Source organism: Giraffa tippelskirchi, chromosome 5, assembly GCF_054371585.1.
Source record: "Giraffa tippelskirchi isolate mGirTip1 chromosome 5, T2T-mGirTip1v1.2.pri, whole genome shotgun sequence".
In the NCBI taxonomy this organism is placed as follows: Eukaryota; Metazoa; Chordata; class Mammalia; order Artiodactyla; family Giraffidae; genus Giraffa; species Giraffa tippelskirchi.
Window position 1 is genome coordinate 53,427,205 of NC_137279.1, and position 72,089 is coordinate 53,499,293.

A 72,089-nucleotide genomic window follows, 5' to 3' on the forward strand; every position below is an offset into this window, starting at 1 on the left:
GTGCCCCTGGTCAAGGTCAATGATCCCTTTTCCTTGGGCCTCCCAGTTAGTGGGGCAGCCTGGCCAAAGGACCAGGGACTTAGTCCCAGGTGTCCTGGAGTTGAAAGCTGGAAGAAGGACTCTAGTTCTGGTCCAGGGGAACTCAAGGCTGGCAGCTTCTGTGAAATTTTTATTTTTATTAAAAAAAAAAAAAAAGAAGAATCAGGCAACAAATATTTACTGTTGCAAACTTCTTTGTTTCACAGAAAGAGTTTACTCTGAAACCCTTTCAAATACATTCCAGAGAAAGCTCCCTCAGTATGTGCAAAATGGAATCTAAATAATCAAAAGTGTATTTATGACCAACTTTTCCAAAATTTGCCTCAGACAGGTCAGGATGTCCCAGTGAGCAGATACTAATAAGGTGGCCTAATTTCTGTGACTAATGCTAAAATACGAGGTGAAATTACTAGTTTTGTAAGGAGGGTGATAGTAAAGCTATTCCAAACATTTAAATGAACAAATGCCTATGGCAAGGACCAAAAATTAGAGTCTCTAACATTAATTGTGTAACTAACCTCTCTTGTGACCTTGAACAAATCATTTCACCTTTGTAAACCCCGGGCTTCTTTCCTAGTAAAAGAGAGAGTGCATTAAACAATTCCTAAGTTCCCTTCCCACCCTGACGTAGCATTTCTGCAAGGTTCCATGAAGAAAATCACTAGGGGATTTGCATGAATGGAGCGGGGCTAAGATGCCTACCAAGGGCAGAAGAAGAAAAGACATACATCAGCCAGAGGGTCCCAGCTCTGAGACCCTGGATCTAGGCATCCTCCTGTATCAGGAGGATTGCACAGATGATGATACAGACTGTGGGCATCACTCACTCGAAAGAGATTTTTGTTTTCCTCTTTGTGGCCTAAGGGACAAGTTGTGATCATGTAGATAAAGACTAAAAGGTCTTTAAGAGTAGTGGCATGTGTAGGCTGCTCTTTGGAGAAAGAGGTGCTTTGCATGAGTGAATTTCCAGATAAATTTCAAGTATATTTCTGCAGCTATCAACACTACTTTCACTAGGTTTAACCTATTTTCCTCGAGGCTAGTGTGAAGAACACGCACTGTTATTCTGTGTTACCTGATAGGCTGTGGATGGTTTAGGAATGAAGTTCTGACTCTGGATAACCGGGTACTCTTCATCTTTAAAGCTTTTGTTTGTTTCCTCACTTCGTTGTTTGTTTTCATTCTCTCTGCAGTTCACTCTCTCCTTGTCCTTGCTTTTTTGTTTTGATTTGCATGAGTCTGTTTCACACAGAACTACCTAGAGGAGGGCTTGAAGGATATGCCATGCTTCCCCTGTGTAATTCACCTGAGCTTCCTGACGACTCCTTTCTCAGAATGAGGCTTTTATAAATTTCTATCAGGATGACAGAGCTACAAGACTGATCTCCATCAGTTACTCAGGTACAAAAATCTGTATTTAGAAATCAAGAATCATTTCATGAAATAAACAATGATTTACTTTCATGAATCTCTTGTTTTAAAGAGGGAGGCAATGGGCATTGTGGGAAATTCAGATGGCATCCAATCAGAAGAGGATCTTGCTCTATGAAATGTGAAAACATCACTTCCTCTTGAACTTTATGCTCTCTTGTCTGCAACATGAGACTAGGAATGCCCACCACAGAACTGTTGTTAAGTTCAGATGTGATAGAGAGACAAAGTGAAAACACTCTGTAAAGCACAATGTGAAATTCAATTCTTAGGACATAGCGTTGCACTATTATTTGTGGGCCCATCTTATCCTCTAAACTGTCATCTATTTTAGGACAGAACGTTTCCCTTATATCCAAGAGTGAATGCAAAATATTTAACAACTGGCAGGGTGTCAGCCAATCAGCTTGAACCCTGGCCTAATCAAAGCAAATGCTGGTTATAAACAGCCAGAGTGCCTAAGCCTGCCCTTAGATCAGCCTGCTCTCACCCATGGGAATCTTCCAAATAAGTAGTACGGTACCTTGCACATAAGGGATGCTCTGTGAATGAACACAGCTGTTTTGCTTCTTTTTATCTACTTTGTATAACTCTACTCGCAAAAATTTTAGAGAATCGTTCCTCATTAAAAAAAAAAAAAAAAGAACTACAATCTCTCTCTCTCTTTTTATTTCCCCAAGATTTCTTTGGGGCATGTGATCTGTCTGTGCCCTACTTGACTTCCCCACAGAATATTTTTTTCCAAACTCAGTTCCAGGCACTAATCCCTGAACACCTGAAGCCTCTTTTCTTTTACCTGAGTTATAGATTCATTAACCCAGACTTTTTAGAAATGTTATTATTAGAACTTTAATCACCCATGTCCTCCTTTTAAGTTCTTTCTAAAATTACTTTCTGGCAATAATAATTATGTCAATCAGGGGCCAGCCAAATATAACTGTGGCCCTGGAGCCAAATCAAGGCGGGAGTTTCCAGCCATCATCTATTATTTAGCTCCAAACGGTTGTGCTAGTTTTCCTCCACCCCCACCCCACCCCCAAACTCCCTTCCCTGTCCTACCTGACATTTTTTGGCATAAAGTGACAATAATAACAAATGGAGTCCTAAAGACCAGAGTAGAATGTTAGAATTGGATCTGTCTTAGCATCTATTGCTTATGTTGGAATCTGGGGCCAGAGTCTGCCAGTCATATCTTAAAGGAATGTGAAAAATGACATTGTAAGTAAATAGGGTCAAAGTCAAGGGCAGAGGCCAAAATAGTAGTGGAATTGCTGGGGGTGGGGTAGGGCTTGGGAGTGTAGTGATATTTGGGTTGGAAGAGAGGAAAACCAGAGACATGTAGACATGAAGAGAAGACACAGTGTGTGCAGGTGGTAGGACTCTCAGTTTGCAAGGTGATCTCAGCCATGGATGCTTGTGATGTGATGCAGGAGAGCTGTGGCGAATGAATCAGAGGCAGACAAAGAAGTCACAGCCAGTGGAAGCATGTTAGCCACGGCCCATGTGACTTCCCGCTTTCCCACGCTCCCATCTCTGTGGCCAGAGTTCTGTGGAGTCCAGGCTCAGAGCCCACTTTGACCATAGCCATGCAGCATTTCATGACCACACTTTCATCACCTTTGATCAGTATGAGGCCACCTAAGTTGTCCCTTTCTGCCTTGACTTCATTTATTCATTCAACAAATGAGCACCGGGAGCCTACGCTTTCCCAGACACTGCGCTGGGTGTTGGTATGGCAAAGATTCTGTTCCTAGGGGTAAGGCATTGCGGTGACAGACACGGGAACAAAAAAATCACACTCAAAGAGAGCAGTGTGCTTGAAGACTCAGAGGTCAGATAAAGGGCAGATGCCAGTAGTTCAGAATGCCCGGCTTGTGAGGAGGGGGTCTAGGAGCCATTCCAGGGTGTTTCTGTAGATGACGAGGGACCATTGAAGGATTAGCCCAGAAAGTGAGGTGTTTAGATTTGGGTGTGGACAGCTCATTGGGGTAGCAGTGTTGGGGGGTGGCTTGCCCAAAGTCTGTGGTAATATCCAAGCCCGATCTTGGTAGTCTGGACTAGATTGGCAATCCTGAGGATGGAGAGAAGAGGTGGATCTGAGAGCTAAGTAGCAAGAGTATTGAGGAGTCTGGTGAATGACTGATCAAGGAAGGTGCTGGAGGTCTAGGATAAACTGCCCTCCTCCATCTTTCTGTCTTGGAGACCTGGTGTGTGGAGGCACCAGCTCCCTGCAGAAGACAGTCAAGGGGCAGAAGTTGGTTTAGGTGAGGTGATGGTGAGAGGTCTTTGGGATATTAAGACAGAACTGTCAGTAGGAGATGTTACCCAAAACTACCTGCTCTGTACACCGAGATGAGGAAGGGAACCCAGCCAGAGGGTCAATGAATACTCTGCTACTTTCAAAGATGGAAAAATTTCAGCTACACTGAATAGCATGCTTAGTAATTTTTTTTTTTTTTTTTTGCATCTGACATAAGCTGCTTCTCTGAATTGAGACCAACAAAAAGCAGCCTGTGGTCCTGCACTGGTCCATGGACCATACTTGGAAAAGCCTGTGTCAGAAGAGTCTGGGCTGGACGCCCAGGTAAAATGCCAGGATGTCATCCCCTCCTCACCCCCTCCTTTGTCCTGCTTCATTCTTCACTTCTTAAACAGTTCTTCTCTGCCCTCAATGCTTAATGGAAAGTTTACTCACATTTCCTTTTCATTTCTGGAGGAAAGGGTCCCCTGGCTAAGGATTGTCCCCATCCTGCTGACCCATTCCTCTGTCCTCCCACCTCCAGGGCTTCTTGCTGATGACTGATCTCTTCCTCTTATGTACCTTCTGCATCTCATTTCAAGCAGCAACTCAGCTCAGCTGCCAAAACACCCAACCCCTGCTTTCTGAAACAGAGTTCCCTGGTACTTCTGCTTCCTCCATCTAGCTGTTTATCTCATCCCGTTCCTTAATCACAGCACTTCTCGAAGGGGGGCGTCCTTGACACTGTCACCTCCACTGTCACCTGGCTTCTTCTTCCCTGCCTCTCTGCCACTTGCTCCTCCTCATCATGCCCTAGTGTCTTCTCTGACCTCAACTTACTAAAATTCCCTACAGTGTCAGACACATTGTCATCCTCTTTTTTTGAAATTCGTTTCTAAGCTCCTCTTTCTCCTGATCTTCCCTCTTTCCTCTGACTGCTTTTCCACAAATTCTTTCTTTTCTCACAAGTGCCTAGCAGATAGGATCAGTGTATTCTTTTTTAAAAAAAAAAATATTTATTTTTAATTGGAGGATAATTGCTTTGCAATATTGTATTGGTTTCTGCCAGACATCAAGGACCAGCGTATTCTTTTCTAGAACTTCTATCGAAAGTGCATTACTGGGTAAGTTGCTTCCACTCTGGCTACTATTTTTTTCTGCAAATGAGAAGCTTTGTGTGAGAACACTTGCACTGTCTATTTTAGGAACAGTTTGATTTCAATGGCTATTTACGACCAGTTCTTATGTGCAAAGAATGATTTTGGGAAATGTACTCCATAAGTTTGAATGACATCAGGAGCTGAAGCTACTCTACCATCTGTAATGTGACAATGATCTAACCAGCTACTGCAAACACTTAGTGGAATGAGACAGTGTTAGGGTTCTACAGAAAAACAGAACCAATAATATGTGTATAGAAACATATAAGAGGAGATTTGTTATTTGAGTTGGCTCATACAGTCATGGAGGCGCCAAAGCCATCCCCACCCCTGCGACCGCCCCAGTCTGCAAACTGAAAAACCAGGACAGCCAGTAATTCAGTCTGAGTCCAAAAGCCTACAAACCAGGGGAGCTGATGGTGCAAATCCTGGTTCAAGGGTAAAGTTCTAAGGCATAAGTCCCAGAGTCTGAAGGCCAGAGAACCAGGAACTCCTAGTCCAAGGATAGGACTACCTTTTTGTTCTGTTTGGGCTGTCCAGGGATTGGCTCATGCCCATGCACCTTTTTTTATCTCCATTTATTTGCTATGAAGTGATGGGGCTGGATGCCATGATCTTAGTTTTAAAAGCGTCATGGCAAACATATGGGGAAAAAATGACAGACTTTATTTTCTTGGGCTCCAGAATCATTGTGGACCATGACTGCAGCCATAAAATTAAAAGACGCTTGCTCCTTGGAAGAAGCTATGACAAACCTATTAAAAAGCAGAGACATCACTTTTCTGACAAAGGTCCATATAGTCAAAGCTATGGTTTTTCCAGTAGTCATGTACGGATGTGAGAATTGGACCATAAAGAAGGATGAGTGCTGAAGAATTGATCCTTTTGATCTGTGGTGTTGGAGGACTTTTGAGAGTACCTTAGGCAGCAAGGAGATCAAACCCAGTTAATTCTAAAGGAAATAAATCCTGAATATTCATTGGAAGGACTGATGCTGAAGCTGAAGCTCCAGTACTTTGGACACCTGATGTGAAGAGCTGTCTCACTGGAAAAGATCCTGATCCTGGGGAAGATTGAGGGCAGGAGGAGAAGGGGACGACAGAGGATGAGATGACTGGATAGCATCATTGACTCTATGGACATGAGTTTGAGCTGACTCCAGCAGATAGTGAAGGACAGGGAAGCCTGGCATGCTGCAGTCCATGGGGTCACAAAAAGTTGCAACTGAGCACATGCACATTGGTGAGGGTGTCTTCTTCACTGTGATGATTCAAATGCTCATCTCCCTAGGAACACCTTCATAGACCTTACATAGAAATAATGCTTTACCAGAGCTGTTTACTTAACATAGAAACAGACAGCATATAAATAAGCAAACAAATAAATATGATCAGCATTGCTCACCTTTATTTAGCCAGCCAGCAACTATTCATTGAACACTTATTCTGTGCCGGACATTATTCTAGCTATACAAATATAATCATTGTTTATAATCCTTACAAAACCTCAGAAAGCATTGTTATTATTCCTATTCCAAAAATTAAACTGAGGCTCAGAAAAGAAAATGAATAGTCACAGAAAAAAAAAAAGAGAAGTTGGGATGGTATTCTGTAATCTGCTTCTTTGTGTACTTTCTGACAATGTCTGTTTTCTCTTCTGAACTGTAAACTCTTTAGGACAGAGAATATGCTAACTTTGTTCATTCATGAATCCCTAGCATCTAAAAGAGAGGTACAGGGTAGACTATAAGTTAAGTAATAAATTGATCGAATTAAACTCCAGGGTCTCTTGATCCTAAAGCCCATGCCCTTTTTGCTAAGAGATTTGGTCTTTTATGAATGTTATATGTCACAGACATGTATGTATGTATATGTGTCACAGACTTTTGGGGAACACGAAGGAGAGTCCCATTAATGAATTTGGGAGAGAGTTTCTGTGTCATATTTGGCTAGGCCTTGCTAGAGAGTATACAGTCTAACAGACAGGACCCAAGATGGCCAAGTAGTATTGGGATTGACTTTAGAATGGGTGGGCAGGGGATGAGAGACAACACTACAGGAAAAAATTCTAAGAAGTTAAGGAGATGGATCCAGTGTCTGGCAAAAAGTGATCAAAGGAATAGGAAACTCACTCCCTTGCAAATACCTCTAGGGCCAGCTCTGTTGATCTGGAACAGCATTATCCAACGGAAATGTCATGCTAGCCACATGTGCAAACAATAGATGCAATTTTAAATTCTCTAGTAACTCCATTTAAAAAATGTAACAAGGAACAGGTGAAAGTAGCTTAATAGTATGTTTTGTTTAATCTCATATTTCTAAAATGTTATTTCAAGATGTTCTTAAGATGAAATTATTCATGAGATATTTTGTCTATTTTTCCTATTGAATCTTCAAAATCCAGGCATGCATTTTATATGGACAGTAGGCATTTATTCATTCTAGCCAGGATTCAAGTGCTCAAATAGCCACATGTGGCTAGTGGCTACCGTATTAGACAGTGTGGGTCTAGATATACAAAGTATGGTCTGTGGACCAGCTACATCAAAGTTTTTGGAAAGTGTGAGAGAATGCAGAGGCTCCAGTCTCACCCCTGACCCCATGAGTCAGAATCAGCAGTTTAACAAGATACCCTGGAGAATCTGTGTGTACTTGAAGCTGGAGAAGCTTTGGTCTGGAGAGCAGGCAGGAGCTTCCAGTCTGCTAGAAGCCAAGGACGATGAAGCAGAGAGCTGTATATTCACAGTCAAGCACTTCACACATTCCTGATAAAGAGCCAGGAAAACCAAAAACATTAGGCAGCTGCAAAAATACAGTACATTTTTATGTCCCATGCGGTTTTGTGAACTGTGACCTCTTCATTTTGCCAAATCCATTCCTTAGGCCCTTATGCTGAGATCTTGTAATAATTCAACTGTAGGTCGATTAACTTGGGAAAGCAAAACAAGGAATAAATAACTGCAACAAGATGTCACCATTAATTCTGGAATTTAAAATAGCTTTCTTAATACATGATAGAACACTGGGAAAGCAATCTGCATTGACTGTGGAAGCTCCTGATGGGCTCAAAATTCAGGATGTTTAGATAAAGATTAAATATGCATTTGTGGGGGAAAGCAAAAATATTCATATCTTTCTTCCTTCAGGCTAAATGGACACAAATCAGAGGCTTAGAAACTTATCTCAGGTTTATTTTTGTATTTCCAATCTCTAGATTGCTTTAGATTTCTAAAACTAGAAGCCTGACTGCTTTTTTCTGCTTTCTCCTAATAAATTATAGTGGGGGCAAGGGGATTTGTTTTCCTTCATTAATAATCATAGCTTAGATTTTCAAATAATTTTTTTTCTATCCTAGATTTATTTAGTGTGTAGTCATTACTGTTTCAGAGTAGTTTTACACTCATGGAAATGAAGGCATTCAAAGATGAGGTACACTCAATTTAGTGTGTCTTTTGTAATGCAGGAAAGGAATGGAGCTGTGTTAACACTCAGTAGGATGCTTATTTCCCAGGTTTTGCTCTGCTCTGTCCATAAAATTGAAGAAGAATTTATTAGTGTATTAGTCAGGGTTTTGCATAGGAACAGAACCACCAGGATGTGTGTTTGTGTGTATGGAGAGAGAGGGGGGCTTGTTTTTAGGAAAAGGCTTCTCTGGTCATAGAGGCTGGCAAGTCCAAAATCTGCAGAATGAGCTGTCACTCTGGAGGCCTAAGAAGAACCAATGTTGTATTTTAAGTCCAAAGGCCATCTGCTGGTAGAATTCTTTCTTTTGCTGGCAGAGGGGGAGATTAGTCTTGGTTCTATTGAGATCTTTAACTGGTTGGATGAGGCTCACCCATATTATGGAGGGCAATCTGCTCAAATCAAAATTCACTGATTTAAACATTGGTCCCACCCAAAGAAAGACCCTCACAGAAATATCCAGAATGCTGTTTGATCATCTCTCTGGGCATCATGGCCAAGTCAAGTTGACACTTGAAATTAGCCATCACAGATGGAGATCATGGCCACTCAAAAACACAAGGGAAAAGCTCTGCATCATCTTGAGAGAAGGCGGCACAATCTGCTCCTCATATTATAGGATCAGAGAAACTTGTCTGGGGTCCTCCAAGGGGTTTGAGCACAGTGTCTCTAGGCATGTATTAAAACTCAACATTCAAAAAACTAAGGTCATGGCATCTGGTCCCATTACTTCATGGAAAATAGATGGGGAAACAATGGAAAGAGTGAGAGACTTTCTTTTCTTGGGCTCCAAAATCACTGCAGATGGTGACTGTAGCCATGAAATTAAAAGACACTTACTCCTTGGAAGTAAGGCTATGACAAACCTAGACAGAATGTTAAAAAGCAGAGATATTACTTTGCTGACCAAAGTTCCATCTAGTCAAAGCTATGGTTTTTCCAGTAGTCATGCATGGATGTGACAGTTGGACTATAGAGAAAGCTGAGTGCTGAAGAATTGATGCTTTTGAACTGTGGTGTTGGAGAAGACTCTTGAGAGTCCCTTGGACAGCAAGGAGATTCAACCAGTCAATCCTAAAGGAAATCAGCCCTAAATCTTCATTGGAAGGACTGATGCTGAAGCTGAAGCTCCAATAATTTGGCCACCTGATACGAAGACCTGAATCATTGGAAAAGACCCTAATGCTGGGAAAGATTGAAGGCAGGAGGAGAAGGGGATGATAGAGGATGAGATGGTTAGCTGGCATCACCAACTCAATGGACATGAGTTTGAGCAAGTACTGGGAACTGGTGATGGACAGGGAAGTCTAGCGTGCTGCAGTCCATGGGGTCTCAAAGTGTCAGAAATGACTGAGCAACTGAATTGGGCATCCTTTTGAACTCACTAAGCTTCCCCAAGGGCTGCTACCAGATCCTCTTATACTTGATGCCCTCAGGCCTGGCATAAAAACAAGCAGCTTTTGTCTGGGTCGGAGTTGCCTCTCACAGAGATGCAGCAAGACCAGAGGCATGACTGCTTCCCTCCCACCCCAGGAGTGCGGGCCCAGCATCTGCTGGAGATAGCCAGACTGAGCTTCAGTGCTACCTCATTTTTGGCCGCAAAGATTTCAACAACTCTTTTCTGTGGCCAAATTCTGTTCTGGTCTGTTTATCTCATGAAAACAAAAATGTTTGGAATTGGCAACATTTCTTCTGCTTGACCAGTCCTTGCCCCTCTCTGCCCAAATGTATCTTTCCCAGTCCCAAAATCAAAAGTACAAAGAAATAATTTATAAACAAAGCCAAACCCCACTCCTCGGCATATATCCGGAAAAAAACTCTTATTTGAAAAGATACATGCACCCCAATGTTCATAGCAGCACCTATTTACAATAGCCTAGACATGGAAGCAACCTAAGTGTACATTAATGGATGAATGGATAAAGAAGGTATATATATATATATATATATATATATATATATATATACACATATATATACACTACTTGACCATAAAACATAATGTCACTTGCAGCAACATGGATGGACTTAGAGATTATCATATTAAGTGAAGCCAGACAAAGAAAACAAATATCATATGATTTCACTTATATGTGGAATCTAAAAAGAGTTACAAAAGAATTTATTTACAAACTAGAAGTAGACTCACGGACCTAGAAAACAAACTTCTGGTTACCAAAGGGGATAGCAGGGCCAGGGAGATATATTAGGAATTTGGGGTTAATATGTATACACCACTATTTATAAAACAGGTAAACAACAGATCTACTGTAGAGCACAGGGAACTATACTCAATATCTTTTAATAACTTATAATGGAAAAGAATTTAAAAATGCATATTATATATCACTTTCCATGCACTTGAATAACACAGCCTTATAAACTAAATATTCTTAAATAACAAATTAATATCTAATGTAAAAAAAAAAGCAAAAGAAAACAACCAAAATTTCCAGCCTTCTCAGTCTTCCTTTTTTCTTCTTTTCTTCCTTCTTTTGATTTCTCCCTTATTCCTCCCAGAAGTAACCTTAATGATTGGAAGATGGGAAGTGGGAAAGAAAAAATTTGAACTTTAGGGAAAGCAGTAACAAATTCTATATAGGCTAGAAACAACAATTGGTAAAATATTCTAGGTCATCTTGGAGAGTGTCTAAGTCTCTAGCTTTTCTAGTTCCTACTTTGGAGAACTCACATAATATATGAGGACTGGGATTGTACATTGACAAAGGAATCAGAATTTTGTTGTCATTTCTGTTCTGTGCATAATACAGGGAAAACAGTTTGTTGGACTGGTTGCTGTTATTATGCAATTTGAAGTTCAGATGAGAAATTTATCAAGTAGCAGTAGTTTTCCTAGTTCCTGAGAATGGGGGAGAAAAAAAAAGCAGAGACATTACTTTGCTGACTAAGGTCCCTATAGTCAAAGCTATGGTTCTTCCAGTAGTCATGTATGGATGTGAGAGTTGGACCATGAAGAAAGCTGAGCACCGAAGAATTGATGCTTTTGAACTGTGGTGTTGGAGAAGACTCCTGAGAGTCCCTTGGACTGCAAAGAGATCCAACCTGTTGATCCTAAAGAAAATCAGTCCTGAGTGTTCATTGGAAAGGCTGATGCTGAAGCTTCAATACTTTGGCCACCTGATGTGAAGAACTGACTCAATGGAAAAGACCCTTATGCTGGGAAATATTGAAGGCAAGAGGAGAAGGGGATGACAGAGGATGAGATGGTTGGATGGCATCACCAGCTCAATGGACATGAGTTTGAGCAAGCTCCAGGATTTGGTGATGGACAGGGAAGCCTGGTGTGCTGCAGTCCATGCAGTCACATAGAGTCAGACATGACTGAGCAACTGAACTAAACTGACCTGAAAAAGAGGGGAGACAGTTGTTGGTTCATCCATACGCGCTACCTCACAGGTTGATCCATGCGTCAGTAAGTGAATGAAACAGAGCTCCAGCACCCCATTTAGCCACTCTTTGATCCAATCTCTCTCTCTTTAAATTCTGAATTTTTGTGAGCTGAAAGGTTATGGCATCCATTCCTCCATCTTAAAGATTATAACTTGAACTAAAAATGTCATCAGTTCCTATAGAGACTTTTCTCTTACCTGTTTAACACCTTGAAGTGACTTGACCTGACCTGACTTGAATTCATTTGAGCACCTACTATGTGCTAGGGGTAGCACTGCAGGCCTAGTACTTAGCATATAGAGAATACTTAAATTCACCCATAAAGGGACTCATCCACCATATTTGTATGTTCTTAGCCGTTGCAAGCCAAGAGTACAATTCTAAAGTGGTTGCTTTATCAGTCACGTAAATCAGGGGACCTCACTGAACATTCTGCCTAGGTAGGACATCTAGTGGGCCACGGGCCTCCTTCACAGAACAATGGAAACAGGGCTGCTCGGAGAGCTGCTCTCCATCTTGCCCAGAATAGAGAGGAGAATTTCCTTTTGAAGCACATCACGCAACTCCCAGGAATGTGAACAATGTAGTTTCCAGGCACAGGTCTTGATGAAATGCCTCTTTCTGAAAAAAGCTGTTTATTGACCTCGGTCACATGTTGGACAATAAACACTGGCCAAGCCCTCTGTTGGACTTCCCTGGTGGCTCAGTAGTGAAGAATCCACCTCTCAATGCAGGAGACAAAGGTTTGATCCCTGGGTTGAGAAGATATGCTGGAGGAAGAAACGACAACCTGCTCCAGGATTCTTGCCTGGGAAATCCCATGGACAGAAGAGCTTGGGGGGCTACAGTCCATGAGGTCACAAAAGAGTTGGACACGACTTAGTGATGAAACAACAGCAACAAAGCCCTCTGTTGGAAAGCTGAACACAAGGAAACAAATGTCTCAAATACTCTAAAACAGAAGATGTTAGAAGGGAAAATGAAGATACCTTCATTCTGTTGAAACAGTGAAAATCATGAGGGATATTTTCCTAAGTATGGAAGATGATCATAATGTCCATAGTGCTGGCAAATGCAAAAATACAGCTAATGTGTGGATTATAATGAGAAAGCTGATATTTCCATAGATGCTAGTGGAAAAGAAATTGGATTTAAACTGTAAATGGGATAATATGGTAACAAAAAAACAAGAATGATGTGTAAACAACAGGGATCTCCAAAGACAGATGCTTGATTAACATCTGCATGAACCATTCAGGAGAGGATTGAATTTAGGGACTTCAGAGGTCTCTCAAGTTTCAGCTATCAGGGAGAAGGCAAAATGAGTAATTAGAAAAGTGTCAGATGAGCCTGGGTATGTGGCTAAAACAACCCAACAATTCATGGGCACATATAAGAAAAATACTATTCGTTCACTCATTCATTTGCTGACTCACTCATTGATTTATTCAATGGAGCTTCTGAGCTCACCCTGTGCTAGCTCCTGTCCTATGTTAGGGATGGGACAGCAACAAGACGTGGTTGGCAAAAGAGAAGTCATTGGCCCTTCCTTGAATCCGTCAGTCGAGCCTGCAGTAAAACCCTAACACTGACAAGTTTACAGTACTATTTGAGAGGGTTCTGGAAACGAAGTAGAAGTTTAATAGATCCCAAGCATGGAGGATACAGTGGTGAGAGAGCCCACACGAAGACATAGTGGACTCTGGGAAGTTCGGAAGAAAGTAGAGGAAAAAGCAGTGAATTCTTCCAAAGAGGTAATTAAAAATAGCCTGGCAGTCTGGAGGCTGAGGGGGATATGATAGAAGTTTGTAAAATCATAGAGACTGTGAATTAAATGACACAGAATTGTTAAAAGCAGATGCTCTGGGGCCGGATTGTCTGGATTCAAATGTTGCCTCTGCTGCTTTCCAGCTGTGTGACTTGGGGCAGATTACTTAATCTGTCTGTATTTCTGTTTCTTCATCTTTCAAGTAAGGCTAATAAAAGTACCTACTTGTAGCATCCATACGGATATGAAGATTGAAATGAGTTCATGTCTGTGAATCTCTTTCAACAATGCTTGGCACAAAGCAAAACACTAAAAAATGTTACCCTCTATTATTTTTTTTTCCTTAGAATCAATTTAATCAATGTTTAATTGTGAAGGACGTAAAGCTCAAGACACACTCAGTAACCTAAAGGGAACTGTAATATCCAGAAGTGGTACTGTCTTAATCCACTAGGCGATGCTGAGAAGGTTAGATTAATTCCTTCCTGTTAGACCTGCAACAAGTCCTAAGGGGGTGTAAGAATGCTAAAGTTGCAGAACACCATTCCATGTTCGATGCATGAGACAAATGCTCAGGGCTGGGGCAATTGGATGACCCAGAGGGATGGGATGGGGAGGGAGGTGGGAGGGGGGGTTCAGGATGGGGAACACATGTAAACCCATGGCTGATTCATGTCAATGTATGGCAAAAACTACTACAATATTGTAAAGTAACTAGCCCCCAACTAAAATAAATAAATTTATTAACGAAAAAAAAAAGAATGCTAAATGTGTATGTTTATCTCTTATCTTTGCTTCCCACAATATGCACAACACAACCTGACACAGTCTCCTGGGGCTGAAGGCCTCTGGGTCTGACGGCATTTCTTAATGAGAAAATGATTGCTCAGTCTGGCAAAGGGGAAAATGTTAAGTTTTTGATGTAGCAACACATAATAATAATAAGCCATCCACTGCAGAGCAAGGGATTGCCAGAGACCTAGGGCCAATGAGTTAGTATTTGTTATTTTCACAAGGAAATAAGTTAGTGTCAAGATCCACACACTTGGGCCTAGTCAGAACCCTCTTGACAAAGAACAGGAGGCATGTGTGAGACCACAGATGGTGTGGGACATGGGGGAGGAATAACTAACTACAGAAAGGGCATTTCTCACTGCAGTTGAGATAGTTGTTGTTTAGTCGCTAAGTCTTGCCTGACTCTTTTGTGATCCCATGGGCGGTGGCCCTCCTGGCTCCCCTGTCCATGGGATTGAGAGTTTTTAATTCCCAAGCCAACAGGTCAGTCACCTCCTCTACTGCCAGGCTAGACTTTGAAATGAGGGCTGATGTCAAGCCTGGTGTTGGGCCCTGCCCTCTGCATTCTCTGGGCCTCAGATTGGTTTATAGGTAAAACAATGGACCAGGATTAAAAAAGAAAGAAAGAAAGAACAAATAAAATAACTAGAATCTGTTGTTTCCTTCCAGTGAAATCTTATTTTGGAGTTTTAGGAGTAATATATGTATATACATCTTAAGAGTGGAGCAGTGTGTGGTGGGGGTGGGCGGTGGTCTTAGAGCTCCACCAGCTCTCCGCTACCTTGGATTTAGTCACCCCCACTTGCATCACATCCCTTCTCCCTCTGGCTCATCTTAACACAGTTTGAAAACCACTGGCCTAGATAGGCTCTCAAGTCCCCTCCAGGTCAATGTTAGACATGGCTCTGTGGCTCTGGTGCCTTTGGCACCAAAGTGACCTCAAATCAAAGGAGCCATTTCAGGTTCTAGAAGAGTACTGTCTGATAGAAATATGTAAATTGCATAAGTCATTGAACATCTTCTAATAGTTATATTCTAAGAAGAAAAAAGAAATAGGTAAAATGAATTTTATTAGCATATTTTATTTAACTCATATATTCAAACTGTGGTGTTGGAGAAGACTCTTGAGAGTCCCTTGGACTGCAAGGAGATCCAGTCAATCCATCCTAAAGGAGATCAATCCTGGCTGTTCATTGGAAGGATTGATGTTGAAGCTGAAACTCCAATACTTTGGCCACCTCATGCGAAGAGCTGACTCATTGGAAAAGACCCTAGTGCTGGGTAGGATCGGGGGCAGGAGAAGAAGGGGATGACAGAAGATGAGATGATTGGATTGCATCACTGACTTGATGGACATGAGTTTGGGTAGAGTCTGGGAGTTGGTGATGGACAGAGAGGCCTGGCGTGCTGCAATTCATGGGGTCGCAAAGAGTCGGACACGACTGAGCGACTGAACTGAACTGAACGGAACTGATTCAAACTATAAACAATTCAATATGTAATGGACATAAAAGTAACAGAGATATTTTACATTTTTGATACGAAGTTTCCAAAATCCAGTGTAAACTTACAGCACATCTCAAATCAGATTTGTCATATTTCCAGTGTTCGGCAGTCACAGGCAGCAAGTGGCTATCACACTAGCACATGCAGATAGAGAAACTTCAGTGCCTCAGAACACTTTTCTGAGTCCCAAGTGCACATAGTCATTGTTTTAGTTGCTCTGTCATGTCTGACTCGTTTGGGACCCCACAGACTGTAGCCCGCTAGGCTCCTCTGTCCATGGGATTTCCCAGACAAGAATACTGGAGTGGGTTGCCATTTCCCTCTCCAGGGGATCTTCCCAACCCAGTGATCAAACCCGGGTCTCCTGCATTGTCAGGTGGGTTCTTTACCACTGAGCCACTGGGAAGCCCCAAACTGCATTTTACCCATGAATTTAATGGGAAAGATCTGCAGGCCTCCTGTGTTCAAAACTCAAAGACAGTGAAAAGTGTTTCTCTCTGTTTCTGTTGCCCCCATAAGCACTGCGATGGCCCGCTCTTTCAGGGGATCCTTCTCTTTAGCTTTCCTCAAGGCCCAGAAGTGTCACAGGATATTTCAACAGGCAGGTCTCAATGGCTTCATCTGCTGGTCACCTTCACCTCGCTTTTCTATCCCACTACTCATCCCCCACTGCTTATTGATCTAACATCACCTTTATCCTGCAATTTCTTCTTTCTAAATGTTCTCTAAGCCTTTCTCTGCCTTAATTCTAGTACCTTCAGGAATCCATTTCAACCTTGAGTATTTTGAAAACCTAGCTCTCACCAGTCCCAATCCTCTGCCATCATCCCACACACTTAACCATTTGTGTGCACATAAAAGCAGTCATTTAATTAATACATCCTTTTTTTCTTTTGGTCAAGCTGCACAGCATTTGCGACCTTAGTTCTCCACTAGGGATAAAGCTGGTGTTCTCTGCAGTGAAAGTGTGCAGTCTTAACCACTGGACCACCAGGGAAGTCTCTTAATACATTTTTCGATATTACCCATATTATGTTTTATATGCTGGCTTAAGTTAGCTTCACCTTTTTGCTTTAACACAGTGCTATGCACTGAAGGAAATCATATTTTTCTCACAATATTTGTTTGTCGGAACAAAGACACAGCTCAGTACAATCATGTTAGAACACTCAAATGCAGTGAAGTTGCTTCACTATTTCTTTGGGACTAGAATTGAACACTAAAGCTTTGCCGGATATTTGTATACAGATCAGGTTCACAGCCATTGGTTGGCTGGTACTACTAATTTAAATCCAAGGGTAGTACTTCAGATACTATTTTTTCATTTACGACTCAAAAAAAATGGAACAAAATCAAGTCTTTTTTGTACAAAAGAATCTGTTTTTTTTTCTACCACTATAATTTGAATATTAACTATACACTTAGAGATGCTTAATTTAAAAAAGAATTACATCTGTGTATATGTTAATAACATGTTTATTCCATGTTTTAGGCTTGATAACTGATGAGGAATTTTGCCATCTTTCCCAATTTTTCAGTAGAACTGGCTTAGATTCTTAGCCAACTAAATTATAATAATCCACTAGTTTGAAACTATAATAAAATAATCATCTCATTAAATGAACTGCATTTCCTTTTGAAGTTACTTTCCCCTCTGGGCCTTGTAGAAAGGCTGTTAAGAAGTATTCCTCAATTGCATAAATTCCTGCTTTGTTTGGACTTAGATACCAAGGTGTCAGCAATGAATTCATAACTTATAGATAGTTATACCTTTAACTAGAGGCACAGCATTTCCTGAAGCAAAGACAATACTTTTTTACTGAATGCCCTTGATCTGTAGAGAACTTTCTCCCCCGTCACCTTTCTCCCTACTCCCTCTACCTTCCCACTTCCCACCCCCAAAGTGCTTACACTAGAACTTTTTCCTTTTTCTTTTGAGCTGGAGTTTTGCTATTTTACAGACATATAAACATAGTGTCTCTGTATGAACAGTATAAGAGATGAGAGTCAGAATCAGGACTTATAGTCAGAACTCTCCAACCCTGGATTAGTCAATATTTTTTCAGTAATTATCTAGTTAGGAAAAGGCATGTTATTAAAGCTGCAAATAGATCCAGGGTTAGATCCTCTGGGAAGTTCTTTTCTGATTTCTGTGGAAATTACCCAGAACCCACCTTTCTTGGCCAGGATGTGCTGATCCCCAAAAATGTAAGGACCAAATGGTGTCCCCAAGCCAGTCACTGGTTATCATTAAAGGGTAATGTGTATGTGTGTTGGTGTGTGAGTGGAGAGGGGGGCTACAAAAATCCTTTCCTGTTTAAGATGACTGCATGCATTGACTTCAGTTTAAAACACTGTTGTGAAGCCTAGACTGTGTGCATATATATATATATATATATATATATATATGGAATCTCTCAGCTCACATAGCTGGCCAGCAGGCCAAGGTTTGGCATCTTCAAATTTCAGGTCTGTACTTAAAGCGATGACGTGAACATGTCCCCAGGTCAGTTAGCTTGCCTATCAGGCTTGTAGCCTGAAGTATGTCTCCAGACACCTTCAATCTGATAAGAGAAAAAATCCTAGCCAAATATTCTATAGTTCTCATAACATATTACTGCACTGTAATTATTTCACTCTTTCACCCCTGCCTCTCTCAGACAGGAGACGGAGGAAAAAAGAAAAATGCTCTATTTCTTTAGGGTTCCTTGATGCAAACTCTTTGCAGTTTATCTCATGATCTCCACTTCTTTTCCTACCCCTAGACATTCCCGCAGTTTCTCTGATATTTTCTGACGATGAACAGGCCAACTGGCAACACACCCGCCTCCAAATCCCCTCTTTTGCTCAGATGATCGCCTCTGCCCGCGACCCCTCCGGCGGCGAAAACCAGGAGAACCCAGAGGGGCGGCGCCGTCTCCAGTTCTCCGTCGGCTCCACTCAAGCTGGTTATTTCCTCTCAGCTCCAGCTCCTTTCCTCCAGCCGCTGCTGTTCCAGAAGCTCCGGGCTGTTGGGTCCTCGGCTCCCAGGGGCCTTACAGGGTGGCGGGCAACTGCGGAGGGGCGAGGGGAAGGCGGGCCTCGTTCTGGCAGCGCGCAGCTCTGAGGAGCGCGGCGCGGGGACCTTGCTCGCTGGGTGGAAGAGGGGGCGCTAGCGGGCAGGAGGCCTTGCCTGGGTGCCGGGGCGGGCGCGCGGCGAGCCCCAGGACGTCCAGGCTATGGGGTGGCGCCTGTGCAGCCCCTCGGGGGCGCGCCCTCTGTAGCTTCTGGCTGGGAACCAGGCTGCCGCCTCCGAGCAGCCCTCCGCCCCGCTGCCTTCGAGCTACGGGTGGAGCCCCGGGAGGCAGGCGAGGGAAGCGGGGGCGTGACTGGGGCGCTGAAGTAGGCGAGCCACAAGGCGCCGCGCCACCGCCGCGCCGGGCAGCAGTAGCGCAGCCGGAGGGGCAGCGACATCTGCGGGCGGGCGGTCGATGCTTCCCGGCCGCGCGGAGCAAGCGGGGCGGCCCCGAGGACTCGGGCCGTGGCGAGGCTGGCGGGCCTCACTGCCGGTGGATCGACGGCAGACTTTCCAGTCCCGCTGGAGCCCAGGCCTTCAGCGCGTGGCCCAGGGCCCAGACTGTAGAAGAAGCGACGTCCCTGGCCGCGCGCTTACATTCATCCCCCAGCTTGGATAGCTGGGCGACGTCCGTGAATCTTCGGTTTATCAAGTCACCTCGAGGGACTCAGGGAACCCGTTTTTCCAACTGGGGATAGTGACTATTCTCGTTGCCTCTTGGCTTTAGAAAGTTATTCTAACAAGGTTGATCATCCAGCCAGAGTAAGAAGGGAAAATAAACAGCGTGGTCTGTCCCTTGGTGAGGGGATGTACAGGGATCCCGCCAAGTGGGCAGAGCCAGTTTTAGGCGGAGCGGCAAACACAGCCCATTGACAATTCAGTCCCGGAAAGGGTTAACTGCATCCTGCAGGTTCGGTTTACATGTAAATAGAGAGCAGCTGCTCCGCGCGGGCCCCAGTTGGCCCTTTTAAGTTTTTGATTGGTTGCCAATGACATCACCCGCCGTATTATAACACTGTGGACCCAAAGCGGCGTCGGATAAACCCTCCTTAAAGAGCCATGGCCACGCCCCGGCCCCGCCCCCTCCAGGTGCCCATTGGCCGCGGGCTGCAGCGAAGTAGCGGTCAGGTTTCTCCGGATTCCTATTGGTTCAACACGCCGTCGGTCGGCAGCCGACCCGCCCCCTCAGAACCTTACATTTACAGTGTAGCAAAAGAGAAAGTAACTATGTTGCTGCTGGAGATCAATGAAGCCTAGTGAATGAGGGCTGAATGTGTGAATCCCTTGCTGAAGCGGAGCGCCAGATGGTGGAGGGTTACACTTATTTATGAAGTAAGTGGAAGTCACCGTGGCTACTCCTGAGAGTCCAGGGGTGTGAGGCGGTGTGTGAGTGAGTATGTGTGTGGTGTGTGTGTGCGCGTGTGTGTGTTGCGATGTTTACGGAGGAGCCACAGCAGGTGAGGTTAAAGTGTTCCCGCTGTTGGCTCACGCCGCCCTGTGCGTTTACTCTCTCTGCAGTCTACTTGGATTGGGGGCGAAGGAAAAAATGAGATTTGTTGGGATGCTTTGCGGCAGTTTTAAAGGCCAGAGACTTGTTAGTGCGCTGTGTTGCGAAGGAGGATGTTAAGTGCCCCGGAGTCGGGAAGCAGCATTCTCTGACCACTTAATTTTCTTTCCAGCCGCTGGCTAGAGGTGGAAGGACGACTAGAGTGGGAGGGGGATAGCTCAGTGTTTTTCGGGGAGGTTTCCTAGGCTGTCTGGATGGTTTCACGGGCAATATATACGCCCGACCCTCTGCTGCAGGGATGCAGGTCTCTTTATACATTCCGTGCGTGTGTGTGTGTGAGAGAGAGAGCGTGTGTGCGCGCCACGCACTCTGTCTGGAGGTGGGGGTCCCAGCTTGTGTCTCCGTGAGCACGCTTCTGCGTCCCTCTCAAGGGAAATGGACTGTTGATCCTGGGACATACCCTACCAGGTAACACAATAGCAAAGACTTTTTCACCGCTGGCTCCAGCCGGGAAATAGTTATAGCTTCTGGAATAGTACTCGCTCTTCAAAAAATACTACGCAAGGAAGGAAGGGGGGGGGGAGGGAGGGAAGAAAGGAGAAAAGGAGGGAGAACAGGGGTTGGGTTCTTCTTGCCCATCCAAAGGTGGTTAGAGAAAGCTGAGTCTGTGCGGATCTGTGGATGTGATAGGTGTGTGCCCCTGTGTGTGTGTGTGTGTGTGTGTGTGTGTGTGTGTGTATTCTGCCTGTGACATTTTGGCTCTGTGTCTGCGAATGGTGACAGTCGTGTGTAGAGGGATGTTGGATGACATTTTTCCAGACATCTCTGAAAGTTGGTTTAGATGAGCTCCCCTGTGTGTATGTCTAGTAGGAGAGGAGCCAGCAGGGCCCGGGAGTGGAGTACCTTTATGCCTATGGGGAGGAAGGAACTGTCCCTTTGCAGGTACCCTCTCATGTGACAGGACATAGACCCCTGTGGGCAACTCTTTACTTCTCACTGGGAAGTCTTCTTTATGAATCCATCCTCTTGAAGAGGGGTCACATCTGTGTGAGATCAAAAGATTATGCATAGTGGCTGCCTTCTGCTGAGAGAAGCTCTAGGATGTTCCTGTAGGGAAAGGAGGAGAATGGAGAATTGAAGTGGTCCTTTCCTTAAAGGCAGGAGTGGAGGGGGTGGTGTGGCAAGGGAGCCATCTGTCAGGATTGGGGTTTTCAGACCTGCCTCCCTAGCTTGAGGCTTTATTTTAGGGGGCCAGTATGTAATGAAAGAGAAAATACAGTTTAATTTATAAATAAGAGGGCAATAGGAAACATGGGAGGTTTTAATATGACTCTGTTTCAAAGGACTTGGGAGAAGGAAAAGTAAGAATAGCTCAAAATTAAAGAGATTCACTTAGAGGGCTACTTTCATTCTGATATGCAGAAAGTTGACATCTGCCCCTGATGTATATTTAGCTGTTGTATATTCCCATGAGCCTTGCCAGCACTTTTTGTCATTCCTTTGCCTTTGCAGTGGCTGAAGGAATTACATGGAAAGTATGCAAGGGTGGATGTATGTATGGGTCCTTCTCAGATGGTTGCAGTATACATCTGCCCTGGAGATGAGGCCCAGGAGAGATGCCTCTTAAGAACCTTCCCTTCCATCTTGAGCTTTTCTGATCCTTTGTGCTTTTACTTTTTCTAAGGCTGAACTTGGATGTGGGTCCGTAAAAGGTTGTTCATCAACATTTGCATAGACTTTACATCTAACCTTATACTCAGCAAGGACAGGGGCTGGGGAGGGGGGTGGTCCTCAGGCGTGCATCCTCTTTGAATCCATAGTGGTGAGAGTCAACCTTTGAGTAACAGGATACTGGGCACTTAGGACGACTTTGCTAAGAGGGATGCAAAGTCCTTTCCTAGGGATTGGATTCGACTGCTTTTTGTGTCACATGACTTTATTCTTTCTTTCCCCCCCTCCCCTTCTTTACAGACTGTCTTGAGTTCTTCTTGAATTGCCAGTTTTCAGCCTCCTCATGCCTCCGTCTCCTTTAGACGACAGGGTAGTGGTGGCACTGTCTAGGCCCGTTCGACCTCAGGATCTCAACCTTTGTTTAGACTCTAGCTACCTTGGCTCTGCCGCCCCCGGCAGTACCAGCCACCCTCCTGTCATCGCCACCACCGTTGTGTCCCTAAAGGCTGCGAATCTGACGTATATGCCCTCATCCAGCGGCTCTGCCCGCTCCCTGAATTGTGGGTGCAGCAGTGCCAGCTGCTGCACTGTGGCAACCTACGACAAGGACAATCAGGCCCCAACCCAGGCCATTGCCGCTGGCACCGCCGCCACCACCATCGGAAGCTCTACCACCTGTCCTGCCAGCCAGATGGTCAACAACAGTGAGAATGCAGGCTCTCTAAGTCCATCAGGTGGGGTGGGCAGCCCCGTGGCAGGGACCCCCAAACAGCTAGCCAGCATCAAAATAATCTACCCCAATGACTTGGCCAAGAAGATGACCAAATGCAACAAGAGTCACCTGCCGAGCCAGGGCCCTGTCATCATTGACTGCCGGCCCTTCATGGAGTACAACAAGAGTCACATCCAAGGAGCTGTCCACATTAACTGTGCCGATAAGATCAGCCGGCGGAGACTGCAGCAGGGCAAGATCACTGTCTTAGACTTGATTTCCTGTAGGGAAGGCAAGGACTCTTTCAAGAGGATCTTTTCCAAAGAAATTATAGTTTACGATGAGAATACCAATGAGCCGAGCCGAGTGGTACCCTCCCAGCCACTCCACATAGTCCTCGAGTCTCTGAAGAGAGAAGGCAAAGAACCTCTGGTGTTGAAAGGTAATGCCCCCACCCCCTCCTCGAGCACAGCCCTGGGGTCACGCTGGGTTTTCTCTGAGAAGTACCAGCATCCTCCTTCCGCTGGCTGCAAAAGACCAGAATTGCCTTTCTTCTTCTTGTCTTCCCTTCCGTGCCCACTCTTAATTATTTTGGGGTTGGGAGAGAAACCCAGCAACCTTGAACTGAAAGCCAGAAGATTTGGGCTCTAGTCTTTAATTCACCTTCTCATTTGCATTGTGCAAGTCATTTTCCCCTCTCGGAGATGGTTTTCTCATCTTTCTAAAAAGGGGCTCTATGACACCAGATGGCATCTGCAGTCATGCCTGCTCTGGTAACTCTGTTCCATTCAAACTAGCTGGAAAGTTCTTGTCTCTCAGACTTAACCAAAGCTGATGGAACGGAGAAAACCGCAACTGTGGTGAACTGCAAGTAAACCTCCAGGTACCAGTTCTTTCTGTGGGAAATTCTTCCTCTTTCTCACCTCTCTGAAAGTGACCTTCAAAAAGGGCAGAGATCCTTATTTTAGGGCCCCTCAGAGAGTTCACCACAAACGTCCATTCCTTTGCCAAAACTCCAAGGGACAGAGTCATTTTTATGAAGTACTCCCCAACACGCTGTTTCTTCTAGTGTCACCTGACAACCGTTGACATCATAGCTCCTTCCAAGATGGGGTGGTGGGTCACTTGCCCTAGGGCACTGAGCGTGAATAACCGGGATGTCAGTGTCACTGAGCCCTGGAAGGAGAAATTAATTGCCCACCCGTCTCTGGGCTCCTTCTGCACAGCGTTGCCTAACCTAGAGGGAGTCTGCATCCCCTGACCCTCCCAGATGTGTCTCTTTGCCCTCAGCTGCCATCCTTTGGGACACTGCACACCATACTTCATCTTTAGTGTTTTCTGTCAGTTGGTGGTGGTGATAGACAGTCATCTTCTTTCGTCTCTTTCCTTGTGTGTTGAGTCAAGGCACACAGTCTGGGCCACATTGCCAGCCAGTCTCCTGCACTGTGTAGACCAAAGGCATCCCTGGGTTCCTTTGAACACCTTGCATATTTAAATTGCAACAGGCCATTGGAATGAGCAAGGTAGTTGGTTTTCCTTTGTGGGCTAGTTCTGCCATTCTTTTTGTCTTCCCAATGGTGTGCTCTGCCTTTTGTTGAGGAGTGTTCTTAGAAATCCAGTTCTAAATTTCTTGGACATCATCTCCCCTGCCCACCCTCACTGGCCTCGAGCCTACTCTTATTGGGCTCAACTAGCACAAAGGTACAGCTTCCCTTGAGGAAGGGCTGGTGGGCTCTCAGGGGAAGGAGAATATCTTGGAAGTTACATCCAAAGTGTTCCAGCAGCACCCAGGCATTTTATGTTGTTATTGATGGGTTTTCTTGTGGTTGCTGATATGCTCATATTTCCTTGGTGTATCCTTGTATTTTGTCGTTTTGTATTCTTATTTGGCTGACTTTGAGTGATTTCCAGTAGGCTTACCCAGCTAGCATTCTGTCTCTGTGATCCTGGCTTGTCTCATCTTTTTCAGATGAGAAAATACACTCTACAAACTTCTCGTTTGTAAGAGTTTGTATTGGGGAGCCAAGAAGTGGAGAACCAATGGAGTGATCTTCAGGGTGGTCTCTCGCTTATGTAGAGTAGATGCCGTTGAGGGAAAGCAGGCCTTTTGTGTCCAAATGATCTGAGAATAGGCATCAAATAATCCACACGAAGATGACCCTGGACTTAAACATTGAGAGTGTTAAGGAGGAGCTGTAGATTCTACTCTCTACTTTGGAGTGGGCATTATTGCATATGGGGGTGGTTTGTCGGTTGCTGGGAAATGAATCTCCCAGATGCTGCTGATCAAAGTGGGGTTCCTCTCCCCATTTCCTGTGGATGCAGCTGAGAGCCCAGGCAGCCTGGGCTTGTTCCTCGGTGTCAGTGAGGTTGCCTCAATGGGGCGGGGCCAGACATGCTGCTGATGTCACTGCTGGGCGCCTGCCGCCACAACCGCCAACAGGGCTCATCATTTTTGGGTTGGTGAGACGCAGCAGCGGTCGACCTGGAAGTTGCACTGGTGGTAGAGGTTGTATTATTTGTAGTTTGGTCTCTTTCTTCAAATATCTGGGAATTTTGTTGAAGATATGTAGCTCGGGAGCAGAAGGGTCTGTAATGTACTTTATTAATTATTTTTGTCATTGTGATTTTGGTGTCTTTGGGGGGAATGGCCTAAAATTGGGACCGTGATGGTAAAGAAGTGAAATAGATCAATATTAGAATGCCCCTCTAGCTGCCCTTTCATCTGGGTAAACCAAAGGTTAATACCATAATACCACTGAGGTGAAAATGGGGTGGGTACCTCTGAGAAGGCATGGCCAGCAACTTCTCCTAGGTTCTTGAGTGGGTCTATCAGACCATTCTGATCTGGCTTTTCTGCTGAGGTTTATTTTAGTAATCCCCACCCTTGGTGATGTAAGATTTTATTTTAGCAAGAGTAGTAGCGGTACCATTTTGGAAGGAGTGGTTTTCGCAGGGAAGATGTGGTGGGGGTAGGGGTGGGGGGTTGGTTAGAATCTGAGGTAGATGCTCCTAAGGCTTCAGGAATTTATTTTCAGAGATTTCAGTACAATCTCAGGTTAATTTATGGCTGAGCCATCTGATTCTCTGGTTTATGTTTGTAAACACTGGTTGCTACCCTCCCTGTCCAAGTTTTATGTCCCCCTCTTTCAGTGCCATGTTCTCCATTTTTGGTGCTGCCTGTCAAGTAGAGCGGCTGCTCAGATACTGTTTTAGTAATGCTGTGTCAGGTTGGGAAGAAGCTGATCAGAGGCACAGAAGCCCCTGGGATTAAGTGACTGTTCTAATTGACAGTCCCCTCCCCATTGTGACCTATGTCTGAATTCGTATTTTATTCTTATCCTCCAAAGAAGAAGTGGCGTCAGACCTGTGCTTCTACTCCACCTGGCAAACCATGAGTCAAATGAGTACATGTGTAGAGACTTGCAAAGGCTTTGAAAGAATTATAATCTGTTTTACACAAAGTTGATTTTTAATGTGATTTTGCACCCAGCTGAATAAGGAGGCTAGATGATTCTGGGTTTTCCATAACGAGAGCTACCATCTTTGCTATGATGTTTATAAGGTTCCCTTTCTTTTCAGCAAGGCTGGGTTCAGGGAAGTAATTTGTCATTTACTTATTTAGGAATGGATAATCTATTATCACCTCCTCTTTAAAGACAATCTGTGCCTTTAAAACTTTTATTATAAAAGTTTTCAAATACAGAGAAACATAGAAAAGAGTATCACTATCACCAAATACCTAGTACCCAGATTAAACAATTGTTAATGTTTTCCCTCTCTGCTTTCTCTTCCTTTATTGGTTGTTGAAATATATTAGAATATAGATAATGTTTGACTATATTTCAGTATGTTTCATGTTTTAAACTTAATGTTTTCAAATTGAGAAGGATGGGCATATTTTATAGTATAGTACGGACAACATTTTCACTCTTAAACATTGGTGTCATGTTCCCATTGTTGACTTTTTCAAGCTTGGAATTCCACTTTGACTAACTGGCTGCTATTGAATCTATGGGGAAGCACCCCCCCACACACACACCCACCCACTCCCCCAGAGTGGGAGGGTTCTATAGCGTCCTCTTCCACAGGAGTCTATCAGGTCCCATCCCTTACTTGCTCTGTGCTATCACAAAACAAAGAGTGACTGACAGGCCTGCCTCTGAGTCAGTGGTATTTATTGGGGGGAGGGCTGGAGGGGGATGAGTGAGTACCACTTTAGGAAGCTGATTCAGTAGCAAAGATCTGATCACATAGAGAGGTAACTTTTGATGCTAGAAAACTTTCCATCAAAACTCCTGAAGCGAGCAACATAGATGGCACATTTTCCCATAGTCACAAAGGGCTCTGAAGTCAACACTTGTCGGCAGTACTGAGTATCCTGACAAAGTGAAGGGCTGTGCTTAGACATCAGAGACCCCGAGGAAATATGTTTTCTTTTCTGCATTGTTTTGTGGGGGAAACAAAAGTCTTCCTCTTGTCCGTCAGGGATGTTAGGAGGAATTTTTTTTTTAAGATATGTGAAACAAAGGCATAATCTATATTCACAGGTTTAGTGTTGTGATTCTGAGCTTCTGTTTAACATCCAGACATACTGAATATTAGCCGTGTAGCAAATGGTGGAGAGATTCAGGCAGAATCAGGGGGCCAGCCTGTCTGAGCTTTCGTCTTGGCTCATGCCTTGCTGGCTATGTGCCCTTGGCCAATGGCTACTTCCCTCACTTCCTTATTTTCCTTATTTACAAAAAGGATGTAAGAGTAGCACTCTCCTGGTGGTAGTTTAGGTAGTAAATGAATTAATGTGTGCAAAGTGTCTAGAACACTTCCTCATACACAGTGAATTCTCACTCCGTGTAGCCCAGTAGTATTACTGTTGGTTGAACAGAAATGATGGTGTCAGTAAAACTGCAGTTTTGGCCTCTCTTCCAAAGGAGTGCAAATAACAAGTTAGGTACAGCCGTGTGTCTCTGTGTGTGTGTGTGTGTGTGTGTGTGTGTGTGTGTGTGTGTGTGTGTGTGTTGCTATGGCCTAAAAATAACCTGATGACTGTTACCTAATTTAAGTAGCATACAGTTTGGAGTGCCAAGTAATTACAAAGACATGTTGGGTCAGAAGGCCAGAGTAATTTCGGCATATCCTAGAATTATTTATTCAGTGGGGAATTTGTAAAAATGTGATGATAAATCTGTCCAACGAATGTCCCTTAACTAAATAATGAAAGTATAAAACTATTAAGCTTTGCTTTTTCTGGCCTCCCATCAGGCTGATTTATTTTTGGAATAAGGATTGTAGTCTGACTATAAAAGGGGAGGTGGAAGGAGCGGGGAGTGTGCTTCATTTTGAAAAGTTCTCCAAGCTTTGCGTTTTGATGAGATGGAAGGCCGGGGAAAAGGAGGGAATGCATGGAAAGGCCTGCTCATTTCTTTCAGTGAGTCTTTAACCTTCCCCTGAGCTGGTTCGGAGTTGCCTACATCTTCCTTAAGCTTTTGGATATACTGTGCTGCTTCCTAATTAAAATGTAAGTGGAAAGTCCATTCACTGTGTGTTCAGCAGAGTTTAGCTCACTTTCACCTGCGCTCCAATCGGGACTTTGCCACTGACCAACTGGAGATGTCCTTAGGCAACTCAGGTTACCACTCCAAGCCCATTTCTCTTCACTGTAAAACAGGGATAATTTCAACATCAAGGATGAAAGACAATGTAAATAGAGTGTCTGGCAAATAGATAGCTGTCAATAAATCAGGCCCCTGGGCTCTGCCCCACTACCCCCACGCCTTTTCAGAATCTCATCCATGAGACGGGGGGGCCAGCAGGATGGGAAGAAGGGGTGCCCCCTTTCTAAGCACAACCCTAGAGAACATGTTAAGTAGGAACCACTGTCCTCACCCATTCAGATCAGTTCAGTTAACCATCTAGCTTGTCAAGGACAAGTTCAAGAAACTCCTTTTAGATGAGAAAAAGCAGGGTAGGGGAAGGGAGATTTGGCAAACTCACAGGAACCGAAACATTCTCTAGACATAGCCTTGTGGTGTTCCTGCTCTCAGGAGATGGCATTAACCTCTGACCAGGAGCTGGCCCTGCTTCCTTTATTCCAGTGTTAGCACCAACCAGACTCTGCCTGGCCCAGCATCACTGGGCAGCGCTAGTTTGGGCATAGGAGTGTGTTGGTTTGCAGCCCCAAAGCAATTTGTTTCAAGCAGCTACAGGACACACGAGGGGCAGCAGTTCTCATCCTAGGAGAAGTCATCTCACCTCTTCTGAACTTGAGAATTCCAGGTTATGGAAAAGGAAGGAGGCTTAGAGGTCACTAGTCCAGGAACCTTCACTGCAGGCTGCACCTTGAAATCACCTGAGGTAACTTAAAGCCTAGGATGCTCTGTTCCCACCCCCAGTGCCCAGTGATTCTGATTAAATTGGTCTGGGGTCCAGCTGAAGTATCAAGACTTTTAAAAGCTCCCAGATGATTCAAACACACAGTGAACTGGGACACCATCGATCTCGTCCAGTCTTCTTATTATGCAGTTACGGAGTTGGGGCCTAGAGAGGTTTATTGCTCGTCCAAGGTCATATGCATGATTAATTTCAGAGCCTTAGTGCAAAAATAGGTCTTTCCAGGTCGATAGGTTGATTGTGTGCGTGTGTCTGTGTGTAAGTGTGTACTATAATCTAATGATAACAGTATCTACTATATTTCATGCAAATATAAAATAATACATACGTAATTTTAAAGATATATCTGTTCTAAAATCTTTATTGAATTTGTTACAATATTGCTCCTAATTTTTTTTAATCCATCCATCCTGTTTATTAAGTTCACTATGTTTTTTTTTCCAAACTTAAAATTTTTTATTTTGTATTGGCGTATAGCCAATTTAGCCAATTAACAATGTTCTAGTAGTTTCAGGTGAACAGTAAAGGGACTCAGCCATACATATACATGTATCATTCTCCCCCAAACTCCCCTCCCATCCAGGCTGGCACATAACATTGAGCAGAGTTCCACATGCTGTACAATAGGTCCTTGTTGATTATACATTTTAAATACCGCAATGTGTACATGACCTTCCTAAAGTCCTTAATTATCCCTTCCCCTTGGCAATCATAAGTTCATTTTCTATGTTTTGTTTTTTTGGCCTCAAGGCCTGTGGGGTCTTAGCTCCTCCACTAGAAATCAAACCCAGGTATCCTGCATTGGAAGGCGAAGTCTTAACCACTGGACTGCCAGGGAAGTCCCTAAAATAACATGTTTAATCAAGGATGAGATGTTTGGATGGCATCACTGATTCAGTGGACATGAGTTTGAGCAAACTCAGGGAGATAATGAAGGACAGGGAAGCCTTGTGTGCTACAGTTCATGGGGTCACAGATTCGGACATGACTTAGCGACTGAACAGCAACAACAATCAATCATTTTGAATATTGCTACCTTTGTTCTTGAATTTGGGGATTTCAGCCCGGAAGTATAAGGAATTAAGTCTAAGATATTTTGAAACCAGCAAGCTCATGGCCCTGATATTTACCTGGGTCCTAGACATATGGAACAATATTAATGGTTATTTGATCCCATCTTCTAGGGAATTTAATGGTTTCAGAAAGAGCTGGAAAACAATTATCAAAATGCACCCCTGTACCTAGATGTCTAAGGACTTATGGATTGGTTGGTTTCCATGGATGTAAAGCCTTGTGGATATGGGAGATTCATTCACTTTTTAAAATTTTCTTTTTTATTGTTTTCATTGAAGTATAGTTGATTTACAATACAGATTGCATTAATTACTGCTATACGGCAAAGTGATTGTTCATCAGATATCATTGAATGCCTTCTATGTGCTCAGCACTGGTCTTTAGGCTGAGGCATCTGCCTTCATAACTAGGATAATTTGAATGTTAGAATGAGAGCATATGTGGACCAGGCTAACATTCCAAATTCATTCCACCTTGCAGCTCATGTACCTGTGTGGATTCTTCATTCTCTTCTGCAGCAAAATCTTGTTTAGGGAACAGTTTATCTGGAGGAAATATCATTCTCCTGGGAAATCCATGTTTGTGTGACCTTTGGCTTTTTTCTCCTTTAGTTTTCCCTTTCAAGATAGAGTTTGGGCTTTTCTAAGCACATCTCCTTGGGCCAACGCAATTTTTTTCCAAAGTTTTGATCCAAAAAGAGTTAATTTTTTAATATTTTGTTTTTTTATCAAAAAAGGAAATGCACATACTCTGTCTCAAGAAGCTCAGGGCTGACAGGCCTCCTCTGTGCATTGGAGTGGAACTGTGTCATTTGAACCTAATTTGGGACATGTTGCTGATAGGAATAAGACCTGTGTTTATTTTTTCCTGTAAGCTCTCTATGAAAAGAGGACATGCAAAGCAAACAAACATTGTAAATGGTATTTCAGAGACAAGGTTTTGGCCTGCTTAGGGAAAAAAAAAAAGAGTTTCCAAGTACAATTAAAAACCACTCTAAGGGACCAACTGAGCCATCAGGGAAGCCCACTCTAAGGGACAGGGCTGTGATAAAAACACAAGCATTTATTGTTTTGAAGCCTGTGCTATTTCCTCTAAACTGCGTGGGTCCCTCTTGCACAGATTTTCTGTGGCTACAGATCCATGTACTGTAACCTTACTAATTAGAAAAATGGGAGGGAAGAAAAAAGTGTGAGTGTGAAACACAGTCTGAATTTTATTGTAGAGTATTTCAAAATATACATTTTATATTCATGTTGATGTAGTATCCTTTCTAATTATGAAGTCCTTGATTCTAGATGTTTTTATGCATAAGCGAGGAGGAAAGTCTCAGCATCTTTTTTTTTTTCAGCTTATATCTGTATAATCTATTATTACTTAAAGTTGGGAAATCTATATATATATTTATGTAAATATAAGTATATTTAAAAATACGTTATATTATATGTGTATACATATATGTGTGTGTATATATATATGTATGTATATATATATGTGTATATATATATATATATATATATATATATATATATATATTCCAGTCCCCACCCCAACAAGACCCGTATTTTATGTAACTTAAAGGAAAAACAAGCTTGAGCCTATGCTTTTGGATAAAGAAATGAGCTGTGCAGCCTGGTATTTTCATATAAGATAAAGTCTGCTACCCCATGCTCTGCCTCTCGATCACTAACAGGAAGAAAAGGTTTGCGGATTCATCAAATTATCCATATGGCCATGATGTTTTATTTGTGATAGAAGTCTACTTATCTTTCTTTTACCACCCCTCCCCAAGACTGGAATTTCATGGACATCGAAATCAAGCTAAACTCTTCCAGAGTTCTTCAACAGAGGGTGTGGTTTGGCCTTTCTACTTCCCAGTGGACTCTGGTCAGGCATCTGTTGCCCAATTCTCAATTAAGTAAATAGATGGAGCTGCCCGATACAGGGGGCACTGTCAGGCCGTCCTCGCTTTGAGGAGTAAGCTTTTCCCCTTATGACGTGAGCTCAAGTGAGCTTACTTAGTGTCCCTGGCTAAGGAGGCTGTCACCACTTTAGGGCAGAACATTACTGTCCAGCTCTTTAGTACTCGGTGCTTATTCTATGGGAGAAATAATCCCACATTCTTTGAACTGTGGCCCTGGGGTTCACTACCACTGGGCTCCAGCTGTTGCTCCTGGCAAACAGGGAAGAAAAAGCAGATTGGGAGGAAAGGAAGGAGGGGCAGCGATGCAGAGGAAAGAGAACAGTGTGAGGGCAGAGGGTGCTGTCAGAGTCAGAGACCGGATGGTCAGGCTCCTCGACTGGAGTCCTGGTTTCCAGTTTTCAAAGCCGTGAATTACTGTCATTAGTTATTAAAACATGTCTGTGTCCCTCTTAAAATAATAAGACAAGACACACTTCTCAGAGGGGTTTCCTTGAAGGGATCCGGGACATCTTCCTGGGCCTTATATTTCTTATTAAATAGCATATTTTTATGGTAAGATCTATAAAAATGGTCTGATGATTCTCCTGGAGTGATATTTTACTGTGACAGTGGAACACTATTTAATCATATATAACTGACCATCCTATCATTCCTGAAATTAGAAAATTAATTTCCAGATAATTTGGGGGGAAATAAAAAGCGATTGAAAGATTTCTATGTGCTGGACATTGGGCTATCATATCAGCATCTTAATTAGTTCCCAGAACAACTTCCTGAGAGAGGTTTTATATTCCTAGTTTTATAGAAGGAGAATCAGAGAAGGAGATTCAATACCCTCCCCTGCCTTGATTATTAACCAGTAAGTTTCAGAATGAGAACTGAAACCCAGTTCTAAGGATCTCAAAGGCTCAGTTCTTTCCAGGCTGGCCACATGTTTATTTACAAGCGAGCTATAGATCTCATTCCTTAGGGTCCCTTTAACTGTGCTTTATCTATGAAGTTTCCTTGGTTATAATATCTGCACCCCCCCACCCCATTTTCTTGTGTCTCCTCTACTAAAAATTCCAGCGCTCATAGTGGCTGACTATGTCCTCAGAGAGGAGCTGGCTGCTCAGTGACCTCATCCTGAATTATATCCCAGCTTTGGGAAACTTCAAATTTTGGTCATGGCAGAGGTTCCTAACTAGAGCAACCAATCAATGAAAGAAATATTTGAAAACTGCAATGATTATTTGTAGCATTTACGAAATGTTTGCTATCTAGTGGACTCTGACGTGGGAACATTGTTTCTCATGATAACACTGCACTCTACATATGAGTGACTGAGACTCAGAGAGGTCAAGACACTTGTCCAAGGTCACTCAGCTGTACCTGGTAGAGACTGGGCACAGCGTTCTGAAGCTTCTGCTCTGTGTATTTTCAACACAGAGAAGTTTAGAGTGCATTCTTCTAGGAGCCTGTGGATCTGAGGCTGAGTCTTCCTTCTTTTGCCCATACGAATGTACTCACTTTCTAGAGTTGGCAGTAGATAAGGAAGAAGGAAGACAAGTATGAAATTATACTTAGTAAGTAAGAAGGGATGTTTGATAGGTATATATGACTACATCCCAAAGACTCTTAAGACCTAACAGTATTTGATTATTTATGTTTTATATTCATTTTGTGTTCTATTAATATAGATAATAATATTAACTATGTTATTTTCCCCCCTCAAGTGTGTAAAGAATTTCTTGTTGTTATCATTACCTCTGAGAAGTGAATTCTCTGGGATTAGTGAATAAGAATCTTATCAAAGTATTTACTATTTATTGTTTTCCTCTTCTACTTTCTTTATCTTTCTTCTTCTGTTCTATAATCTAAGCTTATAAATATAGCTCAGGTAACATGAAAGTGTGACAGGGACAGACCCCAGAGAAAGCATAAATAACATCCTTGAAGGATAGCAGAATGGACCCCTGAGAACCATGTGCTTGAAGTAGTATTCATTCTGGCAGAATTATTGAACATTTTTTTACCCTGTCCCATTTTACAGATATGGAAACTAATTACTTACCCAAGGGAACATAAGTAGTTGGTAGCAGCACTGGCATAGAATCCATATTTCCTAACTCTCAGTTTAGTAATTATCCTTTAAATCCCAGTGGGAGTATAATGCTTTGGTTTGCATTTGAGTTGTTACTAAATAAGCAAATTTTGTGGGTTCACGTGTTTGGCCAGGTTGCTTCATGTTTTCCTTCCCTTCCCCTTTGTAAGGAGCTGATTAAGTGACTTTTCAGTGAATTGATTGGCTGATTTGCATCTGTATTCAGCTTTCCTATTAGAAATTTGCATCTTTTCTAGCAGAGGGAATATATTAATAGTAAGTTAACAGCACAGATTCTAGAGTCAGCCTGCTGGGTTTGAATCTCAACTTTGCCACTTACTAGCAGCATGAAGTTGAGTGAAATAAATTTGGTGTGCCTCAGTTTTCTTTTCCATAAACTAGGGAGGGGAATGACAATTTTCTCATGCAATTCTTTGAGGTTAAATTAGATAATATATATATGAACAATGCTAGACACATACTTGCTAACATTTATTACAAATGTATCATAATTATAATACCATATATCTGTAATAAAAGTTCACCATCATAAATTTATCTCCAAGGGATATATGAGTAATAAATTCAGTCAAATGAATTGACATTGCCACTGGTGAATGTAAGTAAAAACGACTCTTTGATGCTTGGCAGATTTTTTTATGTTTAAAGGTTTGGAAAAACCCAGCCTTTCTAGTGGGGTGGATAGGTAACTACATCAGGACTTTTTTCTGAATCAGTGCTACTCTGGAAAATTATATACTGTTTCTATGTAAGGAAATCTTATAAAATTAAGTCTTAGCAAAGACTCAATCATATACCCACTGTTGGACTATTAAGAAAATTTTAGAAAGAAAAATTAGATGACACGCTAATCCCCCGGACTGGCCTAGTTTCACTTTTACATATTCTCTGCATTCCTTACCCATATATGTGCATATTTTGCAGAGTTTTTCATACAGAAACTGAAATCATTTTCAGTTTATATTGCATATGCTTTTACTTCGTATAGTCATCACAGGTTCTCTTTGAATGTTATAACGTGTCTTATTTTATGGTTGTATCACGTTTTACTTAATCCATTTGCCTACTCGTGAAGTTAAGATTATTCCCAAATTTTTTGATATTATAAGAGAAATCTCTGGAGGGAACCCCCTATTTGGGAGTTTCTCCACTTTCCATTGAGGAATGGAAGCTCCAGGCCAGCCACCTTGGGTTTCTTTTTCCCTTTAATCCGCCTTCATTTTTTCATTCCTGCGTGTCTCTTCAAAAGTAAGCTCCAGCTGCCTATTAAAGTTATTGGTTTGTAGGGAAGTCTTTATCTTTCATCACGAGGTCTTTGCACAAATTCTGTGTGTGCCACATGCATGCCCTAAGGCATGTACTGTAAATCTCCAATTTCTGCGTTGGTGGGCAGAGTAAGGGAGTGTAGAGGCACCCAGTCAATACTATTAAAAACCAGAAACTATTGTGGACATGAATGATCTGGCAGGACTAACACCACCTTCTTGTTTCAGAAATCTGAGTCACTGAATCAAATAGCAGTTTGATGCTATTGATAAGACATTTTGAAAGGAATATCCTTGCAAATAACAACAGAAAGAGTTAGATTTTGTGAGAAGCTATTAAGTTTTTGTGCGCCTGCCCTTTTCTCCTCTTTTTTAAAACCCTGGGGTTTTAGTGCAGCTTGGAAGTCTTTTGAGTGCTTAAGCAGTCAAAAGAATACATCAGGATGGAAAGACAATTCCCATTAGTTCGTTTGCCAAATTAAGGTAAAATGCCCTTTAAATAGGAGCTTATTCTCTGACAGATAATTAGCTTGTCTTTCTTGATAAAGTATGTGAATTGGATTGAGTTTATTATAATTAATCTTGCATATTATGTAAAAATGCATTGTCTGCCCTTATTAGGCGAATCTCTTCATTTCTACCTTAAAGGTGGCTTGGAACTTCTATCCCACTCCAGTGAGAACTGACTGGATTGGATGAATGCCAGGATGATGGGCAGCTTTGTTATAAAGGTTGGGAGAGGCTGAATGTGGGGTACCACTATTCAAAGACAGGGCTTTCTTAATAACGTGTGTGTGTTCTCAGTCACTCAGTGGTGTCCAACTCTTTGTGGCCCCATGGACTGTAGCCCACCAGATTCCTCTGCCCATAGGATTCTCCAGGCATGAATTCTGAAGTGGGTTGCCATTTCCTACTCCAGGGGATCTTCCGGACTCAGGGATGGAACCCATGTCTCTTGCATTTCCTTCACAGGCGGGTGAATTCTTTACCATTAGTACCACCTAGGAAGCCCTTTTCTTATTAATATCTACATCTAAAAAAAAAAACAAACAAAACTGATTATGTTTTGGGCCCTGAGAAATCAGATGCTACAAAGCTGCCTAAATAATTGCCTTGAAATCAATCTCCTACTAATGACATTCTTTTGGATTTACAATGCAGAGCATTTTCTAGGGACCGAAGAGTGGGGTGATTGGCAAGTACACTTGCTGGGGTCTAAGCGGTGACTCTGGGGGGTGGCCTGAGGCGGGGCAGAGAGGCTACTCAGTGACTTCAGGAGCCGCAGCCCCCCCCCCCCCCCCCCGCTGTAGTTTTTGTCCTCCCCACCCCCCAGCTATTCAGAGTTTCTTGAGACTCCCCATCTGGCTGCTTTCAGGGCCTCTTTTCTCATCAAAAGCTATTGTCCATGGCTACTTGATTTTGCCAAGGGCAAATGTGGGCTGGGGAGATGGAGTTTGGGAATAAAAGGACACACTGTAGATGATTCACCCAAGAGCGTCTCTCCTCCAAGCTAAAGTTTTTCTTTTCAGGAGAAGATGGAGGGGATTTGATGTTGCATGGGAGTTGCCTGACACAGGGCTTAGACCACCTTAGGGTGTAGTCCTTGGTCACTGTGTGTGTGTGTGTGTGTGTGTGTGTGTGTGTGTGTGTGTGTGCACATACATATTTTAGTTAACATTTGCAAAATGAACACTCAGCATGAACTCATTTAATGAAGATGGCACTAGTCATCTCTATCTGCAGCCGTGGCCCAATATGATAGCCATGAGCCACACGGGACTTGAAATGAGGTGAGTCCAAACTGAGCTGTGCTGTGTATGTAAGATACATGCTGGATTTCAAAGACTTTGCATAAAAAGCTTTTAAGATATCGCGTTGATCATTGTTTTACTGTAGATTACACATTGGAATGATACTATTTTGGACACGTTGAGCTAAGTAAAATATGTAATTAATGTTAATTCTATCAATTTCTTTTTCCTTTTTTAAAATACAGCTATGAGAAAAAAGATTTGTTACATAGTAACTGGCATCATACTTCTATGGAATAGTGCTGATCTCTATATAGTGATAGCAATATTATTATCTCTACTTTTTAGACGAGGAAACTGAGGGTCAGAGAGGTTAGGTAAATTGCCAAAGCCACACAGCAGAAAGTCAAATTCTTATTGCAAAGTCAATGTAAAGCAATGTGATTATAGGGTAGGGACTTTGTATGTAGTTAGAGCTCCGCCAAGGAGGAAGTGGGGGCTAGAGATTGAGTTCAGTCACGTGACTGGTTCACTCAGTGGGGCCTAGTAGAAGCCCTAATGAAAACTCAACTCCAGAGCTGCATTCAGCTTCCTGATTCATGAACACAGTGGAAGGCTGATGAGTCCATGGGACACTGAAAGTCCTTGTTCAGAACCCTCTCAACTCTCGCTCTGTGTGTCTCTTCACTTGGTTGGTTCTGATTTGTATCCTTTGTAATAAAACCATCATAGCAAGGAAAGCTCTTTCCTGCATTCTGTGAGCCATTTAGTGAATTATCCAACCTGAAGGGAGAGTGGTGTGGGGAGCCAAGGATTTTAAGCTAATTGGTCAGAAGTGTGGGTGGTCTGGGAACTCCTGGGCTTGTGGCTGGCATCAGAAGTAAGGGACAGTCTTGTTGGATTCCATGCCCTTAACTTGTGGAGTCTGTATTGACTCTGTGTTGTTAGGGGCAGTTACATTGTGGTTTTATAAGAATAGACTGCTTTCCATTGAGATGTATGTTTTAGGGGTACAGTGTGCAGGAAAACAGAGTACTATAGCTTAACTTGCTTGTTTCTCTAACCCCACATCTCAGGTGACAATGGCCAGTTATGCTCTAGACTTGTGAAATGACTCAGTCTTCTGGCAACTGCTGTTGACCACGAGACTTGGCCCCGAGACAGGGTAGCCTATGACACCACCATGCCCAGAACCTTCCAGCCTGCACCTCTTGGGGTCCCTCTGCTTCTTCCTGTCCAACAATACCACATAAAGGGTGATGACATATATATTACATATCACTTTGATACCAGAGATTTTTAAATATTGGTGTTGGGTTTAAGTTCCTTACGGGAAACTGTTGTAGTGTGATAACATAGGTAGGTGTGTTTCGTAGTTTGGTTGTTTTTTTTTTTTTTTTAAGTAGTTTGCAATGTCTGGGGCTTCCCAGGCTCAGTAGTAAAGAATCCGCCTGCTAATGCAGCAGACTTGAGTTTGATCCCTGAGTCGAGAAGATCCCCTGGAGAAGGAAATGGCAACCCACTCCAGTATTCTTGCCTGGAGAATCCCATGGACAGAGGAGACTGGCGGGCTAAAGTCCATGGGGTCGCAAAAGAGCTGGACACAACTGAGTGACCCAGCAGCAGCAGCAGCAATATTTTGAATCACACTTTTGTCATACATGTCCTATTGACATCTCCTAAATGCTGTGTTCAGATCTTTTCTTTGGGGGCTTTGGTTTGGATTTTTAAACCATCATTCCATGTGTTTTCTTTTTCTTTTTCAGTTTGGTTTCGCCTTCCTTCTTAAAATAGACACTCTGTCTTCCCTGTGGTCCTGCTAACTGTCACCCTTCTGTTACCGCTGAGGCCTGGCTCTCTTCCTGAAGGCCCTCTTAGGTCACCAGCTCCTAGAAAGTGGACTCCTACAGGGGCATCTTGGGGCTGCCCTAGAAGGCTCATTTCTAAGAAAAGACAAACTTAAGCTGTGTAGTTACTGCAAGGGGAGGTTCCTTTACCAATGAAAACTAGGAATGAAACAAAGACTGTTCTAGAATTGGAAAAGAAGTCTCTTGAAATGCCCACGGTGGCTTGATTTCTACCTACTTGGGCCAGCTCTGGGCACTCTGCATACTACCACTATGCCAGGCTTGCTATTTAGAACTGTTCGGCTTTGAGGTTGCCGAGAGTTAGGTAACTGCCACTCTCAGTAACTGTGGGAGCTAACTCCCAATTTCTAGGAAGGTTAGAAAGAGTTTGTGAGAACCAACCAAAAAGACACAGAAAACTGGGCTTTCTCTTCTCACTCCTTGTCTCTGAGATTCTCACCTACCAGAAGACCAGTGGTTCTGAGGCGCTTTGTTTCTGTCTTTTAAGAACACCGGTAATGTGACCCCTGTGAGAGAACAAGGGCTGAAACAGTCTTTTTTAGAGAAGAGGAAACTCCTGTGTTTGAGGAAAAAGCTCTTAAGATATGATTATATTTTAAAATAAATGGCTGCTGAGTTTAGTAACTTGCGCGAAGGTGCAAGGTTGAGAGGGAGGGATGGGAGGAACCCGGAATTGCTGATTTTGCATCCAGCCTCTGTCCCTTCAACAGGAGGCAGAAGAAACGGCCCTGGGGCTGATGAATTCACACCATGTGACTCATCTGTCTGTTAACTCAGCTTGTCTCAGCGGGGAAGCCAGTTAACTGGGAGGGGGCCCAACTAGATCTCAGTACTCTCCCCCCCCAGCCCACATTTCATGCTTAATAAAGGAGTGTGTAAATGGACTTGATGGGGGGGGTCTCTCCCCCTGTTCCCTGACATCCCGCAGGCTGAGTGCTCCCTCCTAAGTAAGCTTTTACTTGTTCATGGCTCTTTCTATTCATTCATCGCTTATATAGAAAGTCCAAGAAGGAGGCATGGAGAGAGGAGAAGAGGTTAGCCACCAGGTATGATTTGTCTTTGACTCCAGTCATCCTCAGGCATGGCTGTTTGTCACTCCTACAAGCTACCTCTTCCCCATGAGCCTTTCCAGCCCTCCTTCCCAGTCTGGGAGACTGACAGGGTTTCTGTGTCCTCACGCTAAACTCACCTGGCTGGCCCTGTACCTGTCCTACACAAGTCTCAATGGGATGGCATCATTTCAGGTATTCTCTTTTTTTTTTTTAAATTTTACTCAAGTATAGCTGATTTACCATGTTGTGTTGATTTCTGCTGTACAGCAAAGTGAGTCAGTTATATCTAGACAGACACACCTTCTTTTTCATATTCTGTTCCAATGTGGTTATCACAGGGTATTCGAGGATTTTTAAAACGTTTCTTCTGCCAGGCCTTTTGCTAAATTTCCTCAATTTTTCCTTCATCTCTTTCTTTCTCTCATTTATCTTCAGACTATATATTTTTAAAAACATTTTAATCTTTTAAATTCCTAGCATTATGCTGAGCAACATATAGTACATCCTTATAATGAACTGGATCTTTCTCCTCTCATTCCAAAGCTCATTTAACCTAGAAACATTTTTAATAAATATGTAACCATACTGTTTATTGTTTGTAATCAATGTGTCAAGAAATTCTGTCATTCATAGTCAAAGTTTCTATTCTTTACAAGGAAGCTATAAGTTTTGTTGTTGTTTAGTCACTAAGTCCTGTCCGACTCTTTGTGGTCCCATGGACTGTAGCCCATCAGGCTCCTCTGTCCATGGGATTTCTCAGGCAAGAACACTGAAGTGGTTTGCCATTTCCTTCTCCAAGGTATCTTCCTGACCCAGGGATCAAACTCATGTCTCCTGCATTGCAGGCAGATTCTTTATCACTGTGCCACCTGGGAAGTCTGAGATATAAGTTAGGAATAGCTATTCACCTGTAACTGATACTCAGAGAAGTTACAGTATAAGGACACCCAGCTAGTATTTGGCAGAGATGGGATTGGAATTCAGGTCTACTGACTTCAAACAAGTTGCTCTTCCATCCTCAGTGACATTTCCTGTCACAACTAATGTGTCTCCTCTTTAAACTCTAGAAACATTTAATGAGCACCTACTATAAAAAATCAGGTATGGCTCTAGGTGCTAAACAGTGCATACTTTCAATTTATGTGAATAACTCCCAGTGTTAGTTAGTTCATTAAATCCTTGAAGTGACTCTATTGTTGCCTGTTGGAACTATTATTAGCCCTGTTTTGCAAATGAGGAAGCTTGGGTGCAAGGAGGCTAAGGATCTTTGCTGAGATCATGCTGCTGGAAAGTGCAGAGGCCGCCTGAGCCACAGGGCAGTGATGTTGTGTTTCTGCTAAGATGCACAACAGCTCGGCTTTGTTGGGATCCACACTTTAATAATAACAAGAAATTAACAAGTGATTTCAGATAAGTGATCGGGTGAAGACTATGAAACTTTAAAACTTCACAATATAGTGAAAGAGATCTGTGGGAGAGTTGCTGTAAATAAAAGGAAAACCTTTATGACAGGATCCTGTTTGATCTGAGGTATGAATCACCTACATGAGGACCTAGGGGAAGGGAGTCCCAGGAAGAGGGAACAGAACGATGCAGAGGCCCTGAGGTGGGAGGCAGGTCGTCTAAGTTTCACATATCCTGTGATAATGGCTCTCTTGGTTGTTCATCGATGTCCAGTTTGTCCACACAGTGCTGAAATTATAGAATGCTGAAATTGGGAGAAACTTACAGATGATCCAAACCCCTGGTTTTCTAGAAGTGGCAAGAGGGGTCACAGAGCTAAAACCCAGTATGCCTGCAGCATGGAAAGGGGGACAGTGTTTCAAGTCCCTGCCGTCAGGACTCCTGTCCCCTGAGCAATGTTAGGCCTGGCTTCAAGGGAGGGGGCTGGGCAACCTGACAGTGCTAGATGTGAGGTGCATGTCAAGTCACCTCTCCTTTTCACCCATCCCAGGTTGAACCAACCATAACTTGGCTGACCTTCCACTGAACCTCAAGTCTATACTGAAAATATATGATCCCAGTCCTCTCTGCCAGAGATGTACTGGCTTCCTGGTTGTTTTTTCTTCCCTTTCATCCCAGAAGGTGATCCATGACATGGGAACACACCAGCTTTTGACCTGGTGCAAACTCGTGTATCTCTCAGCACACACAGGGCCCTCATCTGGCTCCAGGCTGATCTTTCCAAGTTCGGCCCTCACATGGGGCTCAGACCACTGGGCACAGCTGACTCAGTGAATCCTTGAGCCAAGAGAGCTCATGCCTGCTCTTTCTGGCAGTTTATCCTTAATGCTCAGACTTGCTTAGTATTCTTGCCAAATATAGAATTCAGTTCAGTGGCTTGAGGAAGTTGTTGCTATGCCTTTTGTGAACTGAAAACACTGGTTCAGTAAAACAACTCATGGTTTGATGTTGACACTTGATCCGTTCCCCTGCCACTTCCTGAATTCCCTAAGCCACAGCCCTTTGACCCCCAGATCATAAGAAAACACATCCTTGTAAAAGCTGTTTGTTTGGACATGGGAGTGTCACCCACAGCTAGCGGAGATGCTCACGCTCACAGCACTCTTTGCCCGGTGCTTCCCTACACGATAGTAAGGATGGAACCCACCCTTCACTTGCATGACCCTGTCTCACTTCCTGCCTTTCTTCCCCTCCTCTTGTCATAGATGTTTGTAGATGACCTTTTACGAACATGATTTCCAATGGGAATGTTTCACAGTAGAAATATGTTCTCTCTTGAGGCCTGCTCTTGATATTTCTAGAGATTTATTTAATTGGACTCTACTTAAATCCCTCTGGGAAACATATTTTTGCCGTGAAGTTGTGATGTGTTTAATTTGGGGTCTAAGATAAATGCTGGTCCTCAGGGGAGGTGGATCATTAAGCAACAGTTTTCCTTTTGTACAGTGAGCTTGTTTAATGAATAACTTGACTGGGCTTTCTCCTCTGTTTGTTTGTTTAGCAATGCTTCATTATTTAAACTCCTGTGCTGCAAAGCAAAGAATGCCTTCCCCTCTCTTCAGAGACCTAAACAAGCATGGAGAGTATCTGCTTGAGCTCTTGGGGAAAACGTGGCTTTGTGTTTTATAGCTTTGTTCTCCTGTTAACATTCTTCCCTCTCTAGTCTTCCAGCATGATCTCATGGATTTTTTTCCCCCTTCCTTAATCCTTCCTGATGGATTAACCGGTATTGAGCTTTTTAGTGAACAGAGGAGGAGAAGCCCTAACATGGTATCGAGTAGCCTCCCTGATACACAGAAAGTCTCCAGCTAAACCTTTCTTCAACCCAGAGAGAGGCTTCAGGAAGGACACGGGTCAGCACTGATTCATAGGGAGAGTATAACTAGTGAGGAGGCATGTGTTTTTGGGAAGAAAAGGGCTCCTCTGCTTGTAGCTGGCTTGTGGCATGAAGGTTCTGGAAGATTCCACAGGCATGCTTTAAGGTAGCATTCCTGTCTTGACCTTGGACCACTTCTGGCTTGAATTTGAGATATGGTACCTACTTGGGCTGGCTCCCAGGGGTCAGATTCTCAGGCAGTCCACAGCCATGGGTGTGGAACTTCAAAAGCAAGCATTATGATTTTTATTTTCAAAAAGTAAGCTATACTGGGAATTAAAAGCATTGCTGTGTTTGTCGGCTTGGGCTGCCATGACAAAATACCACAGACTGGGTGCCTTCAAGAACAGACATTTATTTTCTCAAAATTTTGGAGGCTAGAAGTCCAAGATCAGGATATGGGATGGTCAGGTGCTGGTGAGGTCTTCCTGGCTTGCAGATGGACACCTTCTTGCTGTGTCCTCAATCTGAGACACACACAGAGGGACAGACCAAGGTATCTCTGGTGTCTCTTCTTATAAGGGTTATAACCCTCTTTATAAGGACCCCGCCTTCATAACCTCATCTAAACCTAATTATTTCTCAAAAGTCCCATCTCCAAATAATATCACATTAGGGATTAGGGCTTAAGCATGACAATTTGGGAGGGGACAGGGGGAAACACAGTCAGTCCATAGTGGGTACAAAACATGTATTTTTCGAAAGAAAGGGTATGAATTTTGCCCAGGTTTGGAGTATAGATAAACTGTACCATCTGCCAAATTGTTAATAACTTTTTTCTCACTCTTCTCTCTCTTTCCCTTTCAAACTCATATTGATCACATATTATGGACTTCTAAACATTCAGGAGCTTCCTGCTGAACTTAAACATCCCAATTCCTTGACGGCTCTAAGAGGCCCTCTGCAGACTCCTGGGCCTCCTCTGGTCACTCTTGCTTCCTCATTCTGCTTCATCACATTCTGTCCTTTTGAGTCATTGAGGCCTCATGAGTGTCCTGCCTCGGCCTCTAGTGTGGTCCTCTCTGCCTCAGCTGTTTTCCTGGGTCCCCTCCCCTCCATCCATTTTCCAAACTGGTCAATCCCTTCTTATCCCCAGAGAGGCCTGCCCTGAAACCTGATCTAATCGGCCCCCTCTCACAGCATCCGAGACCTGGAGGGAACTTCATGGCCCTCATCATCATTAATCATTATCTTTTTATTTGTGTTTTATATGTTGATCATCCATCTCCTCCCATTGGACCCTGACCTGTGGGGAAGGAGGGAGGAGGGGAGAGGGAAGGGACATCGTCAGCCTGTCACTCAAATCTCAAAATGTCTGGGAGGGCTTGCTCTCAGATAAAAGAGATTTTCTAAATATTTATTTATATATTTGACTGCGCTAGGTCTTAGTTGAAGTCCCCAGGCTCTTAGTTCCCTAACCAGTGATCAAACTTAGGCCCCTTGCACTGGGAGAACAGAGGTTTAACTGCTGGGCTGTCAGGAAAGTCCCTATTTAAAAGTTGTGCTCATGTAAGAGGTGTGTCTGTTTAGAAAACCCATAGGCCTGAGCTGTGTGTTTGCAATGTACCTTTCTCCCTAGGAGCTGGTTGGCCTGGGATGACATAGGTAAAGTTTAGATGTGGAGGGACCAGAAGGAAATCTGAACTTTTCACATTTTCGGGAACGAGAGGCTTGAACTTGGCTGTCTTTCTATCAGCCCCTCTATATACTCAGCCTGTAGTTTGATAGGCACACTTGGTAGCAGAAAGCTGTTCCCTTGATTGAATCCCAAAGCTCTCTCTTGAAAAACTATTGCATTAATTTAATTGGCATTTTTGTGAGTGGGTGTAAAGCTCAGTCTCATGGCAGATGAACTCCCAAAGGAACATAACGTGGGGCTTTGGACAGACTAGGGGAAGAAGGGTGCAACTGGAGCCATAGAGGTCAGCTCCGACCAGTCCAGGCTTGGCCTAAGGGAGCATGGGCAACTTCTCTTGCCCCTCAGGCTGAAGAAACAAGTTGGAAAAATCAATTATGCCTATCCCCTGCCTTCCAGGTTGCTGCTGCTGTTGTTCAGTCCCTAAGTCATGTCCCACTCTTTGCGACCCAATGAACTGTAGCCTGCCAGACTTCCCTGTCCTTCACGATCTCCTGGAGGTTGCTCTGATTTATGTCCATTGAGTTGGTGATGCTATCTAACCATCTCTTCTCTGCTGCCCTCTTCTCCTTTTACCTTCAGTCTTTCCCAGCATCAGGGTCTTTTCCAATGAGTCTGCTCTTCCCATCAGGTGACCAAAGTATTGGAGCTTCAGCTTCAGTCCTTCCAATGAATATTCAGGGTTGATTTCCTTTAGGATTAACTGGGTTGATCTCTCTGCCTTCCAGATGGTGCTTCCTGAAACTTTTAGGAGACAAAATGGGGAGGGTGGTGTGAAGATGGTGTTCTCTGCACTAAGGGGCCTCATGGTGTGTAGGGTGCAGGAGGAAGCTTGATCACTTTTCCCACCCTCACTTCAACTCTTTAAAAATATGTTTCAAAAATATTCTGTGGATTCATTGGACATTTAAGCATCAAATGTGTTCCAGGTAGAATCTTCCTTTTGTTTTCTTTCCAAAGTGTTTTATGAGAGAGGCAGGGGGAGGGTGCAGAGGGAGAAAGAGAAGCTAACGCGGGCAGGCTGGCAGGACTAGGGGCCAAAGGGTGTTTTTCCTTAAAGTCATAGTGACTTCTGCCAAACCTGAGGGGTTCCTGGCTGTGGGAACTCAGCGATCTTAAGTTTGAAGCCTGCTCTCAGAAAAGTCATCTGCTCATTAAAAGAACACAAAGCTGTTTAATTGTTGTCTTTGTGGAAAATTGCATGATTGTCATCAGCTGTTGCTTCTGGCAGTGCTTTCTGTTCTAATGTAAATAAATGAGGTAACAGATTTAAAGAAGCAGGCTGTATTTACATACTTGGAGAGCAAAGTATGCTCTCAAACAGTCTGCCCGTGTTCTACAAATACACACAAATTAAACTGCTCTATCCTAAACACTAGTTACTCATTAAAGCCTTAAAGTACGAATGCTAAGAAGGGGACAATACAAGTGCCCCACCTTCAAGGGTAGCAACAAGAAGCTGCATTTTTTGTGGAGTTGAGAGCTACTTCAGCAGGCTGAAATTTAATCCCCAGCTTTCTTCTCCACCAACTCATTAGTGAGGCAACTTAAAAAAAAATAATTCATTTTATTGAAATATAGTTGATTTACAATGTTGTGCTCACTTCTGCTGTACAACAAAGTGATTCAGTTGTACCTAGACATATAGTCTTTTTCATATTCTTTTCCATTATAGTTTATCATAGAATATTGAATTTACTTCCCTGTGCTATATAGTAGGACCTTGTTATTTATCTATTCTGTGTATAATAGTTTGTATCTGCTGATCCCAAACTCAAAATTCATTCCATGTTCAACTTCATTTTTGTTGCTTTTTTTTGGTTTTTGTTTTGTTTTGTTTTTAAAGTAGCTTTATTGATCTGTTATTTAAATACTATAAAATTAGCTCACTTTTGTTTTATTGTTATAATTGACATATATTACATTAGTTTCAGATGTATAACATAGTGATTCAATATTCTTATACATTACAAAATGATCACCGTGCTAAGCCTAGTTTCCATTTGTCACCATACGGAGTTATTACAATATTATTGATATTCCCTGTGCTGTACATTTCATTCCCATGACTTACATATTTTATAGTTGGAATTTTGTACCTCTTCATCCCCTTCACTTTTTTGTCTATCTCCTAACAAACCAAATAAACAAACAAAAGAAAACCGAAACAGACTTGTTAGATACAGAGAGTAAGCTGATTATGACCAGAGTGGAGGGAGCAGGGACAGCTACTGGGCTGAGGGTAGGGTGATAGGGTTAGGAGGAGAAACTTTTAAACTTAGACAAAAACATGCCAGTGTCGGCGTTTCTTGGAATGCATACAATTAAAGCTTCATTTTCAGTTTTTATAAATCAAAGTTCCTAAGTCATTGGATCTTTCTGATTCTGTTTGCTTTCTTGAGGTAAATATTTAGGCAGGAATTAACAAGAAAAAATTCTTTCCATTGAGGGCAGTACAAAGATTCTGTCAAAGAAGGAAGTGATATATTTTAAAACACAAGAAGTCAGAGCCCCCAAACAAGTTAATAATTGGAAGTAGTTGTAGAAATATGTAGAACCAAATATTTAGCTGAAAGCACATTGCATATTATATAAAGATTTAGGAAAGAGCAAAAATTATTGTTTTTAGCTCTTGATACATACTATAGCTAAGTATTAGCTGATCCAGAGTGCTATATTTTATAATCTACTGAGTTGTTGTAGTAGAAAGGATGGCAAATAATCTGGAATGTCTATTTCAGTTAAGCATTAATAGTCTAAATTATGATTTTTGTCCAGCAGAAAATTCAATGAAAGGACCATATTATTAACTCAAAATTTGAGAATATTCTGACATAAATTTTTGAAGACTTTTCTTTTTTTTTTTTCCCTCTCAAAGCATCACTAACTATAACTTTGTTAAATTACTGTTAGGTGTAAAGATAGGGGTAATATTTATTTTGGAAAGACAGTTTTGTGAGGGGCATTCTTGAAGTAATTTCCACCTATGATTTGTCACTAGGTAAAATAGACACCAGAGAGATCCTTTTACATATCTTTTAACTTACATAAATTATTTCCAAAAAGAGATTGATCACCTATCCATGACTGAGAGATTGATCTCTTCCCTACAGTTATTGATATCAAACATGTCAACAAATCACCTATCTTCCTATAACATGTAGCTAAGTCATGTGTACAAAGGGATTTAAATCAGCTTATTCCTGCACTCTTTCCCTGATGCCTGGTATATAATAGACTGCCTTCTACAGTTGGCTTTTAAAATACATCTGTAGAGAACTTGTATCTCCTATTAGAGAGACCAGACAGTAAAAAATCCATGAGGCAAGGGGCTAACAAACAAACAGATACATCTTTCCGGAACACAAATATTGCCCAAATAATCAAAATGTGCTTGTTTGAATTCAAGATCCTAATTTTTCTTAAAGAGTGTTAAGCTTTATGGTAACTTGGTGCTTATGTTTTTTCACACATTGGACAGTTCACACGTAAGCAATGAAATGACATCATTTTAAGGGTCGTAGGGATACTCTTCTCTGACTCACAGTCTCCACCAGCAACACTGCTGGACTCAGCCTTCTAAGTTTCTCTCTTCCCCTGGTAACAAAGTCGTTTCCTTCATCCCTTTTGTTCTTACCTTACACCTGGTGACACAGTACTTCTGACTCATTCTCCCTCTTTAATGCCACCTCCCTTAGGAGAGGATATGCATTCCCTGGGGACACAACTGCTCATCACACAGTTTCGGTGATACCTTCTGGTATTGAAACCGTTCCTACTATAAAATCCCCTGTCGCATCTATGACTTATGAAGACAATTTCTTAGAGAATAAGAGGTAGAAGTAATCTTTGCGGATCTAGATTATATGCCTAATATCCTATAATAGTCTAATATTCCTCTCTCCTGTTAAGGTGGGTGATTTTCTTCCCTGAAAAGTATGAAACAATCCCCCACCTCCACCCCCACTTCCCCACCCACCCACCCCATCTTCTGTCTTTGACACTTTCAACTCTGGAAGCCTGATGTCAGCTCCAGTTTATTCAGGCTTTGTGAGAATAGGATCTTTTTTTTTTTTTTTTACTTTTTAATTAATTTATTTCTTTTAATTGGAGGCTAATTACTTTACAGTATGGTAGTGGTTTTTGCCATACATTGACATGAGTCAGCCATGGGTGTATATGTGTCCCCCATCCTGAACCCCCCCCCACCTCCCTCCCCATCCCATCCCTCAGGGTTGTCCCAGTGCAGCAGCCGTGAGTGCCCTGTGTCATGCATTGAATTTGGACTGGTGATCTATTTCACATATGATAATATACATGTTTCAGTGCTATTCTCTCAAATCATCCCACCCTTGCCTTCTTCCAGAGTCGAAAATTATGTTCTTTATATCTGTGTCTCTTTTGCTGTCTCACATATAGGGTCATCATTACCATCTTCCTAAATTCCATATATATGCATTAATATACTGTATTGGTGTTTTACTTTCTGACTTATTCACTCTGTGTAATGGGCTCCAGGTTCATCCACCTCATCAGAACTGATTCAAATGTGTTCTTTTTAATAGCTGAGTAATATTCCACGGTGTATATGTACCACAGCTTTCTTATCCATTCATCTGCTGATGGACATCTAGGTTGCTTCCATGTCCTGGCTATTGTAAACAGTGCTGTGATGAACATTGGGGTACACGTGTCTCTTTCAATTCTGCTTTCTTCAGTGTGTATGCCCAGCATCTGCTCGGATGGATTCCAGTTTCCACAGAGGACCCACAAAATAGTATCCATAAGGACCCATTTTCTAACAATTGCTTTCTCATTTATAGTGGTAATAACTCATGTAGTATCTTATCCATAATAAGGGCTCTATGACATAAACGTTACTATTAGCTCCACATAATGGGTGTGGAAGTTGAGGTGCAGAGGTGTTAAATAACTCACCAAGGTAACACAGCTAGTTAGGAGGGAAACCTCGATTCCCAGCACAAGCAGTCTGGCTCCAGAGCCTATGTTCTTAACCACTATCATCAAGCACCACTTCACTTAACTAGCTACCCAGTAAGAAAATCTAGACAACAAAAAGTGACAATGAATATGCTCGCAGCAGGCTTGTAGAAAAGTCCATCTTGCGTTCCCTTCCACTTTTCTTTGGATGTTCATGCCATTTGCTGACCTTCAGTGAGCATTTTCATTAGATTTCTGGAAAATGCTCTCTTTTCAACTTAGCGTACAGCCAAAAAGCTGGTGTGCCAAAGCGCTGGTCATCTTTGAAAGATGGAAATGTCTTGCTTATAGATTCTGCATTTGGATGTAGTTTCTTTAATTTGCCACCCAGAGCACTGCTTCTGAATCACATTACAGAGGGCTCTTGTGTTTCTAGGGCTGGGACAGCCAAAACAACTACAGGAGCTAAAATGCATCTATTAAGAGAGGTTTCCTACTTCAACTAGAATCCATTGCTTCAGTGGGACTCGCACCTCAATGACCTTCTGTTGGAGGAAACTCGCCGGTTGCATTTTTACATATTTCGTGGGGGTGCTGTGTATTCTTTGTTGTTGCCAATCAGAATCCACATGCTGACCATACTCATTTTGGCAGAGAACCTGGTTTTGAGATAAGGTTTGAAATGTTTGCCCCCAGTCCTGTTGCTTATGCCTGGGAAATATTTGCACTGCTAACTGCGAGCAGTTTTGTGTCTATAGAGATCACTCAGCCTGTGGGACTTGGGGGCGCAGGAGAGAGAAGGGGAGGGAGGGGAGAAGAGGGATTTTATTGAAAACACTCAATTCTCCTCTGGCAAAACCAGGAGTCCAAAGATATGCAGACTTTTCTTGGGAAAACTAGGACAAAGAAAATGAAATCAGATGTATTTGTTTAGGAAAGATAGGATGCTGTTGCTTTCCTTACAATAAAAGTATATTATTTAAACTATAAAATTGCTCAGCTACCTTGTTTCCTACTTCTTCTTCAATAAACTTTTAAAATAAAAGCTCTAGAACATTAGCTTATTTATAATTTAGAGTCTTTATATTAAGCAGAATTTTTTCTGGATTATAACTTCATATTTTGAAGCTCTTTTATTAATTCAGTTTGTACTTTATTTTTCCTCCTTTTCTGGCTTCTTTAGAGGTTTTTTTTTTTGAGATATCTAGGTTGTTTTTTTTTTTTTTTTTTATGAAAGTGTAGTTGATTTACAATGTTGTATTAATTCCTGGTGTATAGCAAAGTGACTCAGTTATACCTATACACACATTCTTTTTTAAAATTTTCTTTTCCATTATGATTTATCATAGGATATTGAATATAGTCCTCTGTGCTAGACAGTAGGACTTTGTTGTTTATCCATTCTATATATAAAAGTTTTCATCTGCTAACCCCAACCTCACACTCCACCCCTCCCCAAATTCCTCCCCCTTGGCAACCACCAGTCTGTTCTCTATGCATGATTCTGTTTCTGTTTCACAGATAGATTCATTTGTGCCATATTTTATATTCCACATATAAGTGATATCACATGGTATTTGTCTTAGATCTTTAAAATGGTAGTTTTCCAAGGTAATCAAAAAAATGCTTCACATGTGCTATATATTGTTTCAAAATACTTTATTCTTATAAATCAGTTTAATTCTCAAGACTATCGATAAGGTAGGTGACCCTGTTTCATCTGTGGAGAAACGGAGAAGCCGAGAGGTAAGGAAGGACCTTGTACGAGGTCTCGTTGCCAGTGTTTGGCAGTGCTGGGATTCAGGCTGAGCAGTCTGGCCTCAGAATCACTGCACTGCATTGAGGGTTCGCACAAACTTCAGAGTCAGCAGATCTGCTGAAGGTGAGGGCAGCAGTAATGATGATATTGTAGTAATGAAATATTATTTATCAAATGCCCGATCATATGTTTACATAGGTATCCTATACCACAATTCTTTGGGTAGGTGATATTATGTCCACTTCACAGATCAGTAGACTGAGGCTTAATGAGGAAAAGAGATTTGTACCAGGTCTTACAACTCTCATGACACAGAATCACAGTTGCAATCTGTATCTGACTGTCTCTCACCCTTCTCTTAACCACTATGCTACACTGCCTCCATTTCAGTTGTTAGTTGTCGTCTTGTAATATTCCTATGTTGTCCTAACAAATACAAAATAATCAAAACTCCTCATGAAGTGACCAGTCTGTTCAGCTTCTATGGGATGTGGTGAGGTAGGGTGTAGGGAAGGTCATTGGAGGAGAGAACCGCATGAGCCCTCCTCCTTTCCTTCGCTTCCAAACCCCTAAGGAAAGAAAACAGTCCTCCCTACAGACATCTCTCTCAAAGCCACTACTATAAGATTCTACTGGTTCATTTTGCTGTAAGCACCATCCTCAGAGTTCTTTAACTGCAGTATCTTGCTGTGCATGACCCTAAGGGAGAACTGATAGTGACGTTGGTCAGCAGACTGGCAGTTGAACAGACTGTTTGTTCATATCCCTCAATGAGCGTATCCTTGTCTAGTTAATATGTGTGAATTAGAATATTTCCTTTTCTATCCACTCTGCCTCCAAAGATTCGATGAACAAAGTTCCCACATCGCTTAAACATACACATAATTTTGCACGTGAGCACCCCCTGGGATCCGGAGCATTTTTTGTCTGTCTGTCTCCAATTCCCTCTCTTCCCCTCCCCCATGGGTTTTTTCCCCCCATTAGGCAAATGGAAGGCTCATGCCACCTGTTAGCATTACGTCATTGGCTCCCCAGAACACAGTTGCACCAAAGGCCTTAAACAAAGTAGTTCTTCTTGTATTGTTTGCACTCAAAGAGCTGATATCATGCCAACTGATGTCATTGTATGTCTTTGTGTAACTGCTATGGCAACTGGGCAGGTGGGGAGTCTCCAGCTGATGTCATTGGGGAAGGAGGTGTAGAGACAGAATTTTAAAAAGCTCTATGCTGCTTTTTTTCTGTGTGTGTGGTTTTCTGGCGTGCAGTTTTTTGTTTTTTTTTTTTTTAACTAGCTGCTTTTAAGCCAAATTACAGCTTGAGTACCCTAAATAAGAACACAGAAAAGTACCCCCCTCCCGCCTCCACCTACCCCCTAAAGGCTTCTTTTGAGTTTGTTTTGTTGTTCTGTTCTCTCATCTTATATGGAAAAGTGTAACAACTGTCTTTTTCTTAAGGAAAAAAAAAGTGAACTAGGTTCCCATCACAGAACTGGTGTGGAACTGTTTACTAGGATTTTATAGAGCCAAAGCTGAGCAGACTTCTAAGTAACTCTTCAGTCTCTTTCATGGAGCTTGTGTTGGTGACGGTGGGTAATTTCAAATTTTTGTTTAGGTATATTCACTAATGAAGTTTTTTCTGGTAATCTCCATTTCTTCCGTCTGCTTGAAAAATGATCCCTTTGGATCCAGACAAATTTTTATTTTAATCATTATTTTATAGCAGAATAAACTGAGAAGATCTAAAGGCAGAGTTTAATTCTAAAAATCAATTAAAATGAATTTGTAGCTCTTGTTTTTCTTTTCAAATAGGTTTAGACACAGATGGTCATGATATTACTCCTTTCAAATCATCTTTGAGTCACGGCTGCATCTTAATGAAAATAATAATTTCCCGGGTTTTTTACAACTTGTGTGCACTGGCTGTGAACAGCAGAGACTTGGTCTGGCTTAGAGCCTGGAGCTTCCTGATGTGGTTGACAGAGATGAGACTTGAAATGGAGAAGGACATAGATTCAGAAACTGGTGAACAGTTCGACTTCCTGTATTTATTTCAACACAACCATATCCTGTTCACACTTATGTTTCCTCTCTTATCTCCTCAAACTATCAAGAGAGAAGTAAGGCATCTATCTGGAGGAGAGGGGAGTGGTAAATGTTGTGTTCTGATGACTTTCAGCTTCTAGGAGATCTCCAGCTTCTGCCTGTGTTCAAAGGGAAGGCCAGAGTGTATCTGATTGATAAGAATTAGAGCTCACTGAGTAGGTAATACTGTCAACTCTGATTTCATAGCCCTTACTTGTACATTGTGTAATTTGACCTTCATAATAATCCTTTGGGCTTATCCACAAGCACATCTAACAAACATTAAAGAAAAAGTTTAAACAATAGACTATAATCCATACATTTCCTAATTTAAACTAGTGCTCTTTTCTGCATGGTTCTTCAGCTTTTGATCATGTGGATGGTGAACATTTTTGAATCAGCTTTTTTCATTTAATGTTAAATAGAAACATAGTCTTTTTTTTTGGATTCCTTTCACAACTTTGAATGGCTACATAATATTGCACTTGGGGAACAACTTTTCTCTTTTCAAAAATGTTTCTGTTTTTTACTTGGCCTTTCTAGAAAACAGATACTGCTGTAGTGAACATCTTTATGCATCTAGCTGGATATCTTTGGTCAGATGATTTCCTTAAGATATATTTCCATAAATGATACTGCATTTGATGAGGGGGAAGTTTGCATACTTTGTATGGATCCCTGTATACCAGATTCCTAATCACACTAAGAGGTATATGCCATTACCCTCATTTTACAGATGGGGAATTTGAGGCCAAGAGAGAGAAATTAACTTATCCAGATCACAGATCCAGAAAGTGGTGGAACTGGGATTATAACCAAGATAATCTGGGTTCTTCTAAGGTCCCTGCTTGTAACCACTCTCTTGTTTGGGAGCAAACTTGGCCTTCTGGGTGAGGTGAGCTTACAAAGGGTACAAGTCACACACCTCCACTGCCTGGTCAGTTACTGGCAGAAATTCTACACCCGAGGAAGTCATCTGTGCCTTCCTGGGCTCCTAAAGTGCAAGGCTGTATGTAGGCCACTGAGCATATGACTCTTAGGGGCAGATCAAATGTGCGGCTAATGAAATTGCCTGATGCTTCATGGAACTCTTTCCAGGGGAACATGCCCCAGTTTGTATAAAAGGCACAATTCCAAAGTACTGCACACAGCCTCTGAAATTTGTCCTGGGTCTCCCAACGGACTTTCATTTGTGTTTTGATTTTCTTTCTAAAAACTGTAATAAGCAACTACACACATGCATTCTTCTGCCAGCTCTGAAGTTCGAGGGGGGAGTCATTCTCACTTCCTGCGTTTGTGTTCCAGGTGGACTTAGCAGTTTTAAGCAGAACCATGAAAACCTCTGTGACAACTCCCTCCAGCTCCAAGAGTGCCGGGAGGTGGGGGGCGGCGCGTCTGCGGCCTCAAGCATGCTACCTCAGTCCATCCCCAGCACCCCCGACATCGAGAACGCGGAGCTGACGCCCATCTTGCCCTTCCTATTCCTTGGCAACGAGCAGGATGCTCAGGACCTGGACACGATGCAGCGATTGAACATCGGCTACGTCATCAACGTCACCACCCACCTGCCCCTCTACCACTACGAGAAAGGCCTGTTCAACTACAAGCGGCTGCCGGCCACCGACAGCAACAAGCAGAACCTGCGGCAGTACTTTGAAGAGGCTTTTGAGTTCATCGGTAACTATCTCCCACGGGGAAGTCTCATCTTCCGCCTTCCTTTTCCCTCCGGCTTTTTGCTTTAATATCAGGTCCAAGATTTCTGCCTGAGTTGCAGAAAAGCTCCGCGGAAGTGTTTTTGGGCTTCACCAACTGGTGCAGGGTATTCTCCTATGTCATAACCCAGCAAGTGTTTTGGAGCCATGGTTATCAAAGTACAGTCATTGAGCTGGGTTGGGAATCCATTCAGTGAGACCACCTCGTCTCCAGTTCTCAGTGAAAAAGTGGCAGGGGTTAGCACTGAGCTGTTCTATGACATCATCTCAAAAGAAACGGTAGAAAGGAAGAAGTTGGTGGCCAAAGCAGGTGCGTGGGTATATGGTCTACTGAGATTTCTTGGCATCTTGTAGGGAATAAAATATAGCCTGCCCTCTGGTGGGCTTCCCTGGTGTCTCAGACAGTAAAGGATCCGCCTGCAATGCGGGAGACCTGGGTTGGGAAGATCCCCTGGAGGAGGGCATGGCAACCTACTCTAGTATTCTTGCCTGAGAATCCCCATGGGCAGAGGATCCTGGCAGGCTACAATCCATGGAGTCGCAAAAAGTTGTACACGACTGAGCTACTAAGCGCAGCACAGCCCTGTATCCACAGGTTCCACCTCTGCAGATTCAGCCAACCACTGATGGAATTTCTGGATATAGAGGGCTGATTGTGCTGTGCCATTTTATATAAAGGGACTTGAACATCCATGGATTTTATCCACAGGAGTAGAGGGATCCAGGAACCAATGCCCTGCAGGTACTGAGTGCTGGCTGTATTGTAAATATGACAAGGGCTTCTAAGCTCATCCGTGTCTCCCTTACCTTGAATGAATTGCCACTGCTTGAGATCAAGGTAGCATTTGCTGAAGGAGCGATTCTGAAGGATATTTTTCAGAAACATAGTGCTATAGTGAACATCTTTATGTATCACATCAGTGCAAAGGTGGAGGGGAGAGTGGGGAGTAGTATTCCCCTTCAGTTTGCTTTCTCTCTCCATTCTTAAAGGTTGTGTAGCCAAAGCGTGTGAAGTTTGAGTGCTCATGAGATGATACTAGATTTCCTTAGTTCATCCAGGCTCACTGAAGTAGGAAGATCAAATGGTATAGCCCATGTAGTTCTCAAGGTGAGAAAATTCTAGCAGCAACAGGCTTTAATCTCCAGAAGGAAGCAACAACCAGCCTAACCCTAATACTCAACTTTAACTTTTGCTGCTTCTAAGCCTCAAACTGTTGCAAGGCTCAAATGGTAACTTAGAGAGGACCTGGCACCCGGCAGGTACTCAACATTTTTTTTTTTTCTCAAGTGACTCCAGTCTTTCTTACTACAAAGGAATGACCCAGTCCTTTTCCTAAATATTGTAGCAGGTTGTTACTGGCCTCTGTCTCAGGAAGAATCCACTCATGTTCAGTGCTCCTTTGTCAGAAAAAGAAAAAAAACAAAAAACAAAAAACTTGGATTTATCAGCCATTGAAGTAGGTCGATTTGCTGTAGAGTTGGCAGCTCTTGTCACTTGGCCCAGGAATTTTCTTGCTAATCTTGCCTGGTTTTGCAGGGCTATGAAATGTTCAATCTGGAAGGAAATTCTGAGTGGCCACTAAACTCAGAAAAGTAAAGTGACTTCTCCTAGACTGTAGGAACTTTAGTGTTAGAGAAGGGACCAGAGCCTAATGCTCTTGACTCCAAGGCCAGACACTGGGGCCAGATGCTCAGGCAGTGTTTACAAGGCTCTATTATTGGGTTGGCCAAAAAATTTGTTTGGGTTTTTCTGTAAGTCAGATGTTACAATAGCTTTAATGCACAATGCTTGTGGATACAAAGATACCTTAAATTTTTTATTAATGATATCTGAATCAAACCTTGAGTCCCAAGGGAGAAAAGTTTGCATCCAAGTAGATGAGGAACTTCCTGGTTGACATATGATGTCATGAGTGCAATTTTTTGTCTTAGTTCCAGTTGGAGGAAGTTAGGAAATTGTTTTCTATTTAATGAGTAGCATAAGATGGGCTTAGGGTCTAAGAGGATTTCAATCAAAGCACCCACATTCCTTATAAATTATTCAGGCCCACCTGGTTTTTTAGAAATAAAACAAAACAAACAACAAAATAATAAATAGCATTAAAGCCTAAAAACGATTTCATGTCACACCCTGCACAGGCAGTTTTTCAATTTTCATTGTTATATCATTGGGTAAACTTGCTTTAAGAAAAACACACCCCATTTTAGAAACATAATAGCATTCGCAGAGAGTCTGATGTAAACTAAGCAGAGTCTAGGTTTAGGATTTAAGTATGACAGTTGGTTATTGCTGCATTGCCTGATGTTATTCCTACATTTCCCTGTGCCTGGTTAGTATTACTCCCATTATTCAGATAGGAGGATTGAGCTTCTGAGGAGGTACAGGATTCACGCACGGTCCTCTAAAAGGTGGAACCATGGCCAGACCTAGCCCTCTGTGGCTCATCTGCTTTACCCCCATGCTTCTCACTCTTGGGTTGCAGGCCTTTAAATAGTGTGTGCTAAAAAGAAGAAATTGAAAACAGAAGATGCTTTTGTAAAATACTGTCATCTATGAGAAGTCAAATCTCTGAATTTTGAAGTTGAAAATTTGCACGATGTTTGTTTTGTTGATCTTTGAGTGGGTAGCCAGTAGGAGTACTTTATATTAAAATGTGGCTCTCCTCACATACTCCTTTCCCAGTCTTCTAATTGGTATATTTTTCAGGGATACTCTCTTTGGGATGGCTTTTATTGGGTTGGCTAAAAAGTTCGTTCGGGGTTTTGTATGCTCTAGGAACCCAGATGAAGTTTTTGTCCAACCCAATAGTTTAGAAGTGTCATTAAGAATCCATTCAGACAGTGCCCACAAGCTGTTCACCTGGGTTTTTAATACAACTGAAAACCTTTAAAGTATTATCTTTTTCTATTGCCCTGGATTCTGAGCCATCACTGAAATTCCTCCGTCTTCCATGTCATTACCATGTTAGAACAACGTGTATGGAGGTGAGGGGATTGGACAGTTCAGATGGAGGTGACACCCTCTGCCTGAGTACTGCAAGTCTCTAGTTTTGCAACAACAGGGCTTTTTGGTGAGATGCTGAACATAGTAATTTTCTAGTTTTGTTCCTTTAACCTCCTTCAGAGTTTTCTAAGACTGAAACTCTTGTCTAGTTAATACTAGTTCCTATACAGAGCAGTTCAACAATATAAAAAAAGAAGTGCTTTTTCTCTATCACAGATGGGAGAGACATTGTTCATAACACTAGTTTCGATAAATGACACAGTGTGGCAATGGGAATTAATATCCTTAATGAGAAGGGTCTACTTAACCAGTGACTTGTTTAACATTTAGGCTGATGTTGTCATGGCTCCTTTCTCAATTGACCACCATCACCTGTGAAGTCAACTATTATGGTGAAAGACTCTTTCACCTAGTCTTCTCTCTAAACGTAGAAATATAGCTTCTTATGCAAGCTAATGTTGCTTGTAGCCAGTTCTGGAGGTTGTGACATAAACAGACACGATTAAATAGGAAATTATACTTAGTTTCCAAACCATTTTAATGTCATCTTTCTCTACAAAATATGGCATCATCAAGTCTAGATAAACGTTAACCTCTCTCCTTCCATCTCTCCTTCCCCTTCCCTGCACCTCTTGCTTTTCCCCCTCATTCCAGAGGAAGCTCACCAGTGTGGGAAGGGGCTGCTCATCCATTGTCAGGCGGGGGTGTCCCGCTCTGCCACCATCGTCATCGCTTACTTGATGAAGCACACGCGGATGACCATGACTGATGCTTATAAATTTGTCAAAGGCAAACGACCAATTATTTCCCCAAACCTTAACTTCATGGGGCAGTTGCTGGAGTTTGAGGAAGACCTGAACAATGGTGTGACACCGCGAATCCTTACACCAAAGCTGATGGGTGTGGAGACAGTTGTGTGACCATAGTCTGGCTGGAAAGGATGACTGTTCTCCATTAGGAGATGAAGAGGAAGGAGTATGGATTCTTTCTTTTCTTTTTTTCTCTCTTTTTTTTTTTTAGATGGGGGTACAGTTTGTGAATGGAAACAAACTTGTTTAAAAACTTTATTTTTAACCAGTGTGAGAAGAATTTAACTTTTGATGCCGTTCAGATTTACTTCCCACCAACTGACAAAGCAGGGAGTCTAAAGAAGTAATTTTTTTAAGCCAACAATAAAAATATTATAAAACCTGTTTCTTCCCCTTTTCCTTTTAAGCTATTTGTAGAATTTATGATTAACTAGTCTGTGCAGGTTCATAGACCGAAGATACTACACTTTAAACCAATTAAAAAGAACCCAAAGTAAATAGAAAAGACATTGAATCATGAAGACCTAGGATCTGCCTGACCTGTCCTTGTGGAAAACAAAAACCCAACCAAACCAAGCCCTGCTGTGCTCACTGGTGCAAAGAGAAGACCAGGGCAGCTTAAGTGGTCTAAGAACCCTTCACATTCTTTAAAGAGACAAAGGATACTGTTGATTTTGTGTGTTTCATACTCTGGATTACTTTTCTTCCCTCTCTGTGTTTAAGAGATTTTTTTTCAAATAGCAAGGAACTGACCATTATACCATATGCCTTCACTGGCTTCTTGTGCAATAATATGGTGTTTTGAGTGTGCAAATGAGTTAGAGCTGGCAGCTGAAAAATAGACAAATAGTGCAAAGTTGCCAGCTTGGAGATAGAAAGAAATTAAACACAACCAGTTACTTTCTTTCCCACCTTTTTCCCTTTTTTTTTTTCCCCTTTGATTTGATTCTGGTTACAGTGCCATAAACCTTGTTACATATGTATATCAGAATGTAAAAAAAAAAGACAAAAATTTATTTAAAAATATTTTTCGCAAAAAAACTTGGTGTGTTTCTGTTGATTGTGTAAAAATTTTATTTTCATTATATAAATGAAAATCATTTGGAAATGTGTCTTTTTCCTCTTCTTTTCCTCAATTCAAGTTCAAGCATCTCTTACCTCCTGTAAGCTGTCCATAACTGCTTATGTCCAACATAACTGAAAGTAAACACAAATTTTTGATACAGGGATAGAGAGATGAGGGAGAGGAAATATTCTCTGGCCTCAGTGTGAAGCAGAGAGAATTAGCAAGGAAGTGAAAAAGCTCTAGTCTGCCAAGTCATGGTCCCCTCTATTGTCACAGTCCTGCCATCAACTTCTGCCAGTGTAATTCCTCTTACAAAGGGAAAACCTCAGGTAATCTTGAAAAAGGTGTGAGGCTTTACACCAGCCTTTGAGCCTTGGTGACCAGGTCACTGCCAGATTGATTGGTTAGAATTGATTTTTTTTGATCTCCCCAGTGGCTCTTTGATCAATATCTGTGAGTAGGGGTCTTGATATCCCCTCTCCATTGTCATTTACCCACTTGGCATCTTTAGTAACATTAATCATGAAGCATTGCAGGCAGATTCTTTACCATCTGAGCCACCAGGGAAGACCTGGTATGCACTGCAACACACTGCTGTTTCCTACTTTTCTGCTAGCAAACTGAATTCAACTTCATAAATACAGCTTCCCCATCACACTTGGTTAATACATAGCTGTTATTCCATGGGTTCCCAGTCCACAGAGGAGTAGGGAGGGGATAGGGGAAGAACACAAATCAAATGTTTTCTATGTTTTATTAAAATAGAAGCCTCCAGGGAATTGGCCATAGGGAGGATCCACAGCAAATTAAAATTTGCCCAAGGTGAGTAAAAAAGTAGAATGATTTTGAAATTTCCAATTCTATATGAGTACATTTGGACATAATATCCTTGTGAACATTTGCTGACCAGTGTTATAATGAAATATTTTTGACATTTTAAAAATAGCTTTTCTATTAGAAGTGATTCAACTTTTTGTTTGATTAGAAAAGTAGAGACTGAATTTAACAAGAATTAACTGAAGGTTGTCTTGACTTAGTTCGGTTTGTTACAAAGTGTTAATAAGGTGAAAAGCAAATTTCTCTTATTGTGCTTCCTACTCTTCAGTCTAACAATTTTCTTGGTGCTAGAACATATTTAAGGAGTGGGATTGATGTGTAATTAGGGATTTAAAATATATAATGATTTACTATATATTTCTTTTTCTTTATTCTAAGTCCAAATATTAAAGTTCTGATAGTGTAAGTTTTATTCCCTTTTTTTCTTCTTTTTAACAAAAGAAGAATCATTATAGTTTCTTGAGCTATATGGAAATAATTTATGATTTTTGAACTTTATAACTTTATGGTTTTGAGAGCAAGATTGTCCTGGGGCAGATAGGAATTCTGCCAATGAGCATACCAAGAATTCTGAGAAACTCGTCTTTTTTTTACTAATCTGTTTTGAATCACTTTTTATCCTCTGTTTCTTCATGAGGAATGTTAACCACTTTGTGAAATTTACATGGATTAACCAAGCCATTGGACTAGAAACCAGACTACCCAGGTTTTGTTACTGAGTCAAACTTTGGTTTGCTCACCCTCAAGTAGTAAAGACAATCTGTTGACACTAGGTTGTAGTGAAGGAAAGTGCAGTGTTTATTGCAAGGTGTCAAGCAAGGAGTCAGGGCAGCTGGTATTTAAAACACCCAAACTCCTAGATGGGTTTCAGCAAAGCATTTTTAAGGACAAGATAAGGAACTGGAATCCTGAGGTACGCGATCAACTTGTGCAATTCTCTGATCAGTTGATGGTGAGGTAATAGTGCAGCTTCACAGAGCTTAACATTATCATTGCTTAGGTGCCAGTAGGTCTGGGGGCTGTGTGCTCATGACCATCATGTAGTTAATTTCTTCTCTTTGATGGTGGTTTTAGCATCTGTGAAACAACTCAGGAAATGTGCATCAATACTATCATCTAGGCACTTCAAAAAGGATCTAAGCCAAGGATAAGAGGGAGGAGGTTGCCCTGGGAAGGTCCCATAGGGTTCTGCCCTGTTACAGCTTCTGAGCCTCACTTGTTGTCTCGGAGCTTTGGGACTGAGCTGGGAATTCACTGTAGTCTTCCTGAGAAGCAGGGTCTCTGAATAACTGATGCACATATTATTCTCTGAGTCCAGCAAGAATTGTTTCATATTGGATTAACTTAACAATAGAATGAATCTGTAGTGTATCTAGTTAAATAAAAAAAAAAGAACAGGCATTGTTACTTTACATTAAATAGAACAGCAGCTTCAGCTCCTTTATAAGCACTTCCCCCCACCCACAGTTAATATGTTTCTAATCAATGAATATTAACCCGGATGTAGAGTTCACATTTCATGGAAGAGCTTGTGCTAGCAAGTTTTGGAAAAGGACAAGTAAGGCAGGACATGTGGCAGGGAAGCTGACAAAAAAAAGAGGACATGTATAAGGGAAGATATGAAAGAGGAAATGCACATGTCTCCCAAACCACATGTTGATAGTAAATGAGAAAAGACAACCCTTTGAAAGGTGATAAAATATGGGGAACAGGAGAAAATGGGAGTTTATAGTAAAACAAACAAAAAGACTATATAGAACTAGGAAAACTAAATCACATTTCAGAAGTTGAATAAGATAGAATGCTTATAAATTGCTGGAAGATAAGAAGTTTGGCAAGTAAAACTGAAGAGAAATCGAGAAATATGGGTGTCACCCTGATTGTGAGTAGGCTCTTATAAATAAACGACAACACATTATATTTATGTTTTATTCCCCAAGCATGTAACATCCAATTTCCAGAAATATGGGTTGATATTTGTTTTTAAGCTCTCATTGGACACAGTCATAATATATGGATGTAGGTGGAAGAGAGCATCAAAAATGACGAGTAAGGATCCAGAGAGGCGATAAGAAGGTATTTAGAAATAACTATCCAAAACCTATCTGTAGAAGATTTTCTGACTTTTTGGCGATGGTAGACCATGAATGCCAGTGCTTTCCATTGTTCCTGATTTCCTCCTTTGTGACAAACTTTGCCAGTGTTTGGTGGAAGATACACAGGGTTAGACATAACCCTGCGCTATAGTGAAGAAGTCAATGGAAGTGTATTGCTTCCATGTTTGATGATGATGATCCATGTCTCTGTGGATCAACAGAGCTTACAGAGAGAAAAGATGGCCATAAAGTAAAGGAGAACAAAGAAGAACTGTAATTATGTGGAAAAAAATAGTGCCCACATTTGCCTTTTACCAACTTCCATGATGTGGATGACTTAGAAGAAGTATCCAGTACCCAGAAGTATCCTTTCCCATGTTGCTGACCATGTACCTGGTGCAGGACTTATGAAGCAAAGGAGGAGCTCTGGAAATAGCTTTAAGAGCTGCAGTCACAGTTATGGCCCTAAGCCAAGGTGAGTTTCCAGGTCGGTGAAAATGTGCATTGGTTGCAATAGTCATTGCTGCCCTCTTCATAGTATAATGGCTGCTGCTTCATTTCTGTGTTCCAATCTCATGCAGATTTCTTTTAAGGTGAACCTTATCCCAGCATGAAATAGATAAAGGAATTCTGGGAAATGCAATTCAGATTCATCTAAGTTGATCCTACTTAGATAGGACTGCCAAAGTCTATCCTTTGCCAACTTGCTGTCCATTTACACTTCTCTTAACCATATATATAACTTCCAAACAAAGACATTAGAAAGTGATGTTTCCACCTAAGAAGATGTAACTATCACTTCCACAGGTGAAGAGATACCAATCCTCTCTCCAAATGAGAGTGCATAGTCTCATGTGTTACTTTATTCATTTGGGGGCAATCATTTCTCTTGTACTTGAGATCTGCTCTCCCTTTGAAATTTTGTAATTTAAATACTGAGATATAAGGATATTGTAGATTGAATTGTGTTTGCCAAAAAGATGTTTTTGAAGTTTTAATTTCAGACCTTGTGAATGTGATCTTATTTGAAAATAGCATAGTTGCAGATGTAATCAAGGTTTTAAAAAGTCATATTGGATTAGGATGGGAGCTAATACAATTACTGGTATAATTGGACCAATCCCTCTTATAAAAGGGTGATTTGGACACACACAGAGGAACCAATGCCATATAACTAGGGAGGTGGAGACTGGAGTGATTCATCTAAGAGTTGAGGAGCACCAAAGATTACTGGATATCACCAGAAGCTAGGAGAGAGACATGAAACATATTCTCAGAGTCTCCAAAAGAACCAACCCTGCCAACACCTTGATTTTGGACTTCAAGCCTCCAGACTATAAGGTAATACATTTCTATTGCTTTTAATTACTCAGTTTTGGAGACTTTGTTATGACATCCCAAGGAGACTAATACAAAGAATAACCACATTTAATATTAGATGGTACAATAGCTATAGGAGAAAAAAAGAATTGGTTAATATAAACCAAATATATTTACATCAAAGTAAGAAATGTTTATAACTCTTACTGTCTTAATTTCTACAAGTGATCATGTAGTCACAGGTGATAATTATAACTTCCTTCTTTTACTACCCATTCTATTTACCCTTTGTCCTCAACAAGCATCTCACTGCTCACAGTTCCTTGGCTGTTGGGATAACCTAAATCTTCATTTTTGATGGATCTGAACCTTTGGCAGTCCTACTTGCATTGCGTCCTTTTGTTGTAAGACACGAGAGTATAAGAGGTGCCCTTCATCTAGACTTAGTTCTTCCTACTCTCGTAGTCCTCAGTTCAGTTCAGTTCAGTCGCTCAGTCGTGTCCGACTCTTTGCAACCACATGAATTGCAGCACGCCAGGCCTCTCTGTCCATCACCAACTCCCGGAGTCTACCCAAACCCATGTCCATCGAGTCGGTGATGCCATCCAACCATCTCATCCCCTGTCGTCCCCTTCTCCTCCTGCCCCCAATCCCACCCAGCATTAGGGTCTTTTCCAATGAGTCAACTCTTCGCATGAGGTGGCCAAAGTATTGGAGTTTCAGCTTCAACATCAGACCTTCCAATGAACACCCAGGATTGATCTCTTTTAGGATGGATTGATTGGATCTCCTTGCAGTCCAAGGGACTCTCAAGAGTCTTCTCCAACACCACAGTTCAAAAGCATCAATTCTTCGGCGCTCAGCTTTCTTCACCATCCAACTCTCACATCCATACATGACCACTGGAAAAATCATAGCCTTGACTAGACGTACATTTGTTGGCAAAGTAATGTCTCTGCTTTTCAATATGCTATCTAGGTTGGCCATAACCTTCCTTCCAAGGAGTAAGCGTCTTTTAATTTCATGGCTGCAGTCACCATCAGCAGTGATTTTGGAGCCCAAAAAAATAAAGTCTGACACTGTTTCCACTGTTTCCCCATCTATTTCCCATGAAGTGATGGGACCAGATGCCATGATCTTAGTTTTCTGAAAGTTGAGCTTTAAGCCAACTTTTTCACTCTCCTCTTTCACCTTCATCAAGAGTCTCTTTAGTTCTTCTTCACTTTCTGCCATAAGGGTGGTGTCATCTGCATATCTGAGGTTATTGATATTTCTCCCGGCAATCTTGATTCCAGCTTGTGTTTCTTCCAGCCCAGTGTTTCTCATGATGTACTCTGCATAGAAGTTAAATAAGCAGGGTGACAATATACAACCTTGACGTACTCCTTTTCCTATTTGGAACCAGTCTGTTGTTCCATGTCCAGTTCTAACTGTTGCTTCCTGACCTGCATACAGGTTTCTCAGGAGGCAGGTCAGATGGTCTGGTATTCCCATCTCTTTCAGAATTTTCCACAGTTTGTTGTGATCCACACAGTCAAAGGCTTTGGCATAGTCAATAAAGCAGAAATAGATGTTTTTCTGGAACTCTCTTGCTTTTTCGATGATCCAGTGGATATTGGCAACTTGATCTCTGGTTCCTCTGCCTTTTCTAAAACCAGCTTGAACATCTGGAAGTTCACGGTTCACATATTGCTGAAGCCTGGCTTGGAGAATTTTGAGCATTACTTTACTAGCATGTGAGATGAGTGCAATTGTGCGGTAGTTTGAGCATTCTTTGGCATTGCCTTTCTTTGGGATTGGAACGAAGACTGACCTCTTCCAGTCCTGTGGCCACTGCTGAGTTTTCCAAATTTGCTGGCATATCGAGTGCAGCACTTTCACAGCATCACCTTTGAGGATTTGAAATAGCTCAACTGGAATTCCATCACCTCCACTAGCTTTGTTCGTAGTGATGCTTTCTAAGGCCCACTTGACTTCACATTCCAGGATGTCTGGCTCTAGGTGAGTGATCACACCATTGTGATTATCTGGGTCGTGAAGATCTTTTTTGTACAGTTCTTCTGTGTATTCTTGCCCCCTCTTAATATCTTCTTCTTCTGTTAGGTCCATACCATTTCTGTCCTTTATCGAGCCCATCTTTGCATGAAATGTTCCTTTGGTATCTCTAATTTTCTTGAAGAGATCTCTAGTCTTTCCCAATCTGTTGTTTTCCTCTATTTCTTTGCACTGATCGCTGAGGAAGGCTTTCTTATCTCTCCTTGCTATTCTCTGGAACTCTGCATTCAGATGGGAATATCTTTCCTTTTCTCCTTTGCTTTTCGCTTCTCTTCTCTTCCAAGCTATCTGTAAGGCCTCCTCAGACAGCCATTTTGCTTTTTTGCAAAATAGTCCTACAGTAATCCAATTTCTCTTTGGTAGTCACAAGTCATTCCAGAAATACAGCAACCCCATCCTTTGCCTGTTTTTTCTTTAGCATGAGGAGCCCAAAGTAGTCAGCAGATAGTATCAACTTCCAGTATGATGGAGCCATTGTTGGATCTCCTAGCAGGTGCATCTGTGCTTTGGAAACTAAGACTTCTAGACCAGTAGAGCACAAAGGTGCAGAGTAGGTAGAACAAATTTTGCAAGTAGATCACCAGGAGTAACAGTGAGAGGAGTTTTTTTTCATTTACAACTCTTTTTTTGGCCTGTGAATTTTGGATAAGGGAGAAACAGCAACATATATTTGTTGACATATATGTTAGAGAATTTACTGCATCTTGCAGGACATTACCCTAGCCCTAAAAAGTTTTCCATCCATCTAGCTCCATAACTGAAATGTCAAAAGCACTATTTTACTGCTTCAGAATGATGGATAACACAGTAAGAGTAGTAAATTCCACAAGGGTGAGCCTGTCACCCCACTTCCTGTGCTGCAAAATAAGTTCCTTCATCAGAAACAAGGCATTGTGGAATACTATGATGGTGAATAAGGTATAAGAATTCTATAAGCCCACAGATACTAATTTTGGCAAAAGTATTGCAATTGAAGTCCAGTCCATATGAGAAGTGTGTTTCTGTAGAGTGAGAATAAAACACTGCCCCTTCCATAATAGGAGAGTTCCAGTGTAATTAACCTACATCATCATATAGCTGGCTGATTACCCTAGAAATGGTTCTATTTCAGGGGTTTGGTATTCGTCTCTGCCTTGGGTGGGTTGGGTGCTCAGCGCTGGCTGTAGCCAGAGTAGCCATGGTGAATGGAAATTCATGTTACTGAGCCCATGCATAACCTCCATCTCTTCCACGATGGCTATTTTGTGCATGAGCCATTGGTCAAAGACAGGTGTGACCGGGGAAACAGACTTAACAGAGATTCACAGAATACATTTTCTTGCCCCTTATTAAGATCTTTCTATGCTGAGTTTGAGCTTTGTTGAGCATTCACATGGTACATCTTATGCCCATTCAGAGAGTTCTGTCCATTGACTTCTTCCCCAGACTTTTCTATCTCCAATTTGCCAATCATATTTCTTCTAAGTCCCTGAGAAGCCATCTAAACCATTAGCTACTTCTTGTGAAGCAATGTAGATCCATATCTCTAACTCTCTCTCAGGCAAAAGGAACAACCAAGTGCACTGCTGGAAGTTCTCCCCACTGGGAAATTTTTCCTTCACCACTCTCAGCCTTGGCCACCCACCGAGTGGGCCTTTAGTGACGTAGCCATTCATTTTAGGATATCGAGATATCATACACAACTCTGCAATCAAGGTCAAATATTTTTCTTTCAGTCCACTGGTCACAGAGAACATTCCATGAAGCTGTAACTGTGAGTTCAAGGAAGTGATGCAGCAGGAATAGATCAATTGTTGATTTAACTTACTTGAATCTGATTTCACATAGTGCATTTCCACTTGACAATCAAATAATGTTATTCCTGTCCAATTTAGAGACTTAGTGGGTCAATAACACATTTCTTCATGAACAATTCAGGTTGTGTTATAAAATAATGATCTATGATTAAGCTTCCAATTTCAAACTGTTACTCGAAAAAAAGAATAGTGTTTTCCTGAAGAAGCTGTCATAGTTTTGTTCCAAAATCCTAAATGGCTGCCCTGTGATTCACCTATCAGATGAATGGAATCATACACGATCCCTGTCTAACAAAGACCCTTCTAGCACCATGGGATGTACTGGGTAAACATATAAGAGCAGCTTTCAGGACAGCTTTGAAATATTTCAGATACTTCTCTTATTCTGGAGCTAAGTTTCTGCACCCAGTTCTAATAGGTGGGTTTTTTCCCCACCATACCAAGTTATTGTTGGAAACCAGTTGGATGTCCTACAATTCAACTAGATTTTGACACTATCTATTTGAAGATAGCGCCAGGTGCCACAGGTTAAGGATTCAGTCCTACAATACTACACCCTCCCACTCCAGACATCAGTCACAACTCCAGGTTATTACCAGTGTTTCTGAATGACCACCTGAAGATTGTGGGTTCCAATGACACCCTCCCTGGATTTAATTTGCTAGAGTGGCATAGAGGACTCTGAGAAACATTTGACTTACTTGATTGCCAGTTTATTAGGAATGGCCAAGTAGAAGAAATACATAGGGCAAGATATAGAAAAAGGGCACAGAGCTTCCATGCCTTCTCAGAGCATACCATTCTTCCCAAATCTCCATGTGTTCGCTAGCCCAGAAGCTCATCAAGTCCTGTCCTTTTGGTTTTTACAAATGTTTTGTTATGTTGGCACAACTGATTAAATCACTAGTGATTGAACTAAATCTCCAGCCTCTTTCTCCTCTCCAGAGGTCTAGGGTGGGGCTGAAAGTTCCAGATATTTAATTACATTGTTGGTTTCCCTAGTGCCTAGCCCCCATCTTTAGGTGCTTTCCAAAAATTATCTCATTGGCGTGTCAAAATGCACCTGTATCACTCTCATCCGTGGGAAATTCCAAGGGTTTTAGGAGCTCTATATCAAAAGCAAGAACAAAGACCAAATATATATATTTGTTACTGTAAATCATAATACCTCAGGAGCCTTACTCCCTGGTGGCTCAGATGGTAGAGTCTGCCTGCAGTGTGGGAGACCCAGGTTTGATCCCTGGGTCAGAAGATCCCCTGGAGAAGGAAATGGCAACCCACTCCAGTATTCTTGCCTGGAAAATCTCATGGATGGAGGAGCCTGGCAGTCTACAGTCCATGGGGTCGCAAAGAGTTGGACATGACTGAGCAACTTCACTTCCTTTCTTTTCTTTCTTTCTAATTAAATTAATAACCTTTCATGTTACTTGGTAGATTGGACTAGCATCCCCAATGAGGATATATGTTTTCTGTAAAATTCAAGAAAACCTGTTAGACACTGTGCCTCTTTCCTTAGTAGTAGGAAGGAGTGGATGTAACAACTTATCCTGTATCTTGAAGAGAAGTCTCTAAAAACCACTTGTCTTTGGCGCCAGAATAAAGTTGAAGTCTTTATCATGAGGCTACTGAGCACTCTAAAAACATCTATGATTATATAATCTTTTTAAGTTGTGTTTAAATTATAATTATTTCCTTCTGAATCATTTCATTTTTTTTTTCATCTTTTTAATATGATGTTGGATTCTGTTTGCTAGAATTTTATTAAGGATTTTTGCATCTATGTTCATCAGTGATATTGGCCTGTAGTTTTCCTTTTTTGTGACATCCTTGTCTGGTTTTGGATCATTTCATGATTGAACAAACCTGAAGCTCAAAAGAGGAAGTGAGCACTGGTTTGAATCATTTCATGATTGAACAAACCTGAAGCTCAAAAGAGGAAGTGAGCACTTAAGATAACTTTTTGTTTTTTCTTTCCTCACCACTATTTTCATATAAGGGGATAAATGTGTTTTCTCCTCAGGACAAATATCAACTGGAATGTCCTGGAACATCAAACGGTACATTCTATGCTTAAGGATTCCTCTTATATATTTAAAAGAGATTTAGGTCCATTGGCCTAGCCCACCAGAGGGCTCAAGACCCAGCACCACTCACCCATGGAAAAACATAGTCTTTAGAAGGAACATGTTTTGGACAAAGGAACAAATTAAAATCCCAGAGGAAGAGCTAAATGAAGTAGAAACAGACAATCTATATATGAGGAAAAGTTCAGGGCAGTGACTGAAAAGATGATAGAGGGTCTCGGGAGTAAAATGGATGCACAGAGCAAGAAATTAGACATTTTTAACAGAGAATTAGAAAATAAAAAGAACAGCCAAATGGAGATGAAGAATGCAATATCTGATATAAAAATACACTGGAAGGAATCAAAAGTAGACTAAATGATACAGAAGAATGGATCAGCAAGCTAGAAGACAGAGTAATGGGAATCAGTGATGCTAAACAGAAAAAAGTATGAAAAAGGAAGTGAGGACCATCCCGCGTTGATGATTGGTCACAGGAGTTCAAGGCGGCTCTCTCTGGGACCTAATGTGGGCCCTGCTGCTGGACCTGATTTTACTCTCCATACTTCAACTTTTAGAAAATAAAGATGATCATAAAATCTTAGAAATGGAGGTAATAATACCTGTTCTTTTTCAGCCCCTTGGCAATCTCATGGGAAAATTACTTAACGGCTGCTAAGAGTTTTCAAATCCAGAGTGCGGTTAGCTCCTGACTTAAGAGTACCTTTTCACGAGGACAGAAAATCGCTTCATAATGACCCAGTGTCCACACAACTGTTTGGCATCAGGCTGTTGCAATGATATGGATGCATCTTTGCTCATCCCTGTTCGTCAAGTTGTTCGTGTTGAGATATAAGGTTGATAGACTTATGCAATACTCCTTCCATGCCCTCAGTTCTAAGATGAACTGCTCCTTTTAATGGTCTGGTGGCTAACCTGTGGGCTTGGCTCCTCAGGGTCCATAAATGTCAGGATGCTGGGGCTGACATGGTTTTTCACTCCTGAATTGTCTCTGACAGCCCATGTGTGGCTAAAAGGCCAGGGCATTTTTAGCTTTAGTTAAGCAACACCAAAATCCTCCAGGTTGCTGCTAAATCCTTCTTTTAGTGCTCTTGGAGTGCTAGCTGAGGGCACTGTGTATCCTCAGCACCCAAGGTGCCAGCACAGATGGGGCTGCTCTGGGCTGATTCTCCTATATTTAACACAGCCCTAATTACCCACAGGTCTCTGAATGAGGAGGGCTGATGAGCAGTTCAAGTTCCCTGCATAGAAATAGCCCTAGAATAGTTCCAGTGTTGTTTCTAATTGCAATGGATGAGCAGACTGTCTCATTAATCCTCCCCTATCAGCGTGCAAACTGGCTGCCCCAGAATAGCCCTGAGCTCAGCCAGCCC

General features: G+C 42.1%; 1 protein-coding gene and 1 long non-coding RNA gene across 2 annotated transcripts; one reads left to right on the plus strand and one right to left on the minus strand.

Moving 5' to 3' along the window:
- The first annotated feature begins 20,060 nt into the window (after nucleotides 1-20,060).
- On the plus strand, nucleotides 20,061-60,570 carry DUSP10 (dual specificity phosphatase 10). Its single transcript, XM_081486012.1, has 4 exons — nucleotides 20,061-20,197; nucleotides 22,344-23,197; nucleotides 55,243-55,614; nucleotides 59,308-60,570. Exons 2-4 carry the CDS (start codon nucleotides 22,387-22,389, stop codon nucleotides 59,571-59,573), a joined length of 1,449 nt encoding a protein of 482 aa, XP_081342138.1. The 5' UTR covers nucleotides 20,061-20,197; nucleotides 22,344-22,386; the 3' UTR covers nucleotides 59,574-60,570.
- Nucleotides 53,345-55,439, minus strand: LOC145504703 (uncharacterized). The gene is made up of 2 exons (XR_014052444.1): nucleotides 55,175-55,439; nucleotides 53,345-54,056 (listed from the first exon to the last, which is right to left on the minus strand). It is a non-coding gene; the product is annotated as an uncharacterized LOC145504703 (long non-coding RNA).
- Nucleotides 60,571-72,089: the final 11,519 nt, after the last annotated feature.

Excerpts from the sequence above, each read along its gene's own strand:
- DUSP10 (XM_081486012.1), top strand. The coding sequence starts at position 22,387 with ATGCCTCCGTCTCCTTTAGACGACAGGGTAGTGGTGGCACTGTCTAGG. Across the intron at positions 23,198-55,242 it reads AGAACCTCTGGTGTTGAAAG|GTGGACTTAGCAGTTTTAAG; the intron begins GTAATGCCCCCA and ends TTTGTGTTCCAG. Across the intron at positions 55,615-59,307 it reads AGAGGCTTTTGAGTTCATCG|AGGAAGCTCACCAGTGTGGG; the intron begins GTAACTATCTCC and ends CCCTCATTCCAG.